We start from the raw sequence: 72,089 nt of genomic DNA on the forward strand, positions 1-72,089 counted from the left end.
TTTTAATCCTACCCTGGCACTGTTTTCTGTAGTAGTTTCTGTTCCTGTGTGTCTGCTCCAGGAAGCCATGATTCCCTGTATTCACATGTATCTCCAGTCTTGGGGACAGCAGTTTGCCCTCTATCCTCCCTTTCTCTTATGGATCCAATAAAAATTGTTGGTTTTTCAGTCTATTCAGCTTTTTTACCTACTGTTAGGATGGAATAGTGACATTCAAGATCTTTAGATGCGAAACAGAAACTACTATATCCTTATTTATAATCAAGAGTGTCAATTCCAAAAATTGTGGGGGTTTTTTTGGTCAGAAGGTGTGTCCAGATTTTAATGCAAAGAATATGATCCTCAAAGGTCTAAATATTACTGGGAAATACAGTTAGTCATAAGTTATGGTTTGATTATTGTTGGATTATACCTTATACCAAATACTTAATCTCACATTTTACATAACTGAACCATCCTTATAGTTGTAATTTTTATCCAAATAATATTTTGAGGAAAATGACAAAATTTAATTTACTTATTTAGTAGATATTTGTTGATCATCTACTAGAAATATCTTCTGTTTGGATCCATTAACTCAACCAATTTTTTTTAAATTGAATTTTCACTATGAATTAGGTACTCTAGTAGTCACTGTTAAGACAGAGGGAATAAGAAAGATATTGGTCCTGCTTAACAGAGATTGTGTTGTAATGTAGACTATTATTATAGACACTAAACAAATAAGTACCAAGAGGGACCTGGGCTTCTGTGGGAAGCTGAACACTCAGGCCCTGGGAAGTTTCTACAGGAAGGAAGAAATGTGTTCTAAGAAGAGGGACCAGCATGGTATGAAGGCCAAGAGGCCAGAGAAATGAGTGAGAGTAAGGTGTTTTAGAGGAATTGAATAAAATTCCATGCTGACAGAGCAGGGCAAAAGGAGGCAGAGTTGGGGACAGCAACAGACAAGAGGGTGAAGTGGGCAAATGCCAGACCTTGGAGGAACACAGGAGACAAGGTAAGTATTTTAGACTTATATTAACCTCAAAGAGAAGATGGAAGGATTGTAAATATCCTAGCCATGTGTTGCAGTGTGTGTTAAAGTCACACAGCCTGTCTACGGCCATACCACCCTGAAAGCACCCGATTTCTTCTCATAAAGTCACACAGCCTGCAGCATGGTGAAGAGATTAGAGAAGTGCAGTTCGGAGTGAACTGGAAGGATAGTAAGAGCAAGCTAGGTGAGAGATGAAGGTGGCTTTCAAACAGGATGGTGACAATGGATTTAAGATATATGGCAAAATTTAAGAGAAATAGTTTTGACATGTTTATAAATATATCCTTTATATATATTATATATGTATACGTGTGTGTGTGTGTGTGTGTGTGTGTGTGTGTATGTTGTGTAGGGAAGGGGGAGAGGAAAGAGTACCCAGAGATGACTCAAGATTTTAGCTTACGTAACTGGATGAATTGAAACAATGGTTAATATTTATTGACCACATACTATTTGCCATGCAGTATCCTAGGTGACTTACATATAATAACTAATTTAATATACACAACAATCATTTGAGAGAAGTGTTATTATTATACTTATTAGGCAGATAAGAAATGTGAGGCATAGAGGTTGTTCAAGATTACAGTTAGTATAAATAGCAGACCTTGAACACCTGGCTCCTTCATGGCCCAACCATTTAGTCATTTTGCTCTTGTGGTATTTACTGAGAGAAACTTTGGAGAAGTATTCAATTTAAATTTCAGAAAGAAAGATGAGTTAAATTTTGGACTTGTTGATTTTGAAGTGCCTGTGATATAGCCAAATAGACATTTCTAGTGTATACTTCAGTTGTGTAAAAGTCTACAATTCAGGAGAGAACTGTGGCTAGGAGATTTAGATTGGAGAGTTTTTAAGTAAACAGATGGATGCTAAAGTCACACAGGTAAAAAATTGTAAAAGTGAGAGGAGGAGATAGAAGTCGTGCATCATTCTCCTATGTATGGGTTTTAAAGGGATATAAAGATGTAAAACATAATCCCCTCACAGACTTCCATCTCATGGGAAAAATGGATGACTAAACAAACAATTACAATATGGAGTGATGAGTGCTAAATCAGAAAGCAGAAGCACTGAGATAATTTACCTCCTGTAAGAGAAAGCCATGGTCCATGAAAATAATTCCTGGAGGCTACAATACCTGAGCTGAATCTGGAAGGATGGCTTGGAGTAAATCAGGTGAAGAAGAAAGGTTAAGTGTCAGTTTACCTGGGCAGTAGATGATTAAGTACTGCAAGCTGCCCAAGAAAAAGCAGTGACAGTAATAACCCATGCATGGGTGGCACTTAGTGTAATTTCTGTAGTACAGTTGAAATGTGGGTGTGTGGAAGGGAAGTGTTGGGAGGTAAGGCTGGGGGAGGAGGTCAACCAATAGAAAACTTTGCAAGTTATAACTTCTGTCTATACTTTATCCAGCATATGTCTTGACAACATAGAGGGCTTTCCTATGTAAATGTGAATATCAGAACATTTCAGATAACCCCTATCTAGTTCATGTACTCATGTATTCAGATAAACTAGGGAGAAAGTCACATTAAATAGCCAAACAATGAGAAAGAGCCTGTTTTTCTTCCATATCTTAAAGAATATTTTACTTGTTTTCCCTGAATTTTACCACTTAAAAATATTGCCATGGCAGGAAGAGTTTAAAAAGTGTTTCAGGCTGCTTCCATGTCCTGGCTATTGTAAATAGTGCTGCAATGAAACTATACTACAAAGCTACAGTAATCAAGGCAGCATGGTACTGGAACAAAAAGAGAAATATAGATCAATAGTACAGGATAAAATGCCCAGAGATAAACCCACACACATATGGTCATCTAATTTATGATAAAGCAGGCAAGAACATACAATAGAGAAAAGACAGCCTCTTCAATAAACGGTGCTGGGAAAACTGGACAGCTACACGTAAAAAAGTGAAATTAGAGCACTACCTAACACCATACACAAAAATAAACTCCAAATGGATTAAAGACCTAAATGTAAGACCAGACACTATAAAACTCTTAGAGGAAAACATAGGAAAAAGCACTCTCTGATATAAAGCACAGCAAGATCTGTTTTGACCTACATCTACATCCTAGAATAATGGAAATAAAAACAAAAATAAACAAATGGGACCTAATGAAACTTAAAAGCTTTTGCACAGCAAAGGAAACCATAAACAAGATGAAAAGAAAACCCTCAGAATGGGAGAAAATATTTACAAATGAAACAGTGGACAAAGGATTAATCTCTAAAATACACAAACAGCTCATGGAGCTCAATTTCAAAAAACCAAACAATTCAATTTAAAAAATGGGTGGAAGACCTAAATAGACATTTCACCAAAGAAGGCAATAGCATCGACATATATACACTACCGAATGTAAAATAGCTAGTGGGAAGCAGCAGCATAGCAAAGGGAGATCAGCTTGGTGCTTTGTGATGACCTAGAGACGTGGGATAGGGAGGGTGGGAGGGAGGCTCAAGAGGGGGGGGATATAGGGACATATGTATGCATATGACTGATTCACTTTGGTGTACAAAAGAAACTAACAGAGTATTGTGAAGCAATCATAGTCCAATAAAGATCTATTTTAAAAAACTGTATCAGGAAAAAAGATGCTGATTTTTTTTCATTAAATGAATATTACCATACTGCTTGCTCTCCCAAATGTTAAATTCCATTGTCATAACATGCTCTACCTGAAGCCACACTTGCCTGGTAATTGGAAACCCCTGAAAGCAGAAAGTAATTTGTTCACATAGACAACTGTGTAAAGGAGTCCGACCACAGCATTGTTGGCTACATAACATCTTGCCAGTTAAATTCCAGATATTGTTACAATAACAATCTACATATGTCATTCCTTTAAAAATAAATTTCTCAAAATTGTATTCTAACATTAGATTTGTTGAAACAAGTTTACTAAAATGGTAATGCTCACTTCCCAAATACCTGAAAAGACAAGTGCATAGTTTTTTTTATTACTTTTCATCACATTATCTAATATTCTAAAATCATGATCAAATAACATGCCCCCAATGAAATAGGCAATGGCATTTGAAAAGTATATTTTAACAGAAAAAAATTTCTGGATAAAGCAAAAGCAAAAATAAAATCTGTTTATTATATGAATTTGAAAATTATAAATCTCATTAGCAAGCATAATTTATGAGATTCTTTTTATTTATGTTAATGTAGTACTCAAAGTGTTTTCTAACTTCTCATTTGAAATGTAATAGAGGATTTCAATATGATTGACACAGACTTTATTCTCTCTGTCACTAGTTGTTTTTCTCAGGCGTGTGTGTGTTTTGCAGTATTCCCACAGAGTTGTTAATGAGCCATCAATTATTTGTGCAAATTGGAAGCCGAAGCTAAAAATTTCCCTACCCAAGGTGTTAGTACATGACGTTGGAATTAAATATGAAAACATCTGAATTTCAGCACAAGTATATTAACCCTACTGCCCAGATACAGGTGACTTTAAAAATACCATTCTGTGCTTTAATGAAGATATATAATTTGGGGGTTGGGGATTCCTTTATAGTGGGTGATTAGGCTGCATTTCATGGGGGTGTAGAGAGCTGTATACTACATATACACCACTTGAAACATTCTACATTTCTTATTTAAAATCCTATACAGTAGTTTGGAAAGTGATGTAAATTTTAACAAAAAATGAGATATTTGACATGCACATAGTGATGAGGACTTTTACAATTAATGTGTCTCTCCACATCAACAGTGAGTAATCTCAGAGCATAAATATCACTGAAGAGGGGGCTTTCTTTCTTTCTAGAACTCTTCCATTTTGAAATTCACCCCTATTTTTTCTGCATGGGCTCCTATATTTTGTGAAGATATGAATAGTAATATTTTATACAGGTTCCCAATGTTACTCCCTCTCTTTAAATCTTGCATCCTTCCCCATCTCCATGCCAGAATTCATTCGCCAGTCAGAAGGAAAGAAGAAAAGGTACATAATAGCTGATACCTCTTAAGTACTTATGCTATGTCAAACTCTGTTTTAGCGTTTTTTATTGATCATTACAACAGACCCTTGTCATGTGCTGATATTATTATCCCAGTTTAAAGATTAGAAACCACAAGGGCATTTACAAAATTACTAAGTGACAGAATCAGGATTTCTACATGGGCTATCTGGCTCTAGGCCATATTTTTCCATTTAACCCATCTCTATATTCCCTTCCTTTAGACAAGAATTCTAGAGAGCAGTAATTGGTAGGCAAGAGATGATTTTAATAAAGAAAGGGCTTTTGTGTATGCAGTTTTGAGTAGAGATGATCAGAAGCCATGCTCAGTGTTTAAAAGTATGGGATAGAAAAGAAAAAAAAAGTGATTTTGAGAGATATTCTGATATTTTGTGACTTCTCATGATATTCTAGACATGCAAATTAAAGAGACTGTGGTTATTCTGATGTGACTTTGGTTCTATGGTCTTTCATTTTCATCAGGAAAATGCTCCCATAATGAATCATGAGAGTTGTGTTACATTCTCAAGGATCGTGCCATGTCTTCAGCGCTGGAGGCCCCAAGACTTTTCCTGAGAACACTCTCCCTCTCAAAAGGGGAGCTTTTTCAAGCCAATAAAATCCTGTCCTCCCTGAAAGGGAAAAAAATAAACAGGATTTTTTTTTTTCCAGAGCACTTTTAGCCTTTTTTTCCCCTTGGTTCACAATAAAACGTTCTAATCACTGTGAACTCCAAGTAAAACTGCTGCTTCCTGCCATGTATCTAGGCCTGGAGGGAGTTGCAATAACTACCCAGCTTGAGGCTTGCTGATGGAGAAAGCCTCAGAGTGCAGGACCCAAATGCAGCACTAGGTTTCACATGGTTGAAGAGAGCAGCCCACAGGAATCTGGCAGAGGAGCAAATCAAAAATTAGGTCTTCGTGCTAGAAGAGAATTCCACTTCCAGTAGGGAATCTGCTGATTAATGCCATCATTTCTCCCAATTCTTATACTTCAGTAACAATCAGTATTTGAAGCATCAGTACTCTAGGTGCTGTGTGTGTATGTATGTATTTATATACACAATGTATAATGCTTGCTATTATCTTTACTCATATAAAGGTGGTATAGTACACATTATATAAATAAAATGCACCACAATCTTTATTATAAATTCTATATCAACATTGATTCTTGCAGAATGTTTGTTGATTTTTGCTGAACTCTTGTTATTTCTAGCCAACTATGATATGCAAAGGATGAGAGAAGTCCCCAAAATATACTGGATGTTGGCTGATATTTTTATTTATGTTAAGAAGTAGGACAAAAATGAGACAACAGAGACAGACATGTCAGAACTGCACTCTTTTGCAATGACACATGACTTCTTTGTTAAACTGGACAGTGGCTTTCAGAAAATGGAAAAATATTTTCAAAATATCTGTAATAGTGACAATTTAATGGCCACAAACGGCAACAAATTTTAATCTACATTAACAGTTTTTTTTGCCACTTTTTATAAGCTTAGAAATCAACTAAACAGTAAGGCAAGTTTTGATTTGTAATATTTGACAATTTCTGTGGGTAAAGACTCCCACCATGGTCAATTTTTAAGCTGTTAGTGTAATGTTGCCGAATGCAGAATTGGGAAGAGAGGTGCAGAAGCAAACTGATATGTAACTTTTAAGTCTTACAGGTATAATGGATGTAAATGACCTCCAGGGCAGAGAAAATAGTAAAATGTAGTAAAGTAATTAGAAATTGATAATGAAGAATTTGAGTATTTATTAGCTTTGTTTTAGTATAATTATTTTAAGTAGAAGTTTATATAATTTAATTTTTAATAATGACTGATTTTTAATAATCCCTGAAAATTTAACTAATGGCTCTCATGAGCCATGATGAGGCTGCTCCAGTGCTGTCACACTCAGGAAGCAGATTGCTATGAAAGTTCTGGCTGGTGAGCCTGTCTGTCCACCAACTGCAAGTAACTGATGTAAAATAATGCCAACATATTCCTTGTTAGTTTTGATAAGACCAAGGGGAGCAAAAATCAGTTTCCTAGAAATCTCCCTTAATTGTCTTAAGTCTGAACGAGTCTAAGTCTCAATCTGACATCCCAACAAAATCTCTGTTCACTTGAATCCTAGGACACTCTCTTTTCTGTTTTTGCAACTGCGCACTTTCTTGTTACTTCTTATTAATTGAATATGTTCAGTCCTGAATCAATGTCTTTCTCTTTACCCCACAATCACCATCTTTGTTTGATGGTAATTATATTCAAGTGTATATCTATCACCCTAGCTTCTAAGTGTAGTGACCTTCTCAGTTTCAGCAACCACTTCTTTCAATCGCCAGAACACATTTCAAACTTTATCATCACCCACCACTAACTGCCTCATCTTCAAAATATCTACAGCGAACACCCCATACTTCACCCAGCACCTCTTACACTTCCATCACACTCATTCTAATACCTCCATTGCTACAGTGCTTCCATCTCATTTATATAATTAATCCACAGCCAGCACTACATTCACTGTCTCTAAGACTCCTCCTACTTTCCATTCATTCATTTTCTAGTTTGCAAATAACCTCAACTTCCAAGTGAGGTTCATTTCATTAGTGCAAGATTAGTTCAACATTCTAAAATCAATCAAAATAAAATCAATCAATCAACATAATATTAACAATATGTTAAAAAACATAAATTTCAGCATAGATTTGACAAATTCAACACACATTTATAATTTTAAAAAGAAAGCTCTCAGAAAACTGGTATTAAAGAGAATTTCTTCAGCCCAATAAGGAACAGCTACAATAAACTTATAGTTAACATAATACATAATGGTGAAAGACTGAAAATTTTTTCTCTGAGATTAGGAACAATACAAGATTGTACACTCTATTTTTTTTAACATTTTCTTTTAGGTTATAGTCAGTGCTATGCAAAAACATAAAGAAATAAAAAACATGAAGGTAGATAATTAAAGAGGAAGACTCTATTAACAAATTATATGATGGAGAAAAATATTTTTAAAACCTAGAAACAAATTTCTTGAACTAATAAGTAAGTTTACCAATATTCAGTTGCAGGATAAAAGGTCAATATATAAAAATATTTTATCTCTATAATAGCAAGGGAAATTAAAATTTAAATAAAATAGTTGTAATTACTTTAGCAAAAAAAATCAAATACTTAGGAATTAATTTTTAAAAATGTGTGTAGGACCTATGCACTTTAAACTAAAAATTGTTACTGAGAGAAATTAAAGATAATCTAAATAAATGATGATACATAGATGTTTAAGAAACAAAAGACCCAGTAGTGCTGAGATGTCAATTCTCCTCAAATTTTTCTATATATCCAACACAATCCCAGTCAAAATTTCATTTGATGTATTTTTGTGGCTATTCACAAGCCGATTCTAAAATGTACATGGAAATATAAAAGACAGTCAAATACTTTGAAAAAAAAAAAAGTTAAAAGACAAGAACTACTTGATTTCAAGACTTACTATAAAGCTACATTATTAAGTCTGTGTATATTGGCATAAGGTAGCCATCTAGTTCAGTGGGTTAGAATAATGATTTCTGAAATAGAAACAATCCAATATGGTCAACTGACTTTTATTAAAGGTTCAGATGACATTCAGTCAGGAGAGGACTGTATATCCAAATGTAAAAAATGAATGAAACTCTATCCTTGTCTTCTATAAAGCCATACTGAATGGATCATAAAACTAAATTTGAAAGCTAAACTACAAAAGCCCTGGAAGAAAACATAGAAGAAATCTTTGTGACCAAGAATAAGAAGAGATTTCCTTGATACAAAACACTGAAGGGCTCCCTGGTGGTCCAGTGGTTAAGAATCCACACTTCCACTGTAGGGGACACAGTTCGATCCCTGGTCAGGGAACTAAGATCCCTCATGCCACATGGTGCGGCCAAAAAAAAACAAAACATTGAACAATAAAAATTGATAATAAAGGAGTATCATACACTGGAAGAAAATATTTCTAGTAAAAAATTTGGCAAATCCATGAAAAGATGACAAAGAACCCAATTTTTTAAATTAACAAATGATTGGAACAGGTACTTCATGAAATCAAATATATGAGTGTCTATATGAGTGAACGATAAGCATGTGAAAAGAATTCAATGTCATTAATCATTAGGGAAATACAAATTAAAAATCCAGTGAGATACTGTTTCACACTCACTAAAGTAGTGAAAAATAAAAAACACTGAAAATGTCCATTTTTTTTTTTTTTTTTTTTTGGCGGTACGCGGGCCTCTCACTGTTGTGGCCTCTCCCTCTGCGGAGCACAGGCTCCGGACGTGCAGGCTCAGCGGCCATGGCTCATGGGCCCAGCCTCTCCACGGCACGTGGGATCCTCCCGGACCGGGGCACGAACCTGTGTCCCCTGCATCGGCAGGCAGACTCTCAACCACTGTGCCACCAGGGAAGCCCCTGAAAATGTCAATTATTGATGAGGATGTGGGAGAACAAGAACTCATTCATTGGCAGAAGGAATGAAAAATGGTACCACCATTTTAAAAAACAATTTGGCACTTTTATATAAAGTCAAACACATGCCGACCATAAGACCTAGAAATTCTGCTCCTAGGTATTCATCTAAGAAATATGTTCAAAAAAATAACTGTAATAGGCTACTTAGAGCAGTTTTGTTTCTAATAGACAGAAAAATGGAGCAGGGCAAAAAACACATGCCCTTCAACAGGTGAATGAGTAAACAAATTGTAAACTATGCAAAGAATGAAATATTACTTAGCAATAAAAAAGAATGAATTACTAATACACATGGCAATATGAATGATTCGTAAGTGAAAGTGTTATGTTAGGTGAATGAATCACATACAAAAGACTACATACTGATTCCATCAGAATCAGAATTGGAATGAGGTAAATATTCCATAGCTGGAGTGTGATGGTGTTTACATGACTGTATAAGTTTCTTAAAACTCACCAAAAAATACACATATTTGGTGAATTTTATTTATATAAATTCTATGTCAGTAAAACTGATTAAGTAAATTCTAAGGGAATATACAAAAATAATAGTATTATATTATCTTTGTGATTATAGCTTTTTAAAGTGTTTTATGTCTTACAAATTTTTCATGCTTCTATGTAACCTAAATAAAAATGATTAATAATGATGAAATACTATTATTTAAATAAAGGTGATACTGTACCCTAGAATACTTTATTTAAGAGTTTCACATGCTTAACTTACTATGTTCTTAGAAAACAATCAGGAAAATTTGAATCATATAAGCTTCTACAAGTATATACTTGATAAATGCCTACGGAAATTATTAAACACCACATGCGCATACTGTTTTCTGGGTATATCACCTTAGGAACAGATGTATGAAATTAGGGAACTGCACACATTTTAGCATTTATTGAGTATCCTTTATCTTGAAGATTTGTTTTAAAATAGGTCATGCTTGTATCACTTAATGAGTCACCAGGATGTGACTAATTTTATTTCTATTTAGTCTTTGAAAAATATTTAACATTTAGATGTTAAACATAATACATTCTCATTGTCAACTTGAAAAAGAAAGTAAAATATAGAAATACAGAAAGAAAATAAGAAGCCAATCAATAGCTTTAGTTAATATTTTGAAAATTATATATATTCACACATACACACACCTATACAAATATGTTCATGCACACTCATATACACACATATATTTTAGGTGAAATATTATCTAGTGCCTTGAAATTATTCATGCTTTAGGAAATAAATTTGAACATCATATGAAAATATTTTAATAACTGCATTATATTCTATCATATAGAGGCACCTTAATGCAACCATTGTCTTATTGTAGCACATATGTTTCTATCATATTAATTTTACTGTAAACCTGTTTTTGCATAAATATCTGCCTAAATTTTTTCTGTAGCATTTATAAAAATATCACTCCTGCTCCACCTTTAAAGTTTATTTCTGTTCTGATGGCTCTGTAAAGAAGTATGATTCTAAAATAAATTTAATCTTTGTTTCTGATTTCTAATTCCTTCCTCAAATTTTAAGGGGGGGGTAGGGCAAAAAGTCACTCTTATCCATGATAATTCTTATTATTCTCATGTTAATTTCCATTTTCTAGTATCTCTAAATTACCAGCAGTCTCTCTTTTTTCTATTTCATCAAAGCTTACTCAATTGCACAATTCTACTAGATCAAAATTATCTAAAACAGTGGTCCTCAATCTATGCTGCACTTTAGAATCCCCTGGGAACTTTTCAAATATTCAAATTCCTAGCTCCCAACCACAAAGATTCTAACTTAATTGGTCTTGGGGGAGCCCCAGGCACTGGTAGGTTTTAAAGCCCTCCAGAGAATTCTGATCCTAATATGTAATCTGGGTTGGAAACCACTGCTGCAGATGGTTCCCTAGACTGAGAATGGAGCTCTATTTATCTCTTCCATCTGGGTCCACGATGCTCAGGTTCTATTTAATCGTACCTCTAACTTTTATAGTTTCCCAAAACTACCTCAGCTTCTTGGTTTTGAGTTTCATAGTGAGTTTCATTCCTTGTTGACTTACAAATTTTCATCCTTTCCCTTCTGCAGTCACAGATTCGACAACTACACAATTTTCATTGGGTCCTAAGAGGAGCAATTTTCTGTTTTCAATTTATACTATAACTACGTAAACTTAGTTTTACAAATTTCTGAACCCCTATGGCAGGTGTGTTTAAACTAGGCTACTTTCCAAGAGACCTTCGGGTGCTATCATTTTCAGAATACATTTCCAGATCTTCTGCTTCTATATGGACTCTCCCCCAAGATATTTTTTCTCTCCTCCCGTCTTTCCTTTCACAACAGCCCTATTCCTCTTTACCAACAAAAAGAATAGCCCTCTCTCTCCAAAATCTTACAATCTTTCATATCCCTGGGGGTAAAACCTCCAGTGCTCCCCACTACTGGAATGGGTGAAGCCTTCTTTAGTGAATAATCAGAACACCATAAACCAACACAAGGCATTCTGTCTTTTACATTATTAAATATATGTGATAAACAGGAGACATGTCACAAGAAAGGATATTTTAGCTTATACTGGAAAGGACTAAAATCAAATAAATTGCAGAAAAAAGGCATTGGGGGTATTAACAGTTTTCTTTTACCTACCTAGCTTCTTCTTTCTTGTGCAAGAAAACACAACTCTTGAGGGAAAGTTTGGAGAGGGAGATTTTTGTAAAAGAGTCATAAGAGATATGCGATATATGACTCTTTCACATAGTAAAACATAAGCAATTCCTATCAGCTCTTTCAATATTCACTTAGGACTTGCCATCAGCTGGAAAGCAAAGCATCTTTAATCAGCTGAAGAAAAATAATTTAGTCCTTTGATATATTTTCTTTTTTCATTTTCCTACTCACACCCAAAATTGTCAAAGTGAATAACTGAGCAACAAGTCACACAAGGCAGGTGTTTCTCCCTTCTTTGATTTTGCTTTTTCCCTTGAAAATAATTTTTATAGATCACTAGATAACTTTTGACAAATAACTTCAATGAAATCGGTAAACTTGAATGACGTTGCTATAACTAAACTCTTTCATTTCCATCTTTATGTTTACTCAGCATTTTTGTCTATAAAAACAAAAATGTAGACATAGAAATGATACTTAATTCTGTCTCATTCTAGAAACAAATTGATTCATAAATCTGCGATGAGTGAACTATTGTTTTTTTAAAATTCCTGACCCTATTCACCTCATTAAGGAATAGACTTTCAATAACGTTTTACTTTTGTTTCAAAATTTTAACGTTGTTTAATAATTATTCATCAAATTATGTAATACATATTATACATGTTGATTTTATTAATTATGTGCTAATAATATTTATAATAAATAAGAGAAGGCATATTATTTTTTAATATTCTTTAAGGGGGCATGCAAGCAAAAAACATCCATGAAAAAACAAAAAATGTAATGACCACTCCCGTAAGCCACATTTTATAGTGCATTAGCAGATGGTGCATCAACATAATTTTGACTAGAAATCAAAAAGGACAGAGCACTTTTTTTTTTTTGATTATGGGTAATTATGAACTCAGCATAAAATCCCAGTCATATATACACTGAGAGCCTATGCACGAATCCTGGAGACAGGATGTGCATAACAGCAGGACTCTACAGCAACATTTCTCTGACTCCTCAAAGTCAGATGGCTATCAAAGATGGTTATCTTTGAAACATCTCTGAAGAATGTTCTATTTATGACTTCAATGTCTCTTGTTCCGTTCACAGCATGATATTACACTTCCTGTCACCTTGAGAGTTTTAGGCATTCAGCAGTTCTAGTGATTCCAAATCCTGATTATTGCCAGCTCTACAGGAGCATGAAGGCCTGAGAGCATCCTGGCTGTTCTGGTGAATCAGATCAGAGTCTGGAATGAGCCTGCATTCACCAAACTTCTCTTTCTTGCAGGGAAATACTTGCGAGTTTTTAAGGAATTACCTTTTCACTGAGGCTTTCACTAGGCAGCATTGCAGACTTCTTCAATGCAATGAGCACATACACAGCTGCTTCTGTCTGGAGTGGCAGATGGCACATCCCATCCTCTACCAGTCAGTTGCCACAGTGCTGTAATTCCATTTTCAGTGTGTCCTTATTATGTTTCTTCTGAATTTCCAGAGATGCTCCAGGAGCCATTTTATCTTGTGATGTGTCAACGTTTACCTTTTTTCACACAGAAGTATAATTACGTGGCTGTCCTGTTGAAATGCACTCTTAGTTATAGACTTTTGATTGTCATCTGTTTCCTTAGATAGCTGTTCAGAAAAAGGACTATAGGACTAAAAGAGAGGGACACTTTAAAGATTCTTGAGTTGAAGGACTGATACAATTTAATCCAGAGAACTAAAGCTATAAAGAAAGCCACAAGCAGGCCCAGGCTTATGGTCTTTGTAGAGCTCATGCTTGGCCGGAGGCCAACACCATCCTCATCAGACTGCACTTTGTGTCTCTAAAAAATGTCTTCACTTCCCTGTCCCTGGGGAAAGAAGCAGCTTTGTTATTTGGCAAACACTTCTGGTACTGAACTATTTACAGAATTGCTGAATTAACCTCCTGTTCTCTCTCATCCTTCAGGTGTCTAATTCTCAGAAACCAGCTACTGCTGGGTGAAAGGGGGGAGACGGGAAGGGATTGTCTCCTTTCTGAACAAGCAGGAATGCGGCCAATTTCCTCAAGTGAAATGGCCTGAGCCTTAGTGGAGTTTTGTCAGCCAACGACCCCCCTGACCAGCAATGTCCCCCAGGGAGGCAAACTTGCCAACCTCACTGTCTCTCCATCCTCCCACTGCAGACCAGGCTGCTGACTTTGCCGTAGATAAATTCAGGAGTGTGGACCATCAAAGATGCCACATATTATGTGAGACTATAATAATATTGCTTGGTCTTCAGTTGCAGTGAAGAGTGATGTTATTGACATTGCATGTCTGCCTGCTCAAAAAATTAATAAATAAAATCAGAAACGTACTCTCTGTGTACTGCTCCTACCAAATTGTCTGTGATGTCATTTGTTAATATCATGTGATCAAACAGCTTGAAATATCTTTTTTGTTATTGTTTGCAGATCTGAGGGGAAGAAAGTGGTAATTTTTGACTTTTAGTATGTATTTGATTGCTAATGAAATTTATCAGGGCTTCACAAACATTGATAATTATGAGTATTATTTGTCTTTTTATTATTGATCTTTTAGGGATTTTCTAACTGGTTTCTTTGCCTTTTAAAAGTATTCCTTTTGGGACTTCCCTGGTGGTGCAGTGGTAAAGAATCCGCCTACCAATGCAGGGGACACAGGTTCAATCCCTGATCTGGGAAGATACCACATGCCATGGAGCAAATAAGCCTGTGCGCCACAAGTACTGAGCCAATGCACCACAACTACTGAGCCCACATGTCACAACTACTGAAAGCCACGCACCTAGAGCCCAAGCTCCGCGACAAGAGAAGCCCCTGCTCACCACAACTGGCGAAAGCCAGGACACGGCAATGAAGACCCAACACAGCCAAAAATAAATAAATAAATAAATAAATAATTTTTAAAAATTTAAAAAGTATTCCTTTTAAAGAGCCCAGAAATATACCCATGCACTTATGGTCAGTTAATCTATGATAAAGGAGGCAAAAATATATAATGGAGGAAAGACAGTCGCTTCAATAAGTGATGCTGGGAAAACTGGATGCCTATGTGTAAAAGAATGAAATTAGAACATTCTCTGACATTTTTTATTCTGTAATATGTTTCATTTTACTAAACAATGATTTGAAAATCTTAGAGTAAAAAGAAGAAATAAAATTAAATATTTTAATTTATTTAATTAAAAAAATAGAACTAATAATAAAGAAAAAAACAAGAAACAGAGCTAATATTTGGCTGGCAAGCTATTTTACCCAAGAAAAAGGGAAAAAACACAAATACATAAAATGCCAAAAATTAAGGGAAAAGTAATCACAGTTACCAAAGAAACTACATGAATTAAAATTTACTGAACTCTATAAGGTAAAATGAAAAAAAAAAAAAAACCCAGAAAAGAGGTTCATTGGATTATATTTTATAAAAATATCATTCACCTAAAATGATGCCAAATTAATAAAGTAGAAACTTACTGTTATAGAAAAAATACAGAATATTGACAAAAGCGATATTCTTCTTAGAAACACTGAACTCAGATGACTTCCTAAAGGAATTCTACCAAACCCAAATCTTTAAACTACAGATGAATATAATGCCATTTTAAAATGTCCAGAATATATTTTAAAAAGGAAGAAAAAGTCTTAAATATTTTTTATAAAAAAATTTGCAAAAACAAATTATGTATAGATCAATCTCAAACAATATTCAAAAATCCTTAAAATATTGGGAAAACAAAATACTAAGAAAACACTGGATACATTCTCATCAAATTAAGAATAAAATTAAAGGATGCTTACTCTTGTTTAACATTTTTTCTAAAAGTGCTAACCACCATAATTAGAAAGGCTTTAGGGATATAAAAAGTGTAAAATGGGTTAATAAAATTGATTTTGGAGATTATATACTTACGTAGTTAGAAAATCCAAGATAATTGATTGGGAATGGTGCTAAGGGTGGTAGTCAAACAGGGTTCAATAGATAAAGAAGATTCATAGGACCCAAAATGACAATACTCATGATTCTATGGTTTAGTGAAGTAAAAAGATACAATACAGCAACAGCAATGAAGTAAGGATATTCATAGCAGCCCAAGGCTGCCTCATAACAAAGGTTCAGCAAAGCCAGGTACAGGCTCCCGTTGTACTGCCCCTGGAAGGGCCAGAGGGAAGCAATTTATTTCTCAGATCAGCAACTACTGGCTTGTTCACGAAAAGTCTCAAAAGTAATTCAACACAGCAAACATATATAAACATTACAAATCTACTAATATTTAAATCTGGTACAAAAATAATAATAAAGTTTAATCAATTAATTATAAAGAAATAGTTGGCATGGTATGATAAATTGCAAATTTGGATGAATGTTGATGAGAGATATATTATTAAACATACTTAAAGTAAAAATCAAATACCAAAGGTACTCCAGTTCAAATTTTGAAGAGTTTTCCTCAAAAATAATACAGAATCGTAAAATGGCGTAAGATGAAAAAAAGCTTCGAGGCCTTCTTTTTCAGTTTTTTAACATTTCACTTGAGAAATTTGAGATCTACAACTCACACAATTTGCCCATATAGAAAATTCCAGGATTGTGGTTGAACCATCCACCCCACCAGGCTGTGCATGTGCAGAGCAGACACACTGAAAGTGTCTTTAAAAAAGCATATTGACATATACCACTACTATATATAAAATAGGTAACTAATAAGGACCTACTGTATAGCACAGGAAACTCTACTCAATACTCTATAATGACCTATATGGGAAAAGAATCTAAAAAAGAGTGGATATATGTATATGGATAACTGATTCACTTTGCTGTACACCTGAAACTAACCCAACACTGTACATCAACTATACTCCAATAAAATTATTTTTAAAAAGCATATTGATTCTCTTCATAATAAAATGTTTATTTTATAATAAAGGACTTTGTCTCTATTTTTAATCTCTTAAAATCTCCTTTAACTCTATTATATGTAGTTTAAAGAAAACAAATTAATGTGCTCAAAATTATGTTTCTAATTTCAGAGTTTCTAGGCTGTGAAAGAACTTTATAATACCTTTATGTTGATCATAAGTAATAGAATGTGAAGCAACAATTAACATTTACAACTATTATTATTTACAATAAAAATAATGAAATGCTTTTTACCCAATATGTTGATTCAGACATTCCACTCGCTTATGAAAGGATACACCTTTTCTTAAATCTTAAATATTTCTTATTTATTCCTTAATAAATATTTTTCTTAGAGATTTTAAAAAATAGAAGAATTATGGGTAACAAGGAAAACTCGTAAATCAATCTAGATTTATAAAAAACCATCTATTTGAATAATTATAAGAATGAGGAATAACTGTCAGTTAAAATAATCATATATAACATTCCAATGTCTTAGCCATCTCAAATCACACAAAATAACTCTACATTCACTTCATATTCTAAGCAAAAACTCAATAATTCGAACAATTTGTCTTTATTGCTATCTCCCTTCCTTTCCAATCTTCTTTTTATATCTGTCATAGCTCCTTCAAGGTGAGAACATTTTTAAAGCACTTATTAACTCTAGATTTGAACTTCTCTTCCACAGTTTTATCTGATACTCATTCAAGACCTTGCTTTAGATAATGACCTTATTACATTGATAAAAATATTAATTCCTTATTTTATCAGGAGTGTTGGTATTACTTTCTTACTTGACATGAGTCAAATTCAATAGATAAATATCCTGCGTCCCTGTCTGGGAAATGAAAAAACAAATGGCCTTCCCAAGTTTTACTTTTATATTCAAGTGTGCATTAGATCAATAAACATAGCTATACAGATTTTTGCTTGTTCAAGGGGCGTATTCATTCTTTCAGTGATCAGTGCTCTATATTAAGTAAAAAATGCTAATATATCAAGTGAAGGATGTTAATGAATAATGCCGTACGGAAAGAAGAGTTTCTATTTTGATCTGAGAAACAGAAAGAAGGGGCTGTGGCTTTCACTTTTAGTAAAGAGGTAATCTATTTCTTCATTTTAATTTTCCTTCTGGGAAATAGAACAGCTGCCTTCATATACTCATTGCATTTCCACCTTCCCTACCTCAGGGATGAATAAAATTTCTTCTCAAACATTTAGATCCATCTGTTTACTTTCCAGCTAGCATAAAGAAAAAGAAAATACCTATAGTTTTTAGCATTCTATTCATCCCAAGCTAATAGTTTTTGTCTGTTGCTTTCTTCTTTATTTTTGAATAGTATTCATTTTGTGTGTGATTGCAACCATTTATGTGTCATTCAGCTGGGTGAGTTTCATCTCGGTAATTGTTTAAGTCACCTGTATTACACTTTCCCTTAATTAAGGATTTAATTTCTGAATCAGTCAGTTAGCAATATTCATTCATTTAATAATATTTATTGTGTGGTAGATACTCAACTGGGTCCTAGTGATAAAGAGTAAATTAAAAAAAAACACAATCTCTGCCTGTGTGAATCTTTGAAGGAGTCAAATTATGGACTGAGGTTGAAAATAGAAGATGTTCCCTCCTTAGGTAGGCAGGGCAGGGCAGCAAAACGTCTCTCTAAAGAGGAAGTATTTAAGCTAAAATTTAAAGAAAGAAAAACGATTTATCAATTAAAAGGTGGAGAGAACAAGAGGAAGATCATTCCAGGAAGCGAGGAGAGCATGCTCAAAGGTCCTGAGGTAAAGAAAAAATGGAATATTCAAGAAACTCAAAGAAGACTGTAATAGTTAGAGCTTGGTAACCTTGTGAGAATATGGTACCAAGGGACGTTGGAAAAACAGGCAAGGCTTAGGTCATAGAGGGCTTTTAGAAATAGTTAGGCATTTCATTTTTAAGATAGGGAATAAGGATACTCAATTAATCTTAAATATTTAAGAAGATTAACTCTTCTAGAGCATTAATTTTTCTTTACATGGAGAACGGAAAATGATTTGGAAGGAGCAACAGTGGAAGAGGAGAGACGTAGCAGGATGTTTGGCTGTGGCAGGACGGGCTCTCACCCAAAATCCATTCAGATGTTGACACTGATGACACCACACACACACCAAGAGGGTATGGAAGATTTATTACTCACACAATGAGGCTTTCGGAGAGAACAGTGTGGATCCCAAGAAGCTCTGAAAATGGGTTGAAAGAAAAATGAAAGGGGACTGGCTAGTCAGTTTTATGCTGGGTAAGTGATACAGCCAGGGCGAGGATTCCTGTGTGTTGTTCGAACTTGTCCCCAGTGCCAAAGGAGGAGGAGGAGGTAGAAGAGAAGGAACTTGGTCTGCCTTCTTTACCTACTGTAACAAATCTCATAGCTATGGACTCACGGGGCATGGCCCACTGGAAAACGTTAGTATCACCTATGTAATTATGTGTTCAAATGCAGGTGTTTCAGGACCAAAATGGTTTTCTTAGTGTGATACCACATATATTCCACAGAGGCCTCATATGTGAAATCTTGGTCAAGGCACATAGCAACAGAATATATGGCAAGGAAGGAGCTGTAAAACTGTATTGAAAATCCAAAACTTCTTTACTTTTGCTTGTCTTGCAGTCAATTGTATCATTTGCATTATTAGTAAAGTTTGATTCTGGGTAAGATCCCTGATTCTTGTCAGTCTGATTTGACCATTCAGTTTATTACTCTATCTCAACTACAATATAACATAGGTAGGTAAAGGAATGGCAAAACATATTAGGTTGGAAGAATTCAGAGAAGATGGGCCATTTCTGGCAGAGGAACAAAAAGATAACTGCATATTTGGGTATTTGCAGAGAGTTGACATTATTTGTGTACAGAACAAATATTGGAATGGAGGAGAAATTAGGAGAAGTTAGGGGTCCCTTATGATGAGAAGCCTCTTCTTTATGATGTAATTGATGAGTGACACTACAAAACTGTAAGAAGAGGAATAAGAATATCTGTTTTATTGAAAGGGAACTTTTAGAAGCAGGAACTTAAATATCAAACTTTATAATTTTCAACATATTACAAAATGGCTTCCACCTCTTCCCCATTACCTTCACAAATGAGAATCCAGTTTTAAAAATTCTGGAAATTATCATTAGCTAACCAGAATTAGTTTGGAGCGAAAATAATTTTCTTAAATTTTGACTGATTATATATATATATATATATATATTTGTTAACTGTGTCCACCTAGAAATGTTTTTAAAAGACTGGTTTGGCTCCAACCCAAGCTCGATAAAGTTTAATCAAAGGTAGGGGCTTGGGGGAACCTTCAAGATGGCGAAGGAGTAAGACATGGAGATCATCTTCCTCCCTACAAATACAACAAAAATAAATCTACATGTGGAACAACTCCTACAGAACACCTACTGAATGCTGGCACAAGACCTCAGACTTCCCAAAAGGCAATAAAATCCCCACATACATGGGTAGGGCAAAAGAAAAAACAGACAAAAGAATAGGGACGGGACCTGCACCTCTGGAGGGAGCTGTGAAGGAGAAAAAGTTTCCACACACTAGGAAGCCCCTTTACTGGCCGAGACAGGAGGTGGGAGGGGGTGGGGAGCTTCGGAGCCACGGAGGAGAGCGCAGCAACAGTGGTGCGGAGGGCAAAGCAGAGAGATTCCCACACAGAGGATCGGTGCCGACCAGCACTCACCAGCCCGAGAGGCTTGTCAGCTCACCTGCCAGGGTGGGTGGCAGCTGGGAGCTGAGGCTCGGGCTTTGGAGGTCAAATCCCAGGGAGAGGACTGAGGTTGACTGTGTGAACACAGCCTGAAGAGGGCTAGTGCACCACAGCTAGCTGGGAGGGAGTCCAGGGACCTGCCTAAGAAGCAAGAGACCATTGTTTCTGGGTGTGTGTGGAGAGGGGATTCAGAGCACCACCTAAACGAGCTTCACATGTGGGCATGAGCCGGGGCTATCAGCTTGGACCCCACAAATGGGCATGAAATGCTAACGCTGCTACTGCAGTCACCAAAAATCCTGTATGCAAGCACAGGTCACTATCCACACCTCCCCCCACCAGGAACCTGTGCAGCCCACCACTGCCAGAGTCCCATGATCCAGGGACAACTTCCCCAGGAGAACACACGGCATGCTCCTGGCTGTTGGAACGTCATGCTGGCCTCTGCCACCAGCGGCTCGCCCCAAATTCCAATTATACTATTGTACCCCTCTTGCCCCCCAGCCTGAGTCAGAGCCACCTAAACAGCCACTGCTTTAACTGCCTCCTGTCTGAGTGGGGAACAGATGCCTGAGGGTGACCTACACACAGAGGGGGCGGACAGAACCAAAGCTGAACCCTAGGAGCTGTGCAAGAAAAGAAGAGAAAGGGAAATTTCTCTGTGCAGCCTCAGGATCAGTGGATTAAATACCCACAATCAACTTGATGTACCATGCATCTGTGGAATACCTGAATAGCAATGAATCATCCCAAATTGTGGCAGTAGACTTTGTAAGCAACTATAGATTTGGGCTTTGCTGTCTGCAACTGATTTTTTCCTGATTTTTATCTTTATCTTACTTTAGTGTTTAGTGCTTGTTATCATTCGTGCATTTATTTATTGGTTTGGTTGCTCTCTTTATTATTATTATTTTTTTAAAAAAATTTTTGTATTTTAATAATTTTTTCTTTTTTAATTTATTATTATTATTTTTTCTTTCATTTTTTCTTCCTTTTCTTCTGATCCATGTGGCTGACAGGGTCTTGGTGCTCTGGCCCGGTATCAGGCCTGAGCCTCTGAGGTGAGAGAGCTGAGTTCAGGATACTGGACCACCAGAGACCTCCCAGCCCCATGTAATATCAGTCAGTAAGAACTCTCCCAGAGATCTCCACCACAACACTAAGAGCCAGCTGCACTCAACTACCAACAAATTCCAGTGCTGGACACTCCATGCCAAACAATTAGCAAAGAGGAACAAAACCACACACATTATCAGAAAGGATGCCTAAAATCATACTAAGTTTACAGACACCCAAAAACACACCACCGGACACAGTCCTGCCCACCAGAAAGACAAGATCCAGCCCCACTAATCAGAACACAAGCACCAGTCTCCTCCACCATGAAGCCTACACAACCCCCTGAACAAACCTCACCCACTGCAGGCAGACACCAAAACAATGGGAACTAGGAACCTGCAGTCTGTGAAAAGGAGACCCGAAACACAGTAACTTAAGCAAGATGAGAAGACAGAGAAATATGCAGCAGATGAAGGAACAAGGTAAAAAACCACAAAACCAAAGAAATGAAGAGGAACTGGGCAGTCTACCTGAAAAAGAATTCAGAATAATGATAGTAAAGATGATCCAAAATCTTGGAAATAGAATGGAGAAAATACAAGAAACGTTTAACAGGGACCTAGAAGAACTAAAGAGCAAACAATAATGAACAACACAATAAACGAAATTAAAAACTCTTTAAAAGGAATTAATAGCAGAATAACAGAGGCAGAAGAACAGATAAATGACCTGGAAGATAAAATGGTGGAAATAACCACAGCACAGCAGAATAAAGAAAAAAGAATGAAAAGAATTGAGGGCAGTCTCAGAGACCTCTGGGACAACATTAAACACACCAACATTTGAATTATAGGGGTCCCAGAAGAAGAAGAGAAAAAGAAAGGGACTGAGAAAATATTTGAAGAGATTATAGTTGAAAACTTCCTTAATATGGGAAAGGAAATAATCAAGTCCAGGAAGCACGGAGATGCTCATACAGGATAAATCCAAGGAGAAACACGCCAAGACACATATTCATCAAAATATCAAAAATTAATCACAAAGAAAAGAATATTAAAAGCAGCAAGGGAAAAGCAACAAATAACATACAAGGGACTCCCTATAAGGTTAACAGCTGATCTTTCAGCAGAGTGTCTGTAAGCCAGAAGGGAGTGGAAGGAAATATCTAAAGTGATGAAAGGGAAAAACTTACAACCAAGATTACTCTACCCAGCAAGGATCTCATTCAGATTCGATAGAGAAATTAAAACCTTTGCAGACAAGCAAACGTTAAGAGAATTCAGCAAAACCAACCCAGCTTTAGAACAAATGCCAAAGGAACCTCTCTAGGCAGGAAACACAAGAGAAGAAAAAGACCTACAAAAACAAACCCCCCAAAATTAAGAAAATAGTAATAGGAACATACATATCGATAATTACCTTAAATGTAAATGGATTAAATGCTCCAACCAAAAGACACAGACTGGCTGAATGGATACAAAAACAAGACCCATATATATGCTGTCTACAAGAGACCCACTTCAGACCTAGGGACACATACAGACTGAAAGTGAGGGGATGGAAGAAGATATTCCATGCAAATGGAAATCAAAAGAAAGCTGCAGTAGCAATTCTCATATCAGACAAAATAGACTTTAAAATAAAGACTATTACAGGAGACAAAGAAGGACACTACATAATGATCAAGGGATCAATCCAAGAAGAAGATATAACAATTGTAAATAATTATGCACCCAACATAGGAGCACCACAATACATAAGGCAAATACTAACAGCCATAAAGTGGGAAATCAACAGTAACAAATTCATAGTAGGGGACTTTAACACCCCACTTTCACCAATGGACAGATCATAAAAAATGAAAATAAATAAGGAAACCCAAGCTTTAAATGACACATTAAACAAGATGGACTTGATATTTATAGGTCATTCCATCCAAAAACAACAGTATACACTTTTTTCTCAAGTGCTCATGGAACATTCTCCAGGATAGACCATATCTTGGGTCACAATTCAAGCCTTGGTAAATGTAAGAAAATTGAAATTGTATCATGTATGTATTGCAACAACCGCGCTATGAGATTAGACATCAGTTAAAAGAAAAAAATACAAATACACGGAGGATAAACAATATGCTACTAAATAACCAAGAGATCACTGAAGAAGTCGAGAGGAACTCAAACAATACAAAGAAACAAATGGCAATGAAAACACAACAGCCTAAAACATATGGGATGCAGCAAAAGCAGTTCCAAGTGGGAAGTTTGCAGCCATACAATCCTACCTCAAGAAACAAGAAAAATCTCAAATACACAACCTAACCTTACACCTAAAGCAATTAGAGAAAGAAGAAAAAAAAACCCAAAGTTAGCAGAAGGAAAGAAATCATAAAGCTCAGAGCAGAAATCAATGAAAAAGAAATGAAGGAAACAATAGCAAGGATCAATAAATTAAAAGCTGCTTCTTTTGAGAAGATAAAAAAATTGATAAAACATTAGCTAGACTCATCAAGAAAAAAAGGGAGAAGACTCAAATCAATAGAATTAGAAATGAAAAAGGAGAAGTAACAACTGACACTGCAGAAATACAAGGAATCATGAGAGATTACTACAAGCAACTATATACCAATAAAATTGACAACCTGGAAGAAATGGACAAATTCTTAGAAAACCACAACCTTCTGGGACTGAACCAGGAAGAAACAGAAAATATAAACAGACCAATCACAAGCAATGAAATTGAGACTGTGATTAAAAATCTTCCAACAATCAGAAGCCCAGGACCAGGTGGCTTCACAGGCAAATTCTATCCAACATTTAGAGAAGAACTAACACCTATCCTTCTCAAACTCTTCCAAAATATAGCAGAGGGAGGAACACTCCCAAACTCATTCTATGAGGCCACCATCACCCTGATACCAAAACCAGACAAAACTGTCACAAAAAAAGAAAACTACAGGCCAGTATCACTGATGGACATAGATGCAAAAATCCTCAACAAAACACTAGCCAACAGAATCCAACAACACAGTAAAAGGATCATACACCATGATTAAGTAGGGTTTATCCCAGGAATGCAAGGATTCTTCAATATGCAAATCAATCAATGTGATACACCATATTAACAAATTGAAGAATAAAAACTATATGATAATCTCAACAGATGCAGAGAAAGCTTTAGACAAAATTCAACACTAATTTATGATAAAAACTCTCAAGAACGTAGGCATAGAAGGAACCTACCTCAACATAATAAAGGCCATATATGACAAACCCACAGCCAACTTCGTTCTCAATGGTGAAAAACTGAAACCATTTCCTCTAAGATCAGGAACAAGACAAGGATACCCACTCTCACCACTCTTATTCAACATAGTTTTGGAAGTTTTAGCCACAGAAATCAGAGAAGAAAAAGAAATAAAAGGAATCCAAATCAGAAAAGAAGAAGCAAAGCTGTCACTGTTTGCAGATGACATGATACGATACATAGAGAATCTTAAAGATGCTACCAGAAAACTACTAGAGCTAATCAATGAATTTGATAGAGTAGCAGGATTCAAAATTAATGCACAGAAGTTGGAATAAACCTACCAAAGGAGACAAAAGACCTGTATGCAGAAACTATAAGACACTGATGAAAATAATTAAAGATGATGCAAACATATCGAGAGATATACCATGTTCTTGGATTGGAAGAATCAACATTGTGAAAATGACTCTATTACTCAAAGCAATCTACAGTTTCAGGGCAATCCCTATCGAACTACCAATGGCATTTTTCACAGAACTAGAACAAAAAATTTCACAGTTTGTATGGAAACACAAAAGACACCGAATTGCCAAAACAATCTTGAGAAAGTAAAACAGAGCTGGAGGAATCGGTCTCCCTGGCCTCAGACTGTACTAAAAAGCTACAGTAATCAAGACAGTATGATCCTGGCACAAACACAGAAATATAGATCAATGGAAGAGGATAGAAAGCCCAGAGATAAACTGACGTACATAGACCACCTTATCTTTGATAAAGGAGGCAAGAATATACAATGGAAAAAAGACAGCTTCTTCAATAAGTGGTGCTGGGAAAACTGGACAGCTACATGTAAAAGAATGAAATTAGAACACTTCCTAACACTGTACAGAAAAATAAACTCAAAATGGATTAAAGACCTAAATGTAAGGCCAGACACTTTAAAACTCTTAGAGGAAAACATAGGCAGAACAGTCTGACGTAAATCACAGCAAATCCTTTTTGACCCACCTCCTAGAGAAATGGAAATAAAAACAAAAATGAACAAATGAGACCCAATGCAACTTAAAAGCTTTTGCATAGCAAAGGAAGCCATAAACAAGACAAAAAGACAACCCTCAGAACGGGAGAAAATTTTTTCAAACGAAGCAAAGGACAAAGCATCAATCTCCAAAATATACAAGCAGCTCATGCAGCTCAAAAGAAAAAAAACAAACAACCCAATCCGAAAATGGGCAGAGGATCTAAACAGACATTTCTCCAAAGAAGATATACAGATTGCCAACACACACATTAAAGGATGCTCAACGTCACTAATCATTAGAGAAATGCAAATCAAAAGTACCATGAGGTGCCACCTCACACCACTCAGAATGGCCATCAACAAAAAATCTACAAACAATAAATGCTGGAGTGGGTGTGGAGAAAAGGGAACACTCTTGCACAGTTGGTGGCAATGTAAATTGATACAGCCACTATGGAGAACAGTATGGAGGTTCCTTAAAAAACTAAAAATAGAACTACCATATGAGCCAGCAATCCCACTACTGGGCATATACCCTGAGAAAACCATAATTCAAAAAGAGTCATGTACCACAATGTTCACTGCAGCTCTCTTTACAATGGCCAGGACATGGAAGGAACCTAAGTGTCCACTGACAGATGAATGGATAAAGAAGATGTGGCACATACATACAGTGGAATATTACTCAGACATGAAAATAAATGAAATTGAGTTTTTTGTAGTGAGTTAGATGGACCTAGAGTCTGTCATATAGAGTGAAGTAAGTCAGAAAGAGAAAAACAAATACCGTATGCTAACACATATATATGGAATCTAAAAAAAAAAAAAAGGTTCTGATGAATCTAGGGGCAGGACAGGAATAAGGACACAGATATAGAGAATGGACTTGAGGACACAAGTCTTTTGAGAATGGACTTGAGGACACAAGTCCCCCCCTGAGGGGGAAGGGAAAGCTGGGACATAGTGGAAGAGTAGCATTGACATATATACACTACCAAATTGAAAATAGATAAGTAGTTGGAAGCAGGTGCATAGCGCGGGGAGATCAGCTTAGTGCCCGTGACCACTTAGAGGGGTGGGATAGGAAGAGTAGGAGGGAGATGCAAGAGGGAGGGTATATGCGGATATATTTATGCATATAGCTGACTCACTTTGTTATACAGCAGAAACTAACACAGCACTTAAAGCAATTATACTCCAATAAAGATGTTAAAAAAAAAAAGGTAGGGGCTTGTCACATACTCCCCAGGTGCCTGCTATATAAAGGCAGGTTTAGAATGACTGAAACACAACATTTTATAATTATTGTAGATGTATAGGATTTTAAAAATCTTATATGTACAGATTTTTAAAAGTAGAATACTTTTTAATACATTATTAGATATGATCAACCATTTGTGCCTTTCCCAGTAATTATTAAAACAATGAAACTTCTCAGCCAGGCCAAGTTCAAAAGTATACAGTTATAATTTTATAAAAAGGCAAGTTAATTATATATGAAATATTATAATTTCAATAGTTAAATAAATAAGACAATCATCTAAATTATTAAATTGTTTTCCTACAAGAGAATACATATTATCTTGTTTGGTTCTGTTATTTTCTTTCTTTCCTAGAGTTGGTCTATTTCTGCCTAAATTGCTTATAAGCTAATTCAAAGGGGGCAGATTAAAGGATTACTTCATGCAGTCATAAAAGAAAGAAAGGCTAATTTGAGCCCTGAAGATGTTTATATCTACTATGTAATGTGAGAATTAATCCTATTATTTGATAAAATTTGATCTACTCAAATTACTCAGGTAAGAGTAAGAAGTGTTAATGGGGCAATTACATTTATAATTTCTCCAGGAGAAGGTGTAAATCTTGCTTTGTGTGTGTGTGTTTGTGTGTGTTTTAATGGAAGTGTCTAGATTTTAATAGCATTTAATTTTTTTCTATTTTATTAAGGCACACTGAGTAACGATACTGACCATAAAGGCTTTCTTTAAAATAGCTTAAGCCCATAGGAACTGGTTTAAGAAACACTCTAAAGACTTATGCTAAGTATAACAGACTGACTGATAGCCCCCATAGAGTCCCAATCTCTAATTCTCAACCCTGTGACTATGTTTCCTGAAATGGTGCACAGGACTTTGCAGAGGTAATTAAGTTTAAGCCTGAGATAAAGGGATTAGCTAGAGTTGAGTCCAATGTAATCACTTGAATCCTTAAAAGTGGAAAATCTTTCCGATCCGTGATCAGAAAGAGACCTGATGATAGAAAGTGTCTCATCGTGATGCTATTGGTACATTGCTGGTTTAGCAGCTGGAGGAAGCTGGGCAGTGGTCACAAGCCAAGGAATGCAGGAGGACTTTAGAAGATGAAGGGGTAGGCGAGATATTTTCCCTAGAGCTTCCCCAAAGGAACACAGGCCTGCCGACAGCATGATTTCAGCCCAGCGACCTTGTGTCAGACAACTCAACTACTCAACTATAAGACAACAAATTGGTGTTGTTCTAAGCCACTAAATTTGTGGTAATTTGTTGGAGCATCAATAGAAAACTAATATACTATGTAAGAGGAAGATTAAAATTAATCAGTTTACTATTGTCTCTTTGCTCTTAGCATTTAAAAGGAAGCAGTGCATATTCAAGTATTTTTGTATATTTAGTAGACATGTAGAAGGTGTTTATAAACAAGCACAGGTTTTCTGAATTGTGTTTAATGGTTTCTTCTTTAAAGTTCTCAAAAATATTAGAATAGACAAAATGGAATTGTAAGAAGGCTTACGCTCTTGTAAATCAGGCCTCACTAAAGCTTTTAACAGTAAAAAGCACATGAATATTTTCTTAGCAGTGCTATAAAGAAGGTGTCTCTCACTCTCCTACAAATCAATTTCAAGTCCAAGAATCATTAACACCTAGTTAAAATCCCTTAAATTGTCACTGAAACCTACTTTACTCTGAAGCATCTACTTGGCCTGCGTCTAAACTCCAGGCAAGTACTCCTCATATGGTGAGGACTTTTTTCATCTCATAAACTTTCTTTATGTAAGTCTAAAACAGCAAATTAAATAAAATTTTATGTTCTGACTTTGTAAGGAGCACAGAAAACCAAGAAGGTTGAGTCAGTCTTCCCAGAGAAAGTCTTTTCTTCCTTCTTTACTCACAGGTTACTGTTTCTAATTTTTTTACCATCTTTATGGTTTTTCTTCACTCTCTGATTCTCTTCTTGGTCAAATGATAATTATCTTTTGATTACAGTTATTTTGTTAAACATAAAACTGAATATGTATCCAACACACATTGTGTGTCCATTATATATAAGGTTCTATTTTAAGCACTGGGACAAATAGATACTTTAAGAAAAAAGGAAAAAATTCCTTCCACCATGAAACTTGCATCTTAATGATTAGAAATAGACTACATGCCAATACTTAAGTGCAACTTCTATTTAAGATGGGATGAAAGCTATGGAGAAAAAATAAAGAGAAGGACTAGGGAATGCTGGTGGGAGGAGTGCTTGGAATTCCGAATATGGTGATCAGGGAAGTTCCCAATGAGAAGGTGACATCTGAGCAAAGAAGTAAAAGAGATGAGAGAGGGATCTATTCAAGAGGCTGAGGTGTGGATGTTTCTGGAGACCTACAGGAGCATCAAAGAGCCAGGGTGGCTCAAGCAGAAGGAGAGGGGAAAAGAGTGGGAACCAGTGCTGATTGATCATGAAAGCCACACAAGTGAAGCTTCAGAACTATCACTTTATGGACCCTTCCAGGACCATAAGGGACTCTAGAAAATTCTTCTCAGTATTAAACATTTTATGATGTTTATACAATTCATCAGCTTTTTTAAATTAGTAAATTGTGATTTATGATCTCATTCTGAAGAGACATATTCCCTTTTATATCTAAATTTGTATCTGTAATTGATTATACTGATACTTAAAGAAAATATTCAGTTCATTCAAAACCTGGGAACTCCTGCCTAGGAGGTGATAGCTAAGAGATGGGGAAGGTTAGGGGAGATAGAGGGGAGAGATGAAGAGGCAGGTATATATTTACATTTAAATGCTCTACGTAATGCATCTCATATTGGTTAATGAGTTCTGTGCTCATCCAATCAGGAGAAAATGATAAAATGACAATGATGGTAAATGTGGTGCCATGCAAAGTAAGGGAGCAGATGGGGTTTTCAATTACAATTTGGAATTAGAAAGTATAATCTCTTATTCACAGAATCTTATAAATCCTTTAAAGAAATTGATAGGAATACCAGTAGAACCAATTTAGTCATCCTCGCAGGCACTGAGAGTAATAAAATGAAAACAATAAATGGTGCTGATTGTAACCCAGAAAATCAGCAAACCTGAATCTTAAGCCAGTGGTAGAAGAACTGAAAAATGTGTTTGATGGTTTTATGTATGTGTTTCTTTTCTTAAAGAGTCAGCAAGCAGCTGTTTTATTATACAGAAAGCAGCCATATCCCAAATTCAACAAGAAAGTCAGCAAAAATAAATTTGAGTTGATTTTCATGACTAAGTGCACACAAATCAAATGTTCTGCATTCTACAACAGTAGCTGGAATGCAAAAACAATACATAACTTTGGGGACTTGGCCAGCTTATCTTCTGAGGTTTTCAAATGTGCTTTCTTTTGCTTTAAATTCTATTTTCGTCACTTGATTAGAAAAAAAAGGAATAGAAAATATATACACTGCCAAATGATACTGAGACCATTCCGAAATTTTCAGTGTTATCAAACATAGGAAAGAATATTGTCAGCAATGCAGTACAAGATCTGCCAAGATTAAAATCTCTGCTTTTTATTTCAGAGAGAAATAGTATAACAGATCATTTTCTGGATTTTTATATTAAGTAAGGGAGTAAATCTCTTTCTCTTTGTGTGTGTATATATATATACACATATATATGTAATATGTATCTATTGAGATGACTTACCTTTACTAATTTTCTCAAATATAATGTAAAAAAATAGGTTTTTAAATCTACTAAATGTTATAAAAACATTAATACAAAAAATAGAATTTGACTTCCCGTAAATCTATAACTATTTCAAGATGAAAAAAATATATGTTTAATTGAAAAAACATCAAGGAGGTCTCTTCTTCTGTACATTCTGGGATAATTTAAATTAAAAAATGATTTATTTTATTGTTTTTAGTCTAGAGATATTCTACTTGTGTTAATTTTGGTAATTCATATTTCTATAGAGAAATTATGGTCTTCATTTAAAGATGTAAATATAGTCCCATATATTTTTAATTTTTAATTTTTTCAATTAGATTATTGGTTTATTATAAAAGAATGTAACTCAGGAACAGCCAGGTGGAAGAGATGCAGAGGCCAAGGCCTGCGGGAAGGGGTTCAGAGCTTCCACGTCTTCTCAGAGCGCTCCCCTCTCTCCTCTTCTCCATATGTTCACCAACCCAGAAGTTCTCCAAACCCCGTCCTTTTGGGTTTTTATGGAGACTTCATTACATAGGCATGGTTGATTAAATCATTGGCCATTGGTGACTGAACCCAATATCTAGGTCCTCTCCCCTCCCTAGAGGCCAGCAGGCTGAGACCAAAAGTTCCAGCCATCCATTCAGGAGGTTTAATGGTGATGAAATGAAGAGAAGGTGGCTAGCCTTTGAAGCAACCTCTGCTGCCTACTTGATATTAACATACATCTTCTCCAACTTTCACATAAGGGACCATAGGGACCCTAGATCTTCTTCCTCTGTCAGTTAATCTCTTTGTGGACCGGACAGTCCTATATATTTTTAAATGGAATGAGTTATTTTCCTTTTTGGGAAGAGAGGATATAAATTATCCTCAGAGAGTTTAATTCAGTCTTCAGATCTTTAACCTTCTATAATATAAAACACGGTAGGAATTAAATAAAGGTAAACAACCAGTAATGCCAAAGAAAGATATGACAAAATATGGCACCTGTACTCTTAACAACAGAATCCAAATGTGCATTAACTTTAATTTGACAGTTACTGAAATATATTCATGTGTGCATGCTCTTTTAAAGTGGTCACAAAAGAACTTTTCTATTTAGCAAGTGGAAATTGTGTTATAGTTCAGTATTTTGTATAGTTTTAAGGAGAGGAAAAAATTTCAAGTAATATATTGATTAAAAAAATAGCAACTTTGGGCTTCCCTGGTGGCGCAGTGGTTGAGAGTCCGCCTGCCGATACAGCGGACGCAGGTTCGTGCCCCGGTCCGGGAGGATCCCACGTACCATGGAGCGGCTGGGCCCGTGAGCCATGGCCGCTGAGCCTGCGCGTCCGGAGCCTGTGCTCTGCAACGGGAGAGGCCACAGCAGTGAGAGGCCCGCAAACCGCAAAAAAAAAAAAAAAAAAAAATAGCAACTTTGTAATAAGACAATGCAGCATGTCAATAGAAAGGAAAAATCTCCAAAAACATCATCCATATTTAGAGTTTCAGTGGAAATTAACTTTAGCTCTCTTCGGCTCTATATTCTCAGCACAGATTTAAAACGCTTCTCTAACCCCAGTGGGAATACTGATGGCTGCTCCCTACTGATACATGAGCCAATTCTGGTGGGGAGTTGGGGAGGGATCTTAGTCTACTCAAATATAAAACTATATGACCAACTTCTGAAAGAAACAAGGAAAACAAGAGTCCCTGATAAGGATTTTGTTCTCAATAAAAATGTGCTGAATGAAAAAAATGATCTGATGGATAAAACAAACCTTATGAATATGAATGTAATGTGTATGTTATCATAAATTATGTTAATTTCAGAATGTATCTTTAAACAAGTTCACTAAAAGGAAAAGTTTTTGAATTGACACAATGAAAACAAAACTTATTTAATGGAGTCAGATACATTTTGAGCAGTGAAATATAAAGCCATATATATATATATATATATATATACATATATAATACTTCACACAATGACTTTACAAATAATAAACATCTTTACTCTGCCCTGGTATGGGAGGCCATGCATCCTAGTTTTCTGTTTAACAGTTGTGTGAAAAGTAAAGTTGTCAACCACTTTGTCCATAGGTGCATGATTTATTAAGTTGAAATCTAGAATTAACTTGGTTCAAATTAGATCAGACAGCAATACTGATAAACATTGTAAATTATTATAATCTGGCATGATATTTAATGTGTTATGGTATTCCAACTTGTGACCTCTCAGACTTAAAGGAATTGGAAGTAAGTCAGAAAAAACAACTAAGGAAGCAAAAACCCTCTGTCTCTATTATTATAGGCTTTTAGAATCGATACTCCATTTCAAGTAATGTTTATCAGAAACTGAAACTGGATTACTTATTATGTATGTACATAACTAAGATAAAATTGCGATTACAATTATATTTTCAGTTCGAGAATTTAACAGTTTGATGGGTCTAAATATTAATATAAACTGCTTCATTTCTTTCAGTTTGTTAAAAATGTGTGATTGGTTTATTTCTAGGCGCAAGCAAGACATAAGACTCTACTTTTCAAATTACATTTCAATTTGAATTAAAGCCTTCATATTTATTGGAATAGTCTGAGTCTCTTGGCCACAGGCCAGTTTTCTTTGTTGTGTTTTAAATCATCATTATGGGAAATAGGCTAGGGAAATAGAATAAATTGAGGAGGTAGGTAGTGGGTTTTTTTTTTTTTCTTTTCCCAGTACTGTATGGTGTACCTGAAAGTTGCTGAGTAGATTTTATAATTTTTTTTAATTAATTTATTTTATTTTAATTAATTTATTTATTTTGGCTGCGTTGGGTCTTCGCTGCAGTGCACAGGCTTCTCACTGTGGTGGCTTCTCTTGTTGTGGAGCACAGGCTCCAGGCAAGCAGGCTTCAGTAGTTGTGGCACATGGGCTAAGTAGTTGTGGCTCGCGGTTTCTAGAGTGCAGGCTCAGTAGTTGTGGCACACTGGCTTAGTTGCTCCGCGGCATGTGGGATCTTCCTGGACCAGGGCTCGAACCCGTGTCCTCTGCATTGGCAGGCGGATTCCTAACCACTGTGCCACCAGGGAAGCATACATTTTTCTTAGTATGCCTTTTATATTTTAAAAGTAACATATGCTCATAAAATCAAAGTGATACAGAAGTTCGTAAAGAAGTCAAGGACAGCACTCTTACAACTCACCCAATCCCATACCTGTCACCACAGCGCCATATTGTTAGCAGTTTGGAATGAATCCTTCTTGTCATTTAGCTAAGCATTTGGAAGCCTCCATAGGTGTGTTTGGTTTTGATTTAATAAAGGAAACCCTATTGTATAAATTTAGTGCAATTTTTTTCAAGTAGAATAATAAATGTATCAGGGAATTAATTAAATGGAAGGAATGCTCTTGGTACAGTTTCTTGTAAAGAGTTAGCAATCAACGTTGTTATTTCTTATTTTGGTGATATGATCATTATTATTATAATCAGCATGGTCATTTTCATTGCAGATCTTTCAATATCAGGACATATGCATATACTTGCACTTTGACTCTTCTACCAACAGTGTCTGATTCATGCATAAATCATCAGTACTGGAAATTATCCATCTTATTTAAATGTGCATCAGAATAATTGGTAGTCTGGTTAGTTTTGCATTCTTTACTGTTTTATTTATTTATTTAAAAAATTTTATTTTATATTGGAGCATAGCTGATTTACAATGTTGTTTTAGTTTCAGGTGTATAACAAAGTGATTCTGTTATGCATATACATATATCTATTCTTTTTCAAATGTTTTGCATTCTTAATGATCATTTTTTTTTACTGTACTTTTCTTCCATGTCTAGCCCTTTCTATTTGTTGATCATATTGTTAGTCTATTTTTAAAATCTTTTCTCCCTCATTGGTTTGTCCTCTCTTCATTCCCTTCTCTTTCTTTCTAATTTTCCTGTATCCTGAGTAAGGTGTGAGGGAGCCACATTTTGAATATATTTTACTGATACATTAAAGAAAACTGTCAAAATAAGGAATTTTATAATACATGGGCCAGGCTCACCACAGTGATTGACCTTAACATGATAAAAAAAGAGACATATTATGCCTACCAGTGACACGCAATAGAGGTACACACCATAGCGTAGGCAATGTTCTTGCCAAAACTGAACTTACGCATAATGAAGCCTCTAAATTTAACTACCAGTTTATAGGAAATGCAAGGAACAGATGAACATATTAAATGGTGATTCATGAAGCAAAATCCATAATCAGGAAAGTCTATGGGGTCAATGACCTGATTACTCCAGAAAATGTTATAGATATTAAATTATTTAAGCAATATAGCAATCAAATGTAAGGGATTTTTTTATCTTGATTTAAACAAACTAGATGTAAAATACCAAAAATGTGTGAGGCATTTGATACAATATGAAAAATGACTCAATATGAAGTGACATTAGGTGTGATAATGGTTTCATAACAAGATTTAAAATATTATCTCTTAAAGGTACATATTAATAAATACTGACTTATTATGGATAAAATGACACAAGGTCTGGGATTTGCCCTGGATCTGGAGGAGATGAGGGCATTGGTGAGAGCTGAGTAATTGAGAATGCTATATATACATGATTGTTCACGTATCAAGAGTTGTTGAAGCTGGGTGATGGGTACCAAGAAATCCATTGCACTATTGGTTATTTTTGGTAGAAATTTTAGAATAAAAATTTAACAAACAAATCACTACAAAAAATCTGGATTATTTGGAGGATAATATGGATTCACCATATGAAAACTAAAAATGAATGTCACTTTATGCCTATATATAAAAATTTTACACAGGATAATGACTTAAATGCCAAAGGTAAAATTATCAATATAGATAAGAAGATAAAGAGGAATGTTCTTATTACATAGGTAAGGAACATTCTAAAACAACCACACAGTAAAAACTAATAGAAGGAAAAAAAATGATGGGCTTATATAGTATATCTAATTAAAGGATTTCAGTTTAATTAAGAACACTTTGAACAAAATTAAAAGATAAATGATTGTGTGGTAATATTTGTAATGCATAAAACGGACAAGCGTATAAAAGAATATAAAAATAATTTGTGCAAATCAATAAAGAAAATATAATGAAATCCATTATAAAATTAACAAATGCTATTAGGAAGTTTATAGATGAAAAACCTGAGTGAAACAAGTGATGTAAATTAGAATAAATAAGAGATATCACTTTATATTAGATTAGACAAAATTTTAATAATTTTGAGGAGAATGTAGAAGTAATTCAGCAGGGCTGAAAGGAGTATATATTAAAAAGTGTGCCTGTAAAATGCATGTCTTACAATATATGGGCTTTCGTTGAGTCTTTAAGGATGGGCAGGATTTGAATGGAAACAGTTTGTAATTTTAGGCACTAAGAATAACTGACAAGTTCACAGAAGTGAAATTAACATATATTTATGTGAGGAAGGGGGTTAGTGATATGACTGGGCTTGATTTACCAAATGATTTATAGCCCTGAGCAGAATATAAGAATATGGTGGAGAATAGATTCTGGGGGAAAAAAAGAGCCAAGGGTATAATCTCTACTTGGTAATATATATCTAATGAATAAGAGCAGATAAATCAATTAAAAATGGCAGGCAAGCTGATAAAGCATGTCAGTCTGGTCTGGTCCACATCCCAAGCACAGGAAAAGTCTTAACAAGCAAAGATGTTACCTTGACAGTGAATTGACCCTAGATAACCTCTGGCACCAATTACTTTGTAGGGCCATAGAGGTATGCAGGCATTTTTTCCAAATATTTGATGAACAGTCAGCATGTTATGTGAGCTAAGTATTGCATTTTACTTTTTTGCAGACAAACACAAGTTTTTCTTTCATGCCAATATGCTGAATTTTCATTTTTTTAGACTTCAGAAGCGTTCTCATGTATTTGTTTCAACCTTATAATGCTTATAATGCTGTACATGCATTTGCAGCCATTCAGTTGAAAACCTTCATTTTTACACAAGAGGAAGCTGATTCTCAGATAGATTAGGAGACTTCTGCAGGATCAGAAATCAAGCCAGTAGGAGATTGTGACCAAAGTCCTCAGCTAAGTCCAAATGAATAGGCCATAACACAATGGCCTCACATGATCATGACATACCTTATTTCCTCTTCTTGCTATAGCTCCACTGGCTCCTTACAAAAGGAGAAATTATAAAAGACTTTTTAAAATTGAACATATTGCAAAATTGTACCTACTTTGAAATACAGTAGCTGGCGGTGTACCTTTGAGATCAGCTAGAACTCAATTTGCTTCAGAACTATTTTTCAGAAGCACGATTATCTCAAAATAGCAAACACAGAGTATCAAATACACACAATCCTCAAACTCTAGAAAGTGTCTAAAATAGTACGCAAGTTCAGTATCTGAGTGAAAAACACCTCCTAAAATATGCATGTTATATGTACTAAACATTAAAGGTAAATTGACAGTGTACATCTTATTGCTGAAATTCCACAGGGGAAATACCACAGTCCTATAGAAATGAGAGATTTGAAAACCTTAGCCAGATGTAAATGAGATGCTGGGGTACCAAGCATTTCTGCTCTGAAAAATACCTAAACCTATAGGCCAGTCTTAGTGATTTCTTGGAAAGTTAACTGGGGAATTATTGAGTTTTTCTAAAGAAAACAAGAACAGTGAAAGGTTAGCTCTCATAAGAAACACTGCAGAAAATGAAAAATACTGAATTCTAAATTCTGATGGTGAAACAAATCTCAGATCCCACTTGGAACATTACATGATGGGAGAGTCATAACTTGTCACTGTCAGTGTAGAAAGTCTTATATTTCATGCTTGTTGTTTATGTGATTTTAAAATTTCTTTCTTCATGCTTTTTTTTTAGTTTATAAGAATCTTATTTATTCTTCTATTTTTATTGACATAATTAACATAGAGCACTGTTTAATTTTAAGTTATACAGCATAATGTTGACTTATATGCATCACAAACTGATGACCACAATAAGTTTAGTAAACGTCCATCATCTCCTATAGACATGAAATAAAAGATAAAGAACAAAATGTCCCTGTGATGAGAACTCTTAGGACTTACTCTCTTACCAACTTTCATACATAATAGACAGCAGTCACATTGGGGGTTATGGTTTCAACATGTAATTTTGGGGGTGGATACAAACCTTCAGTCCATAACAAGAAGCTAGACCTTGAACACAGGTTTGATTTTTTTTGTGACGGTTTTGCTTTATTTATTTGTTTGTTTGAACTTTCCTAATACCACCAGACAGCCTGTCAATAAATCAGGGCTACGTGTGTTAGAAGTTTCTGCTGTAAGGGAAAACACCACCTTGAGTTTTTGCAGTGTCTCAGAAGGTGAAGTCAAAAGAGGCATACACACAGGAATTCTTGGTCTAGCCTCTAGTGGTTTAGAAACAGGCAAGGAACTGTAGGACAGGGTTCCTGATCTAATGGTTTAGGATTGGTAGAAACAGAGATGAGGGTCTTGACATGAATCTCGATAAGTAAATTGTTGTGTGATAAGAACACCATTGGCTCTGGTGAGTAAATTGTTGTCTCCCATAAATTAATCTGTAGGAATTTTTTAAATCAGTGAAAATATTGATTAATGTACACTCTTTCTTTGGCAAAGATTTATTGGAAAAGAAAAACTAAGTGAGGCTGACATTAGTATGCAATCTTATCTAAGTCACTTTGACACAGATGGCCTTGGTTCTCATTTTAGTTTTAAATGTGTATCGTTCTTCCTTAAAAAGTATGGAAATTTACAGCAGGCTGGAAGAAACCAGAATATCAAAGTCTAGAGAAATTATGTTCAAATGGGTTTGTAACTAAGGAATTGAAGGGATTGTGGATGTCAATTAGCCAATCTCTACTGGTAAAAAGAATTAAACAACACAGTTTTCATACATGAATGCAAATCAAATGACCGTCCTTAGAGAGACAATTTAAATGTGTGTCCTTCCACGTGGTCAATATGTCTATGTTTTGTCAGAACCTAAAGATTTTTAACATTTTCATTACGTAAATGGGAGAAGCCACATAGGCTTTCCTTCCAAGATGTTGCAAAAACAAAGTCCCTTCCTGCAGCCTCACCTTAGCACATTCATTTTATTTTTGCTTCCATGGGTCAGATATCAGTATTAAGTGGTAAGGGAACTATTCAATAAGACATTTAATTAGAAAGGAATTGTTGGAAACCCACTTAAGCTATTTTGGTTTTTAGTCTCCTTATGATATGGAGTTTGTGGAGAGATTAGTTATTACCCTACAAAGCCTCAAAATTGAAGTCAGGCAAGGGTTAATGGAGAACATTATAAAGTGCACTGCCCAAATGAATATATCCCAATTAATGACACAGATCTTTTCAGCTGTGTAAGGACAATTTTTACATTTTTTTGAAGCTTACCCATTTATTAGTCCCCAACCTCATAACCAAGAAAATCATTTTAAAATCCACTTAAGGGAAATGTTAAGGAGAATTAAGGCATATTATGTAAGGCAAAAATATTGCAGTTGATATGGAAATGGTTAAATTTTGAAAATAAACAGATAGGCAAAACAATGATATTATTGTTGGTTTTCTAAAAATCACCACCATCTAAGAAAATGCAGCTGGAAAAATCTACTTACCAGAAGACTGCAAGATAGAGAATTTCAGTCAAATGATGGAATTCTTTGGTGGAACAGGCATACTCCCTAAGCCTTCTGCCCTCTGTTTCTACCTTTATCAGTTTCTTGCACAGAGAGACTTCTCACTTCTATTCATGAAACAAGCCCACTTTTGAGCCTCAGGGGATGTTACTTAGGAGCTTGTCTTTCTCCCTTATCGAAGGGAGCACCCTCCCACACATGGGGGAATAACTCTAAAATCTCCCTAGAGAGAGCAGCATCCTCACTAGTGAGTGATTTCTGAGTGGTGCATGGCCTTAGGCATGAATGAAAATGTGAGGAATGGAACCATCTGGATTTCCTCTTCATTGAGAATCTCATTAGGTCACACTTGTTAGAAGTTTCTGGTTCTATAAGCTGTCTGGTAGACCTGACAGATTGCAACACTTGATTTTTCCCAGTTTTTCCAGCAGATATATAACTGCTTTCTATGAATGACCCACTTAAATTTGACTATAAAATAAATATGTATGGGGCTTCCCTGGTGGCGCAGGGGTTGAAAGTCCGCCTGCCAATGCAGGGGACACGGGTTCGTGCCCCGGTCCGGGAAGATCCCACATGCCGCGGAGCGGCTGGGCCCGTGAGCCATGACCACTGAGCCTGTGCGTCCGGAGCCTGTGCTCTGCAATGGGAGAGGCCACAACAGTGAGAGGCCCGCATACCGCAAAAATAAATAAATAAATAAATAAATAAATAAATAAATAAATATGCATGTATGAAGTCATTTCAATAACATTGTAATATCTAAAAAATAATTTTTGGTACTATAATCCATTACATTTTTCTTTAATAAAACTCTGGAATACTATAACCTTGAAAATCTTTCTTCCCTTTACTATGCTTACATAATTTTCGAATTAAAGTCCTAGGGTTTAATAATACTTTTCCTCTTACAGTTTATCTTCAATCATAATCATTTCTCCATTTCTCTGCTTCATGAATTTAAATGCCATGTTAGCAATTGCTGTTTATCTTTCTTCCAAGATTTAGTTTCCTTTTTATTAGCAAGTGTGCATTTTATGAATAACAGTACATGTGTAATTGCTCAGAAATCTAGACCTTAAATCACAGTGAATTGTCAAATAGAAATTTAAGTGACGCTTACATTTAACGAGGGACGATCATATATGCATATATGGTTATAAGACGCTCTCTACAGTATATTTTGTGTGTGTTTGCTTGTATTTGCCCTCTAAAAACACAACGAGAAAGGACAGCTCAATTCTAAGAATATTCAGCAACAAGTATATGCATGTTCTTCAACAGACTGGCAGGCGTATATTTTAAAATTCTCAACTGGAGAAATGAATTATTAGACTAAACTTTATTCTGTATATATTTATCCCTTCCCCTTTCTTTCCCTTTCCTTCTACTGAAACAGAGATGTAAGACTTTTGCCTAACAAGCCACACATATTATAAAATGCAGAGTCAAATCTGATGTAAGTATTACTTTGAGTTGGCATACTATGGCTATTGAAATTTTACCTTTGGAGTAAAATATATCTTAGCAGTATAAAGGGGAAAAATAAGAAAACATTTTCTTTGCATAGAGAAAACATTTGAATAGTGACAATCTGATACTTGGAATTTCAGAAAGCTATAAAATGAAAAATGCAAATATCTTTGTAGACACAACCTGCTGCTAAAGTATTCCCCTGACATTTGACTTTTAAGGACTTACATAGTAAAAATGCACAACATCCATATTATTGATTTATCGTTTCCACATATACATAAACATCCTTCTATTTAAATATTAAAATTGCAATTCCTATAAAAGGGACACTAATTTATTATAAATAAATTGAATAATGGCAAGTATTTCCTATGTATTAGAATGTGACATTGTAACCCTTATAAGAGAAGAATTAGTGATAGATGGTGATTAATAAGAATATACAATGAACATACTTTGCATGAAAGACAGAGAGGGTATTTCCAAAGTAGATAACAATACCTCAAATTTGAAATACAAACTCAGTAAATGTTTGAGTCACCTCTCTACTAACTTGTTCTTATTCTTCAGAGGAATGCTATTAAGTTTCCAAGATTCAGTAATCTGTTCATCCCTTAAGTCTCTAACATGAAGGCTTCTTGATACCCCTCTACCCCCAAAAGATCTAATTTCCCTTCAGTTCTCTCCAATTTCCCCATTTGGTTGTCAGTCCTTAAGCATCACAAGTAAGGTAGAATTACCATGAAAACAACAAGGTCAGGATGAAGTCCAGGATGACCTGATCTTCAGGTAATCTATGAGGATGGCTAATATCCCTAGAGGACAGTTAGATGAGCACAGAGGTAAAAACAGAAGTGTTGCTTAATGTTTATAATCAAATGTAATGAAGAATGGATGAGCAGAAGATGAAGTCAACTTCTCTCACGGACATTCACTGTTTTCAAGCAGGAGCCAATTCTCAGATACACACTGAGATAAAGAGAGGCCCCACGTCCCCATAAGGAAGGTCTCTGCAATGCTACAGCAGGTATACACGGTAGAAATTAGCTTAGTACTTCCACAAAAGAACTTAAAGTCATTATTTGTTCATTTAATTTGATAAGCAGGCACTGAGGAATGAAGAATAACCAAAATTTTGGGAAGATATTGGATAAAGATTTGTGTTGACATGCATCCCAGGTATAATATACTTTTCCTGCCTGCAGCATCTCAGCCATCATTAATATCCATGGACTTAATAAAGTATCACTTCTACTGGTACTTTTTTTTAACCTAATATTGCTTCAAACTAATGGAAGTGTAGCATTAGGCACATGGACGTGAGATTCACTGACTCACCATATAATGCAGCTTTCCAGAAGTTGCCAGGCTTACAGAGTAATGAGCAGCCTCTTGAGGGGATAGTGGAGATGCCAGCTTGAAAATGATACCTGGTGAGAACAAGGTACCTTTAGAATGTGGTAATATCTTAAATCAATAATCACTGCATGGTGTTGTGCTGTCAGTAGGTAGAATGCATGGGAACAGGAGCCAAGGGGTGGTAGGAGTAGTTCCAGTGATTCCCTAGAATATGTGCTTCCCACCTCTGCAAATTCAGGCATGTTGGTCCAATAGTCCAGATTCCCAGAAAGGGAAAGCTTATACCAGGGGACAGAGAGGAAAAAAAAAAACAACCCACAAAAGAAACCTATAGCTACCGCCTAATCACATGTAACTCCTCCTGCCAGTAGGCCAGAAAGCAAAGCAACTACTTACCAGACCAGCAAACATAATTACCCTGATCATTATAAGGACTTCAGATTGCTTCTACACAATGAAGGCAGGAGGGATTATGTTTGGCATTCGGGAGATCCAGTGAAGTAACATTTGCTTTTCTGTGCATGTGGTTACTAATAAAAGGACAAGAAGTGCTCTAATAACTTGATAATGGCATTCCAACCTAGATCTCAGACTCCTCGAGAATGAGGATCTGGTCCACCTCACCAGACAAGTCACCTATGTTGGCAGAGATGCTAGCCAAGTAGGAGAGGAATAAAAAATGAGTAGTATAAAGAGAAGATGATGAGTATCTCTTAAAGGTTTGGCACCAGCTAGAGCACTCAGGCTCTAGAGAACTCTAATTCTCTTCACTAGCTTTTTTCTTGTAACTATAGCTAGAAATGGCAAATAAATAGAATCCTGAAGAAGTTGCAATTGAATGGAATGGACCTAATATGAAAAGTATGTGGTTCTGAGAGATGCATGAGTAAGAGCGTAGTAATTATGATTTAAGCCCCATCCAGATTCTCTTTATAAACTCTCCCCTTCCTAGGTGCTGTGAGCATTAACTGCTAAGAGCTCACAATTGTCTTCTTTTCCAAGACAGTTGCTTGCATCTGTCAGGAGCCTCATTGACCAGATGTTTCTAGAATGTTATGCCCTTTCCGTTAGGCAGCCCATAGTCAGTGCATGATTTAGAACTACAGAAACTTCCCCATCTCAAGAGGCACAACTCTGTGACATCATTCTTACTCCAGAGCTCTCCCTGAAATCAGCTGAGCTTAGACTTCAGCTAAACCCATGAGTTTAGCTTCTTCCTCTGCCCAATTTTTCTTCTCTCATTTGAGTACAGGTTTCCCTTGTTTGTCCTGCCTTAATAAATGACTTACACAAAATCCCCACTAGAGTTTCTGCTTCTAGGAAACTCAACCTCAGACAATATATATTTTTTACATAAATTTAAAATCTATGTGCTTTATAAGCAGAAAAGTAAAACTAAAACAGAAAAAGCATAAAAGAGAACAGCAAGAAATTTAAATATGTTGTAGAATTCTGCTACCTTTCTATAAATGATCTCGGTACTCCAGATGTTCTGTCAGGATGTATCTGGTATTTTAAGATATATTTTTCTTACAGTAATCATTTTTATGCCCAAGTCATAAAGTTTATCTTTCATTCAAATAAAGAAATAGTGATCTAATCCCATGCTTTTCTGGAGAAAATCTGGCTGTGTTGAGCTTTTGAGAGACGCTACAGTGGGTTGGTCTCTGACATAGCACATTTTTAAGGAAATGCAATAATACGGTTGAATCTATGCGAGGTCCATCTTTCTGCTTACTTTAGAACCTAACCCACGCAAACTCACATATAATATCCTAACCTCACATAACATAAAAAATCACTTAATGAGAGCAAAGTAGAGAACTATATGCAGTAAATAAGGTAACAGTTGCCTGTGGAGCTAAGGTTTTTGGTGAAAAAGTTCAACAATACACACTACAACCCAATACATAAGTAAAAAAGTACAAATTTTGGTTAGTATTCTGAAGGAAACGGGCAATATCATGGGATAGAAAGCAGCCAGAAGGATGTAGCTAGATGGAAGTAGACATGTTTACTTTAAATAATGCAGTCATAGAAGGAGTCTCTGAGAATGAGTCTTTAAACTGATATCTCAAGATTAAGAATGATGAAGGCTTATGAAGAGCCAAGAAGAGTAAGTTCTGAATGAAGAGTAAGTTGAAAAAGGAGATAACTGCCACGAAGTACCTGAGGTAAGGGAAGGCTTGACAAATGGACTAGAAAGGAACGAGGCTGGAGTGAGGCAAAAGTGGAGATGGACGGGGACAAGGAAGGTGGAGACGCTGGTACAAAACAAGTTGTCCAAGCCTTATAGATCAAAGCAAGAAATTCGGAACTTATTGTGAAGGCAGGCTTTATTCAACAAACCGCAATGCATCCTGATGTGAAGCAAATATTGTCAGAAGTACCAGGAGCACTTGGCCAACTGCCAATCATAATGATAGACTAATATTCCTTTGCAGATTTCAATAAATTATTCTCAAAACAAAAAAATTAAAGACATATTTACAAACATATGAAAATGAGGAATATGGAGGAGGTCCTATTACTGGACAAAATGGTTCCACAAAATCCTGTCATCAGCAAATTTAAAAGGGATCCCAATATTACCTGTTGGTATATTTGTTTCTCTTTCTTGGGCTTTGCAATCACATTTTCAAACATCATTTACCCTCCTCAAATCTTCCTGCTCTACTTCTGCCAGGAAATAACCTTGTTTGTTCACAGAATAAATTTAGAAAGACATAAAAAAGAAACCATCCGATGAGAACTAGGTTTTTCAACTACAATATCCAAAATTACTACATCTGCACCCTTTCCTGCCCTTCTTCATACACACAACAGAGGTCCTGGCCCTCCTAATATCCTTTTACCTGTGCTTAAAATTCCAATTCATCCTGGTTTCTCTGGAACCACATTATTTCAATCATCCCTTTTCTCCCTGTACATACAACCTCTTCTTAACAGGATCCCTTTGTTGCACACCCTCAACATTTTCATCAAGGCCAAAAAGAAACAAGATATCCTCCATCCCATATCCTCATTCATGTTTCATCTTATCTCTCTTCTCTGTTTGACAGCTAAGCCTCTGCAAGAGTTCTCAGCGCTCCTGTCTCTGTTTTGTCATCTAGACACATTCCAATTCTGTCTGGTTCCATAATTCTATCAAATAACTCAATATTGGCACAAATTGCATCTACATACCAATACAGAAATAGGAATTTTCAATCCTGGTATGCTTGACCGCTCCCCAACACTAATACAACAGTTTCATTTAGCACAGGGCCCCACAGATTATCTAGCCAGTCTTGGCCTTGTACCTCTTTTCCTTCCCCATCCTCCTTGAACAATCAGAATAAAACATTTTGTTTTCATCTACATTAAAAAGTCTAAATTTGGAAAGGGGGAAAATACTCCCCCAAGATGTTGCTAATGGATTTATTTTCAATTCCAATTATTAAGCAATTATTCAGATTTTTAAGAAGCTAAAAATCCTGCAGAAACTTGTCTTTTCCATGTAAATATTAAAATACCTCTACTGATTTTAGTTTCTTTACATAAATTGAGGTGGGGTAGTTAGAGAATTGGTATATAGAAAAATAAATAAAACTCATTTAGATGTTATCCATCTATTATTTATAGATTCAGTTAGTAACCTTCATTGTCTATATGTATTAGTTGTCAGATTTCAATCAAGAAATTGAAGTTTGTTTCCTAGTAACAAACAAATTCATACACACATAATGGAAAACTGCCTCAGAGTTCCCATTTTTTTCTGCTCATTATCCATTGTATCTTTATCCTGTGCATCATTTATATTTGCTAAAATGGAATTTTATATTCACAAATGCCACCCTCTCTTAAGTCAGCTAGTAAAGAGTATCCTATTAATTTTATGAATATTGTAGTCTCTTCTAATATTTGTATATATACTTTCTGAAAGACTGTCATCAGATTTTGTTTTGTCTCTTTTGAAACATGCCACATTTGGAAAGAAAAAAACAATATTTCCCAAAGATAACTTGATTATATAATTTGCTTTCAAATTTTAAATTACTAATCCTATTTATAGAGTTTTTCAAATAACTAAAAACATTCTCCCGAAGCATGTGGTTCATTCTCCTATGTATTATGAAACTGCCTCAATTATGGACCTGTATGAAATGCACTTTCTTTACTAATTAATTGGTAGTTACTTAGTACTTTGAAATTTAAATGTACTAATCAAATGTTTAGTTTGTAATTGTATTAGGTTAACCCTGTTTAAGGATGTATTTATTGCTTCAAGGATTACATTAAAATGTAAATGCTATAACTGTTGATTAAACTATATCCATCAAATAAAGCAATTACTAATGAACAAAGGCAATGGATCCATCGTCTTTTATGTTATGAATTAATGGCTTCTTGTGTAGTAAGTGTACAGTACTAACTTTCTCAAAAGAAGAGTTTTATACATGGAAAACTAAATGTTATCTGTAACTTATAAATCATATTTCTTCTATTCAAACACAAATAATTAAATTTAACACAAACTCAGCAAGCTAAAAATAAAGGAATATTTAATACAACTGGAGACAGAAATCTGGAACAAAAATCTGATTTCAAGCACAAATACTCAGATCCTTGTTATTTCTTAGGTACAAGAGAGAACAAAAACTATAAAGTGTTTGAAAAGGCATCATCATAGTTAAGAATGCTTAAGATGGAGGAGCTTCAAGATGGCGGAAGAGTAAGACACAGAGATCACCTTCCTCCCCACAAATACATCAGAAATACATCTACATGTGGAACAACTCCTACAGAACACCTACTGAACAATGGCAGAAGACCTCAGACCTCCCAAAAGGCAAGAAACCCCCCCACGTACCTGGGTAGGGCAAAAGAAAAAAGAAAAAGCAGAGACAACCAGCACTCACCAGACCGAGAGGCTTCTCTGCTTACCCGCCAGGGCGGGCGGGGGCTGGGAGCGGAGGCTTGGGGTGCGGTCGGATCCCAGGGAGAGGACTGGCGGTGTGAACACAGCCTGAAGGGGTTAGTGCACCACGGCTAGCTGGGAGGGAGTCCGGGAAAACGTCTTGAGCCGCTGAAGAGGCAAGAGACTTTTTCTTGCCTCTTTGTTTCCTGGTGCACGAGGAGAGATAAACAGCGCCGCTTAAAGGAGCACCAGAGATGGGTGCGAGCCGAGGCTATCAGCGCAGACCGCAGAGACGGGCATGAGACGCTAAGGCTGCTGCTGCCGCTTCCAAGAAGCCTGTGTGCGAGCACAGGTCACTCTCCACACACCTCCCCTCCCCGGAGCCTGTGCAGCCCGCCACTGCCAGGGTCCCGGGATCCACGGACAACTTCCCCGAGAAAAAACACGGCACGCCTCAGGCTGGTGCAACGTCACGCCGGCCTCTGCCGCCGCAGGCCCGCCCCGCACTCCGAGCCCCTCCCTCCCCCCCGGCCTGAGTGAGCCGGAGCCTCCGAATCAGCGGCTCCTTTAACCCCATCCTGTCTGAGTGAAGAACAGACGCCCTCCGGCGACCAACACGCAGAGGCGGGGCCAAATCCAAAGCTGAGCCCCTAGGAGCTGTGAGAACAAGGAAGAGAAAGGGAAATCTCTCCCAGCAGCCTCAGAAGCAGCGGATTAAAGCTCCACAATCAACTTGATGTACCCTGCATCTGCGGAATAGCTGAATAGACAACGAATCATCCCAAACTGAGAAGGTGGACTTTGGGAGCAAAGATATATATGTTTTTTCCCCATTTTCTCTTTTTGTGAGTGTGTATGTGTATGCTTCTGTGTGTGCTTTTGTCTGTACACATTTGCTTTTACCATTTGTCCTAGGGTTCTGTGTGTCCGCTTTTATTTTATTTTTACTTTTTAAATTTTTTTCTTAATATTTTTTATTTTAATAACGTTATTTTATTTATTTTACTTTATTTCATTTTATCTTTCTTTCTGTCTTTCTTTTCTTTCTTTCTATTTTTTCTCACTTTTCTTCTGAGCCATGTGGATGACAGGCTCTTGGTGCTCCAGCCAGGTGTCAGGGCTGTGCCTCTGAGGTGGGAGAGCCAAGTTCAGGACACTGGTCCACAAGAGACCTCCCAGCTCCACATAATATCAAATGGTGAAAATCTCCCAGAGATCTCCATCTCAATGCCAAGACTCAGCTTCACTCAACGACCAGCAAGCTACAGTGCTGTCCACCCTATGCCAAACAACTAGCAAGACAGGAACACAACCCCATCCATTAGATAAGAGGCTGCCTAAAATCATAATAAGGACACAGACACCACAAAACACACAACTGGACGTGGTCCTGCCCACCAGAAAGACAAGATACAGCCTCATCCACCAGAACACAGGCACTAGTCCCCTCCACCAGGAAGCCTACACAACCCACTGAACCAACCTTAGCCACTGAGGACAGACACCATAAACAATGGGAACTACAAACCTGCATCCTGCAAAAAGGAGACCCCAAACGAAGTAAGTTAAGCAAAATGAGAAAACACAGAAACACACAGCACATGAAGGACCAAGGTAAAAACCCACCAGACCTAACAAATGAGGAGGAAATAGGCAGTCTACCTGAAAAAGAATTCATAATATTGATAGTAAGATGATCGAAAATTTTGGAAATAGCATGGAGAAAATACAAGAAACGTTTAACAAGGACCTAGAAGAACTAAAGAGCAAACAAACAATCATAAACAACACAATAAATGAAATTTAAAATTGTCTAGAAAGGATCAATAACAGAATAACTGAGGCAGAAGAATGGATAAGTGACCTGTAAGATAAAACAGTGGAAATAACTACTGCAGAGCAGAATAAAGAAAAAAGAATGAAAAGAATTGAGGGCAGGCTCAGAGACCTCTGGGACTACATTAAGCACACCAACATTCGAATTATAGGGGTCCCAGAAGAAGAGAAATAGAAAGAGACTGAGAAAATATTTGAAGAGATTATAGTTGAAAACTTCCCTAATATGGGTAAGGAAATAGTTAATCAAGTCCAGGAAGCACAGAGAGTCCCATACAGGATAAATCCAAGGAGAAACATGCCAAGACACATATTAATCAAACTATCAAAAATTAAATACAAAGAAAAGTATTAAAAGCTGCAAGGGAAAAACAACAAATAACTCACAAGGGATTCCCCATAAGGTTAACAGCTGATCTTTCAGCAGAAACTCTGCAAGCCAGAAGGGAGTGGCAGGACATATTTAAAGTGATGAAGGAGAAAAACCTACAACCAACATTACTCTACCCAGCAAGGATCCAATTCAGATTTGATGGAGAAATTAAAACCTTTACAGACAAGCAAAAGCTAAGAGAATTCAGCACCACAAAACCAGCTTTACAACAAATGCTGAAGGAAATTCTCTAGGTAGGAAACACAAGAGAAGGAAAAGACCTACAATAACAAACCCAAAACAATTAAGAAAATGGTAATAGGAACATATATATTGATAATTACCTTAAATGTAAATGGATTAAATGCTCCAACCAAAAGACATAGACTGGCTGAATGGCTACAAAAATGACACCTGTATATATGCTGTCTACAAGAGACCCACTTCGGACCTAGGGACACATACAGACTGAAAGTGAGGGGATGGAAAACGATATTCCATGCAAATGGAAATCAAAAGAAAGCTGGCATAGCACTTCTCATATCAGACAAAATAGACTTTAAAATAAAGACTGTTACAAGAGACAAAGAAGGGCACTACATAATGATCAAGGGATCGATCCAAGAAGAAGAAATAACAATCGTAAATATTTATGCACCCAACATAGGAGCACCTCAATACATAAGGCAAATACTAACAACCATAAAAAGGGAAATGGACAGGAACACAATCATAGTAGGGGACTTTAACACCCCACTTTCACCAATGGACAGATCATCCAAACTGAAAATAAATAAGGAAACACAAGCTTTAAATGATACATTAAACAAGATGAACTTAATTGATATTTATAGGACATTCCATTCGAAAACAACAGTATACACATTCTTCTCAAGTGCTCATGGAATATTCTCTAGGATAGATCATATCTTGGGTTACAAATCAAGCCTTGGTAAATTTAACAAAATTAAAATCGTATCAAGTAACTTTTCTAACCACAATGCTATGAAACTAGATATCAATTACAGGAAAAAAATCTGCAAAAAATACAAACACATTGAGGATAAATAATACACTACTTAATAACCAAGAGATCACAAAGAATTCAAAGAGGAAATCAAAAAATACCTAGAAACAAATGACAATGAAAACACGATGAACCAAAACCTATAGGATGCAGCGAAGTCAGTTCTAAGAGGGAAGTTTAGAGCAATACAATACTACCTTAAGAAACAAGAAACATCTCAAATACACCACCTAACCTTACACCTAAAGCAATTAGAGAAAGAAGAAAAAAGAACCCCCAAAGTTAGCAGAAGGAAAGAAATCATAAAGATCAGATCAGAAATAAATGAAAAAGAAATGAAGGAAACAATAGCAAAGATCAATAAAACTAAAAGCTGGTTCTTTGAGAAGATACACAAAATTGATAAACCATTAGCCAGACACATCAAGAAAAAAAGGGAGGAGACTCAAATCAATAGAATTAGAAATGAAAAAGGAGAAGTAACAACTGACACTGCAGAAATACAAAGGATCAGGAGAGATTACTACAAGCAACTCTATGCCAATAAAATGGACAACCTGGAAGAAATGGAAAAATTCTTAGAAATGCACAACCTTCTGAGAATGAACCAGTAAGAAAGAAAATATGAACAGATGAATCAGAAGCACTGAAATTGAAACTGTGATTAAAAATCTTCCAACAAACAAAAGCCCAGGACCAGATGGCTTCACAGGTGAATTCTATCAAACATTTAGAGATGAGTTAAAACCTATCCTTCTCAAACTCTTCCAAAATATAGCAGAGGGAGGAACACTCTCAAACTAATTCTATGAGGCCACCATCACCCTGATACTGAAACCAGACAAAGATGTCACAAAGAAAGAAAACTACAGGCCTATATCACTGATGAACATAGATGCAAAAATCCTCAACAAAATACTAGCAAACACAATCCAACAGCACATTAAAAGGATCATACACCATGATCAAGTGGAGTTTATCCCAGGATTGCAAGGATTCTTCAATATACCCAAATCAATCAATGGGATACACAATATTAAAAATTGAAGAAGAAAAACCATATGATCATCTCAATAGATGCAGAGAAAGCTTTTGACAAAATTCAACACCCATTTATGATAAAAACCCTGCAGAAAGTAGGCACAGAGGGAAATTTCCTCAACATAATAAAGGCCATATATGACAAACCCACAGCCAACATCGTCCTCAATGGTGAAAAACTGAAACCATTTCCTCTAAGATCAGGAACAAGACAAGGTTGCCCACTCTCACCACTCTTATTCAACATAGTTTTGGAAGTTTTAGCCACAGAAATCAGAGAAGAAAAAGAAGTAAAAGGAATCCAAATCGGAAAAGAAGAAGTAAAGCTGTCATTGAAGATGACATGATACTAAACATAGAGAATCCTAAACATGTCATCAGAAAACTACTAGAGCTAAATAATGAATTTGGTAAAGTAGCAGGATACAAAATTAATGCACCGAAATCACTTGCATTCCTATACACTAATGATGAAAAATCTAAAAGTGAAATTAAGAAAACACTCCCATTTACCATTGCAACAAAAAGAATAAAATATCTAGGAATGAACTTACCTAAGGAGACAAAATACCTGTATGCAGAAAACTATAAGACACTGATGAAAGAAATTAAAGATGATACAAATAATTGGAGAGATATACCATGTTCTTGGATTGGAAGAATCAACATTGTGAAAATGAGTCTCCTACCCAAAGCAATCTTGAGAAAGATAAACGGAACTGGAAGAATCAGGCTCCCTGACTTCAGACTATACCACAAAGCTACAGTAATCAGGACAGTATGGTACTGGCACAGAAACAGAAATGTACATCAGTGGAACAGGATCGAAAGCCCAGAGATAAACCCACGCACATATGGTCACCTTATCTTTGATAAAGGAGGCAAGAATATACAGTGGAGAAAAGACAGCCTGTTCATCAAGTGGTGCTGGGAAAACTCAACAGGTACATGTCAACGTATGAAATTAGAACACTCCCTAACACCATACACAAAAGTAAACTCAAAATGAATTAAAGACTTAAATGTAAGGCCAGACTCTATCAAACTCTTAGAGGAAAACATAGGCAGAACACTCTATGACATAAATCACAGCAAGATCCTTTTTGACCCACCTCCTAGAGAAATGGAAATAAAAACAAAAATAAACAAATGGGACCTAATGAAACTTAAAAGCTTTTGCATAGCAAAGGAAACCATAAACAAGATGAAAAGGCACCCCTCAGAATAGGAGAAAATATTTGCAAATGAAGCAACTGACAAAGGATTAATCCCCAAAATTTACAAGCAGCTCAAAATAAAAAAAAAAACAAACAACCCTATCCAAAAATGGGTAGATGAGCTAAATAGACATTTCTCCAAAGAAGATATACAGAATGCCAACAAACACATGAAAGAATGCTCAACATCATTAATCATTAGAGAAATGCAAATCAAAACTACAGTGAGATATCATCTCACACCAGTCAGAATGGCCATCATCAAAAAATCTACAAACAATAAATGCTGGAGACAGTGTGGAGAAACGGGAACCCTCTTGCACTGTTGGTGGGAATGTAAATTGATACAGCCACTATGGAGAACAGTATGGAGGTTTCTTAAAAAACTAAAAATAGAACTACCATACGACCCCACAATCCCACTACTGGGTATATACCCTGAGCAAACCAAAATTCAAAAATAGTCATGTACCAAAGTGTTCATTGCAGCTCTATTTACATTAGCCAGGACATGGAAGCAATCTAAGTGTCCATCAAGAGATGAATGTATAAAGAAGACGTGGCACATATATACAATGGAATATTACTCAGCCATAAAAGGAAACGAAATTGAGTTATTTGTATCAAGGTGGATGGACCTAGAGTCTGTCATACAGAGTGAAGTAAGTCAGAAAGAGAAAAACAAATACTGTATGCTAACACATATATATATATATATGGAATGTAAGGAAAAAAATGGTCATGAAGAACCTAGGGGCAAGATGGGAATAAAGACACAGACCTACTAGAGAATGGACTTGAGGATATGGGGAGGGGGAAGGGTAAGCTGTGACATAGTGAGAGAGTGTCATGGCCATATATACACTACCAAACTTAAAATAGATAGCTAGAGGGAAGCAGCCTCATAGCACAGGGAGATCAGCTCGATGCTTTGTGACCACCTAGAGGGGTGGGTTAGGGAGTGTGGTAGGGAGGGAGACGCGAGAGGGAAGAGATATGGGTACATATGTATATGTATAACTGATTCACTTTGTTATAAAGCAGAAACTAACACACCATTGTAAAGTAATTATACTCCAATAAAGATGTTTTAAAAAAAAAAAAAGAATGTATAAGATATTTGATGAAAGAAAGCACTTCAAAAATACCTTCTAAAATCCAAATCAAATGAATCTTAAAATAACACTCTGGGGCTTCCCTGGTGGTGCAATGGTTGAGAATATGCCTGCTAGTGCAGGGGACATGGGGTCGAGCCCTGGTCTGGGAAGATCCCACATGCCGTGGAGCAACTGGGCCCGTGAGCCACAGCTACTGAGCCTGCTCGTCTGGAGCCTGTGCTCCACAACAAGAGAGGCCACGATAGTGAGGGGCCCGCGCATCGCGATGAAGAGTGGCCCCCGCTTACCACAACTAGAGAAAGCCCTCGCACAGAAACGAAGACCCAACACAGCCAAAAATAAAAATAAAATAAATTAAAAGAGGATGGCCCACTAAGTAACACAGGCAGATCAAATCAGTGGACTTTAAAAAAAAAATAACACTCTGGAAAAATCTGTACTATCTTTGTAGTTTAACTGTATTGATGATAGCATGAGAGTTTTGTCACTAGTCCTGTTTCTGTTCACAGTAAAATTTGAGTAATCAAGTTGCCTGTGTTATATGAAATATGCCATACTAGTGGGAACAAAATTCCATTTCTTCATTATTTAAAGGAAACAAAACTTTTCTTTCTTAAGCCAGAGCTAAAAATTAAAACTCTCTTATCTTTGTTAGCCAAAGTATTGTTTTAAAATTGTAAAAGAATATTTGTAACTCATGGCTAATTATTTCTTGAAGCCAATTTTAGTAGTTACATGAATAAATATTCCTCCTTCCAGGCACATTGGGTTCATTCTAGCCTCCTCTCTTCCCATATTTGTAATTTCTTTACAGACAATGAGAAATATGACTCATTATCTATAATATATTTACTTATTTTAAAACCATACTATATACATAAACTAATTTCAAAATTGATTACCTTATGAAAATAAATTTACTAACTAAAATACAGTTTTTTGTTGTTCAGTCAAAATTTAATTTCCAAAGTTACTTAAATTAGTTATTTTATTCCCACCATCTTCAAGGTAAGTTACCCATTTGTACTACAATTAGGTTAATTTATTCTAATTTGTTACAAATCTATTTTCATTCCTCCACATTATTTTTTTAAAATATACATACAATGAAATTCACTCATCATGCTGTAGAGTTCTATGAATTTTTGAAAAGTGCATAGCCATGTATCTACCTAAACAGCCATGATATAAATCAGTTTAATGAACCCCCAAATTTTCTTCTTTTTCCTCTTTGTTGCCAAACTTTCTTCCTACTCCTACCCCTAGTGATGACTGTTTTCCATCCTTATAGCTTTGCTTTTTCCACAAAAGTATCATATATGGAATCATATAATGTGTAGCCTTTACTAAGATAGCAATGTCAAAGACCCCAAATATAATTGTGGATTTGTTTATTTCTCCTTTAAATTTTATCAATTATTTCATGGATTTTGGAGCTCTGCTGGTAGCTACTTGTTTGTTTAGATTTTTTCTTTTCTTGGAAAATTAAGTCCTTTTATTATTTTGTAATGTTCTTCTCATGTAATGTTCCACTGATAATATTCCTTGTTCTGAAGTCAATTTGTTTATCAATATAGTTACTCCAACTTTTTTCAGTGAATGTTTGCATGATATACTTTTTCCATTATTTTCCTTTTAACCAATCTATGCCTTTTAAATTAAATCGGGTTCCTTGTAGAAAGTATATATAGTTGACCCTTGAACAACATGGAGGTTAGGGGAACTGACCCTCCGTGCTGTAGAAAATCCATGTATAACTTTTCAGTGGGCCCTCTGAATACACCATTCCACATCTGGGAATTCAACTAACCATGGATCATGTTGAACTGCAGTATGTGTTTACTGAAAGAAATCTGCTATAAGTGGATCCACAGTTCAAACCCATGTCATTCAAAGGTCAACTGTAGTTGGATTTGCTTTTTTTTTTGTCCATTCTGACAATCCCTATTTTTAAATTGTCTCCTTAATTCTTTCATATCCATATAATTGGATTAAAATCTACCACATTGCTAGCTGTTTTCTATTTATTTCATACGTTCTTTGTTTCTTTTTTCCTCTACTTAATTCTCTATATATCTGTAATGATTTTGCTCAACATATGCATTTTATTAATGAAAGTGTAACTTTCATTAATATTATACCTCTTTTTTGTTGTACAAATATCTTATAATAGTATATTCCCATTTCCTCCCTCTCTTTATTTGACAATTTCTGTCATTCATTTATTTTGACACATTCTGTGAATACATTGTTATTGTTACTATTTGAAGGAATGACGGCATTCCTCATTGGTTTACTGTGTTTTCATTCCTAGACTTTTCATTTGATTTTCTATTACAGCTTTTATCTGTCTGCTGAAATTATCCATCTGCCCTTGGATGTTGTTTCCATTACAGCCTTTAATATATTTATAATCAGTTATTTTACATCCTTTTCCAGGTAGTTCCAACATCTGTGTCATATGTGAATATGATTCTGTTGATTGAATTTTGTCTTGGGAATGTGCTGACTTTTCTTGCCTTTTATATGTCTCGTAATCTTTTGTTCAAATTTGGACAATTTGCTGAAGACAGGTGACTATTTCTACGTTTGGAAATGGTCACATCTTTTCTTCTGTTTTACCTTTAGTGGGGGATTACATTATTTCCTAAGAAGATGGACTGTTGTTATTCTTACCACAGCGTTCAAATTCCTCTAGCGGTACTTTGAGTTTAGGGTGGTGACTGGTTTGTCAGAGGCTTTCTCTTGATACCTGTTCTGCCCTTAGAAGTAAGTCTTTTTTTTGTGCTGTGCCTCAGAGTCCTTCTGCATCTTTCACAGCACAGTTTTGGCTTGATTTTTGCTTGCCTGGTCGTGGGCGCTGGAGAGAAGTATTCTCTGACTTTGCAAATAAGCCTGAGTTTTAAGCAGGCATTGTGTCCCTCCTTCTTGAGAGCGTGGCTTTCTCAAGAGTCCTGTCCCTCCTCCAGTTCTATTTCTGAACTGCCTCCTCCTCAGGGATTAGTGGCTTTTTTTGTCTTCCCACCTCCCAGCTTCCTTAAAAGCATCACTTGTGTTGCCATTTTTCCAGCAGATCAGTGCTCTTTTGCTTTGGAGAGAGAAGAGAGAAGGGGCAGGGAATAATTTTGTGTCTCTTCCTCAGTAGCTGCTATTCCCCTCTCCTGTGCCTTCACTTTGTGGTAACTTTTTCAGAGTCTAGTCTTCCCTGATGGGCCTGGTCGTGGGAATAAAAGCTTCTTCACATTGTCTGCATACACAACCCTCAGATTCAACCAACACATCAGCGATTCTAACCCAACTCTTCTTAGTGTCCAGCTGCATTATCTCAAGTTAAGCAAATGCTTGCATCCCTTTCTCACCGCTAACACCTGTCTCATCCAGACTTCAAGTTAGCTCATCTCTCTGGGTTCAAAAAAAAGCTATGATAATTTATAGCTTATCTGACTTGTTTCTTTTTGTATGGTTAGCCACTGATCTTTCCAGCTCTTTACATCTCCCGGCAGAAAGGGTGATTTTGAAAACCACATAATTCATTATTTAAAAAAACTTACAGTAGTGAAACAGAAGGACGCTAACATTTACTGGCATCTGCAATGTGTCAGACACATGCAGGCTAAGTCATTCGCATATGGTATCATGTTTAATTTTTATAACAATTCCACTTTACAAATAGGATACTGAACTCTGTGAAGGTGAGAATACTGTTAAGACAGTCAAGAAATAATTGTGCTTGAAGCCCTTATCTGTCTAATGGGAAAATGCCTTATTGTTATTTTCATGTATTAGAAAAAGGAGGGGTCAAGAAAAAGCTTATTCAAAAATAATGTGTTATTAAAGCACTTAAATATAGCAAATAATATACTGATGCTAATTTTATTAGGGAATTGTCCACTAAAGTACTATTCATTAAAGCCAGAAATCATGTGGCATTCAGTATAGGGTCCACACTGCAATCTTAAGTCTTAGGCTTTCATTCAAGATAAAAATTGAACAGCCAAAATGACTCACATAGTAATGTTCTCTCTTCACCTTTCTCCTCTAACACATGCAGTTAGCAATTCTCTACCTATAACATTAAAACATAAGGCGTATGAATTAAATCTTGCATATTAGAGACATTTAGATATTTCCATGGTATGAGAGCAAAACATTTTGTAAGCCAGTGAAGCATATACTGACTTTTTAGTTACCTCTATTGAAAAGTCAATGGTGCTTTATTTAAAAAAAAAAAAGAACATTATGCTGAGTGCTTTATCATTTGACTTTAAGCTCTAGCAGAGTTGTTTATGTAACATGCATCTGAGAATACATTGCTATTCTTTCAACATTTTTGAAGTTAGATAATTCTCAGAGATTTTCTCTAAATCCGATGCAATTTTTATAACCTAACAGTTACAGTGTTTCTGTTCTGAAGATGGACAAATTTAGAAATGTTCCAGCTGCCTATGAAGCTCAAATTGCTTATTGGAAAGAACTATGTGACTGGATTTTTCTTCAAATTCATATTTAGGGTATCAGACATTGACATATCTTAACACATAAAGTTTTTCAGCATGCAGAAATATCCTGACATTATGTTGCATGCTAACATTAAGAATAAAAATAAAAAAATTCAATATTTTCCAGAATCATGAAGTTAACACATGTATATAGTAGTATCTAAGTTGAAAGAGTCAAAAATTCTAAGAATTTTCTTTATCACTATTTGTGGTTGGCTGAAAAACAGTCCCCCAAAAGATATTCATACCCTAATCCCTAGAATGGATGTATGTTCCTTTATAAGGCAACATCTTTGCACATGTGGTAAAGTTAAGGATCCTGAAATGGAGCTGCTATGGTCTCAATGTTTGTGACCCCAAAACTCATATGTTGAAATCCTAATGCCCAGTGTGATGGTATTAGGAAGTGGGGTCTTTGGGAGCTTAGATCATGAAGGTGTAGCCCTCATGAATAGGATTAGTGTTCTCGTAAAAGAGATCCCACAGAAATCCCTAGCCCCAGCCTTTGGAACTGTGAGAAATAAATTTTATGTTGTTTATAAACTACTCAATCTGTGGTATTTTGTTATAGCAGCCCAAACAAACTAAGTCAGGGGAGACTATCCTGGGTTATCCAGGTGCATCCTAAATGTAATTATATGTATCCTTATAATAGGGAGGTAGAAGATGTCACACACAGGCACACCTGTGCACACACACGCACGCGTGCACGTGCACACACACACACACACACACACACACACGAGAAACCCATGTCAATACAGGGCAAAGAGATTTGAAGATGCTGGCCTTGAAATTTAGAATGATGTGGCCAGAAACCAAGGAATGCTGGCAGCCACCAACAGATGGAAGAGGCAAAGAATGAATTCTCTTCTAGAATCCCTGGAGGGAGTACATTGATTTTGGCCTAATGGTATTGATTTCATACTTCTGGTTTCCAGAACTGTGACAGAATAAAATTTCTGTTGTTTTAAGTCACAAAGTTTGTGGTAGTTTGTTACAGAAGACAAAGGGAACTAAAATACTATTTTAAAACTAACATGCATTCAAAGTACACTCATCTATAAATATTTTGAAAAGTACCACTGGCCTGAATTCACTTGAAATATTGGCCTGTTTTCGTTCTGCTAAGGAGGATTTATACACTTAGAATACTGCAATAAGCATGCATATGGTTGATAGGTAGTTGATTAGACAAAGTAATAGCAGTTTACTTGGCGCAAGAATTGACTTGAATTTTATCTCAGAAAATGGGAATCCTACAGCCTTTAACTGTAGTTAAATGATTACATAGTCTCATGTTGGTTCTCAAATAGTTTATTGTATAAAATATAATCTTTTACAACTACCATGTCAATTTTTTCTACTTCCCTTCACAATTTGTGATGTAAATTAAGTGTAAAGCTATGATTAGTATGTTGCTTGCACTGATGTTATGCTAAACGTGAAAAGAGAATAGTGTAACAGGAGTATACACTAAATGGTGACTAATATAGAATTAAAATCTCTTATAATATGACAAAAAATGCACAAGTTTTGATGACATCTATCTACAAAGTCATTGGTAACATGATATAACTGACGATCTTGAGAAGTGTGCAGAGAAGGTTAAGCAAATCTTTGTTTTTTAATATCCTTTCAAGGAAATAAAGGTAATTTTAAATTGGTTATTTTCTTTCTTATGTGCTCAAGAATTGCTTTGCTTAGCTGTTTAACAGAAGAAATACACCTAAAACTAATTCTTATTTATTTATTAAAATTTTATTTATTAAAATGAACTATCACAGGACATAATGAATAGCTCATCCAAATCGCTAAGTCATTTCTGCTCCTCCAGTAAAATTAAACTTGCTTGTGTTTAAATAAGGATCAAAAATGCAAAACATATACTGATGAAATTTAAGGATAAACATTTAAAAGACTTCAGAAATAATATCAGGTACTTATTTTAAACTATATTGGAACCCAAATTAAACAAAGCCTTAGCAAAGTCCATATTTTTAAGATAACACAAAATGTTTTGGTGAGAACACCTTTTAAAATTGTGAAACCATCTTGATAGATCTCAATTCTAAAGAATAATGCTAAAAGTAGAAAACTAACATGATAGCAAATAATTATGAAAATTAAATAGAATGAAATGATAATATGATGGTGTTAGGAAGTTGTAATGCAGTGAAATTCTCTCCTCTGAGCATCTTTTAGAGCAATGCTTTTCAGACCTGAATGTGCACTCAAATCAACTATGGATTCTGCTAAGATGCATTTTCTAACTCAGTGGGACCTGGGATTCTGCATTTCTAACTCACTCCCAGATAATGCTGATGTCACTGGCCTATGGCTCAGGATGTGAGTAGAGAAGTGCTCAGGAGATGAGAAAGGGGAGCTGTATTTATCCCGTATTACCTCATGATCTAAACTCAGTATGCAAATATCCTTGCGTTTCAGATTAAACGGAGCCTCAAGTGGAGTAGCACATAATCAACACCCAGAGAACTCTGTAATGAGTGTTAATTTACTCTCAGTTCTCCTTATGTTAATTAAGATGCAAGGGTATCTCTGTCTCCTATTGCTGAGGATCCTTCAGCTCTACCATCTCCCACCTCCTCTCCCTCCTCCAGTCAGTAACTCTTCTTGCCTGTTCACTCGATGCCAGCCCCTGGATGCCAGCTGTTGTACTGCACTACTGTACTTTTCAAGGTACTGCACTATAAGGTTAAAAATGTTTTCTTTAAAAAAAAAGATGCAAGGGTATTATTTGATTTCAAGAGAACAGGTCTCTGTAAAACCTTGTAAGTCCCCACGGCCTGAAGTGAACTTTTAGGCACTGCCCCACTGATGTGCAGTTGAACTGTCCTCATCAATATCTCTAGGACCTTAACAGGGTGTGAAGTGAAGGAGAACTCCAACTAGGCATTTGTACATTGCAAACTACTTAAATTTAAAGTGATTATCCAACCTGTCATTTGTGTTAACACCAACTCTCATTTGAGATTCCCAAACAGAAAAGGGGAAAGATAGAAGACTTTATGCAGTATAATATAGCACAGCAACTTGGGTTGCAGATTTTTTTTTTTAATTTTCACTCTGAATTTGGCACAAATTACTGTAGTCTGAGTTTAAGGGGCAAAACACATATTATTTCATTTTTATGAATATAAAATAGAAAACATAAGGCACCGATATTTTGTCTTATTTTCAACATACCTTGTTGAAGTTAGACGAGTATCATAGGCACATTAAATATTAATGGCAAAGAACCTTAAAGATAGTCCAGATAAGAAAATATTGGCCAAAGGCTAATTAATTGATTCTCCCAGAGAAGACCATACAGAGAGCTGCAGAACCAGGAACAGATCCCAGTTCTTCAGTTAATTGTTCTTGAGTACCCCATTTCTGAATTATACAAAAACTTTAAATTTGATTCTTTACTAGTTTGCCTCATCTCTAAACTGACACGCCTTGCACGTGTATAAATCTGCAGCAGGTATAGATTCCTAGGTATCAATGGTGTTTCACAGAGCCCAAGCTTCAGCCTCTCCTCTACGTCTACACCTGGAGAAATTACAGAAGATGAGTATATTTTAAAAATAAGGTATTTCTAATAATATTAGAATACAAAAAGAAACACTTTATTCAGTGTATTAGTATATGAATGTTCTGAAATTTTGAAAAATGTTCACCAAATATTGAAGGTAGATGGGATCAGTTTGAAGTAGGGAGTCAAAAATCACATCACAAAACAGAGAAAAGAAATCCCTGGCACAAAATCTGAGCTCATTCCTGTAATAGCTGATCAACATGCGACCATTATATGTATTTTTTTCTAGTAGCCAAGTTTTCATAAAGACCTTAGTACATTATGAAAATTTTCAGACATAATTTTAATAGTAGGATAGGATGAGATATGCTACATTAACAAATTAATGCTGATATGTGAGCAGTTTCATGCAGCAAGTTTATTTCTCACTTTTGCAAATTCTCATATGTGTCAGATGAAAGAGAAAAAGGCTATCCTGGTTGCCTCTCAGATTTAATTATGTATTATATTTAGATCTGTGTTCACTGTGGTTGTGTCTAACACTTGACTAGTTGAAACCATGGCAGACGCTTGAGGTATAAAGGGCAGATCTACTGCCTGCTAATGCAGGGGACACGGGTTTGAGCCCTGGTCTGGGAGGATCCCACATGCCGCGGAGCAACTAGGCCCGTTAGCTACAACTACTGAGCCTGCGCGTCTGGAGCCTGTGCCCTGCAACAAGAGAGGCCGCGATAGTGAGAGGCCCGCGCACCGCGATGAAGAGTGGCCCCTGCTTGCCACAACTAGAGAAAGCCCTTGCACAGAAACGAAGACCCAACACAGAAAAATAAATAAATTAATAAACTCCTACCCCCAACATCTTCTTTTAAAAAAAAAAAAAGGGCAGATCTATTAACACCATTCTGGCTTATTTTATTACAACTAGTAATAATGTTACTTCATTAGGAAAACAAAAAATCCACAACAAATGCTAAGCTGAATGGTATACCAGAATAAAAGGTGCAAACTGGGACTGTTCTAGACAAACTAGGATGTTTGGCCTTTTGATTCTAAATCACTGACGATCTTTTTATTTTAGTAATTATAACAATAATCAAATATCCATTTCTTACTCATTGTAACCAGTATTGCTTATCTTCAATCATTATCATTATTATTTCTTCCCTCCATGTAATAAAGATATTCTTTGTGATCACTTCTTGCAACATATGAGTCTCCTTTCTTTCTTAGTCTCGCCTGTCCCTGAGGGGAGGAGCACAGCCTTGGTATTTTTCCATTGGAAGCAAAATATTTAGGCAGCATACAGAACATGAGAAGACAGAAAACACTCCTGCTTCCCACAAAAGATAAATTCTGCTTTCTCTTTTTCCCACAACCTCAGTTGAACACCATAAAAATAAATAAAAAATAAAAATAACAATATAAACCTTTGTGTCTCTAGTCATTAGACCACACAGCCTGTACTAAAAGTTGCAAACCGTAGAGTGAAAGGCTCACAAACTAGTTATAACTTACAGTGTTCCTTTTTGTAGAATGGCATATGTGTGTGTGTGTGTGTGTGTATATGTATATATATATATATATATATATATATATATAGAGAGAGAGAGAGAGAGAGAGAGAGAGAGAGACATCCATTCCCCAAATTGATAAAAGCTTATTTTAAACTTTGTGTAATTTTTTTAGTCTAAAGATGGTGCTACTCAATGTAATAATTTTACTCTTAATTAAAAAGATCCTTAGTTAGATAAAGAAAAGGGAAGATGTAAAGGTGACTACAGAACACCTAATTTCATTCCTGCCAGACATGTATTTTCAAAAAACCCACTATGGAAGATACCTATTCATATTATTCAACTATCCAGAAAGCTACAGTAGAACACTCTGTTGAGAATGATCCATGCATAATGATAACTGCTTTTAAGAAAAAACTTGCTTCAGGAATCTTCTATCTTGATTGTCATACAAGTACTGTCCAATAAAGACTTTACTTAACACAGTCAGCCCTCTTCTAGACTCAAGTTTTGGTGAAAATATTGGAATTGGTGAAAATAAAAAAGCTTACAGTGACTTAGGTTTCAGAGACTAGGGGTGATTTAAAGACACTATCAGAACTAGGGTCTATCAAATTATTAGTTAGGCAACTTTAATAACACAAATTTATACAATTGCTCCTAAGGAAAAATTTTTACCGAATTACCAATACTGTGAGTTTTAGAGCATAAATATTAGGAAATTAACTTATACTTAATAATTCTAGAATATAGCCTGCCTTGGTAAATATTATTATTCATAACAGTATTTTCCTGTAAGCTCTTAATATTGCTTTTCACTCTCGTGCATCATTAAATCTTTTCTGCCTTTTCTGCAATCCATTCTGATGTGTGTATATGTATGTGGAGTGTGTGTATACAGTTTTATATTCTTTCCAGAGGTCATTGGTTTTTGTATTTGTATCAAGAATGAAGTTACCATGTCAGATTCAGATTGCAAGAAGTCATTCATCACTTCTACTCTTCTAAAGATACTGATGAGAAAGTGAAAACACAAACCACAGACTGGGAGACAATATTTTAAACTCACATATCTGATATAGAATCTGTATCTAGAATATATGGAAAGCTCTCAAATTCAATAATAAAGAAATAAGCCAATTAAAAATGAACAAAAGATGTAATATGGACAGACACTTCAGAAAAGAAGATAGAAAGATGGGGAACAATACATGATGGTGATCAACAACCTTCCACATTAGGGAAACGCAAATTCAACACACATGAAATACAAATACAGTCTTATTAGAATGACTAAGTTTATAAAGCCTGATCACATTGAATGTTGATGAAGATGTGATGGGACTGAAACTCTCTTATGTTGATGTAAGAATGTAAAACGGCTCAACAACTTTGGAAAACAATTTGCCAGTTTTCTTAAACTTACACCTACCATATGATCCAGTCATTCTACTACTAATTTACTGAAGAGAAATAAAGCATATATTCGTACAAAGACTTGGATCTAAATATCCGAAGAAGCTTTGTTTTTAATAGCCCCAAACTGGAAACAACTTGAAAGTCCATAAATGGATGAACAAAAATGAAATACTGCTCAGCGATAAAAAATAAATTAACTATTAAAATACGTAACATGAATAGATCTCAAAATCATTATGCTGAGTGAAAGAAGCCAGGCACGCCCCACCTTGTGTGAAAAGTACATACTATATCATTCCACTTATGTAAAATTCTGGACAAAGACAAACCAATCTATAGTAAGAGAAAGTATGTCAGTGGTTGGCTGTGGATGGTGGAGGCAGAGAATTACAAAAGTGAAGGATTAGAAAGGGGTATGAGGAGACTTTTGCTGAGATGGATGCATGCTTATTGTTTTCATTGTGGTGGTTCTACAGACCAAAACTTACCAAATTATACACTTTAAATAAATTCAGTTTATTTCATGTCAATTCTATCTCAATAAAACATGTCATTTATTATTATTTTCCCATCCAATAGACCATGGGAAAATACAAAACCATTTATTATAGCCACCTGGCCCTTTGCAGTATCATGTGCCATGTTTTAGGGATATCTTCATAAGGGTACAACACTTTTATGCTTCAGTCCATGTTAATTAGGTCTGAGCTGCCCATGATCTGAGTCACTGTTATGCAGGGAGGCCTTATTTTTATATTAAATCACACTATATTTGTCATGAATATTTATAATCTCATGATAATAACTCATACAGTCAGTATGAAACTAATACAATTTAAAATAATATAGGTAATTAGATACAAAGAGATTGCATTATTTTCAACATTAATGACATTTGTTAATTTTATAATTGTCTATAGAGATTTTGTGAACAAACAACACTTACTGGAGGTTACAAACTGATAGGTTGAGACTATATGTAAACAGCGGTAATAACATACAGCCAATGAAAACTATAAAAGTTAATATAAATGTTGGTATTTTCATGTATTCAGAAATATTTTTGCAACAAAAATATGTGCATAATCACCTGACTAAAGAATTCCTTAAAATTCCTGTTCTCTATGCATGGCTTTAATTTCAAGCATGGTACCAACACACCATATTCAATAAATGCTGTAAATATCCAATAAACGCTGTACTACATCTGATGTAATCAGGAAGTTAGCTTTTCCAAGAAAGTGACTTCATTAGGTAACTTGAAATTCTATTTGTACAAGTACCCCAAACTTCTTCATTCATGATTTATTTTGGAAATATACCATCTAAAATGCATTGCTTACTTTTCATCATCCAGAGCATATGTAATTTAATCTAGGTATTTACTGAGGATACAAAAATGTGTTCCAGAAGCTATGCTAGGTATTGAGCATACATTACCTCCAATCTTCACAATTTTAGTAATAAATAATTTGAGATATTCGGAAAGCTTAGGTAGCTTTCTGCAAAATTTATAAAGCTAAAATATGAAAGAGAGTGATCTAAATTTAGGTGTGTTAGACACAAAACTTTCAAATCTATCCTGCTCCTTCTGCAAACTAAAAAAGTTAGGTACAATGATATATACGTTTTATTTCAGTGAAAACACTATTTGAAAAAGTTGAATGTTGGAAATAATGAACGTTGAATGAATTGTTCTCTGAAATTGACACAATAATTCCATAATTATCTATCTATGCCGGTAGAATCATTACACAAATATACTCCAGTCAGCAAGTAGAAAGCTGCGTAAATGTTAAAAAGCTTCCATCCTGCAAAATGGCTAAACAACTAATGATTTGATAATACACATAAAATATGTATATAAGAAATCAAGTACTAGTCAATAAACACGACCCTCAATTATTTTAAAAGATTTCAGTTTGTTGGTTTATTTCATTTTGATGGTATTTTTATTAATAAACTGACCTATTTTTAGGAATAAAGGAAGCTTGTATTTTACTTTTTTTAACTTTCTTTTTGTGCATATTTTCTATAAATATGGAGCACCTACTATAAATTACGTGATGGGCTTTTAATTTACTTTGAAATGCACACTATTAATACCTCTTCTCATTCCAAGTTGAAATCCCTTAGGTCTGAAGCTTAAAATCATGATCCTTTTTATGAAACAACCTTTGGCTCACATTAGTTTGCAAGGTTAAAAATAAAAATACCTTGTGAGAAAACTCCCTGCTCTTAGCAAAGTATTTGAAGTTTTATTTGGAATCCTAGTAAGTGTCTTTGAATCTGGGTTTATTGATTCCACATGATTAAGGTCCTATGTAGTACTGCTCAAAGGAAAAAGCCCTCATTGCTTTATACTTGGATATCCTTCCAGGTGAACTTTAGTTTGGCTTTCAAGCAAGTTTTTAAGGTTATTTTTTTCTAGTTTGTTTTGACCTTTCATTTTTTTCATTCTTATCTGCATGAATGTGCAAGTGTGTGTGTGTGTGTGTACGTGCTTTCCCCAGTGAAGGTTTGTGTGATTCTTTATATATAGAATATTTTATATTTACCTCAAGTTAAATATATTTTACTTCAAATGTTAATGTTTATATTTGAGGCCACACATACAGTTATGGATTCTAATAGTACCCTACTTCTTTGCTTATAGTATCCTACTTCTTTGCTTATTAAACTTTGAATTATTTTAATTTTTGCAATTCATCAATGAATCATAGCAGAGGAACCTGAGAATAAAGATCTATAATTTTCACTTTCAGCTATGTAAAATTAGGAGTTTTTGTTTATGGTTTTTTTTTTTTTGCCCATGTGGCTTGCGGGATCTTAGTTTCCCAACCAGGGATCAAACCCGTGCCCCCTGCAGTGGAAGTGTGGAGTCCTAACCACTGGACCATGAGGGGATTCCCTAGGAGGTTTTATTAATGGAAGATATCTGTGAAAAATTATACAAGCAGGACTGAATTCATTGTGACACTAACAACAACAACAACAAATCTAGCAACCATTAGACAATTACAGAAAAAAATACATAGCAAAAATGAAATATTCACCATGTCACAGCAAAAAAAAAAAAAGAAACAAATAGGGTCAGGCAGAGTTCTGGAGTTGTGCTAAAGTCATACAGGGTCGGTCCCACCTCTGAAAGCCTCAGGACAAAGGTCAGGGTTCTATTTTACTGAGCCAAGTTGCTCCCATCTCTGCTGAGCTGCAGGTTTCATCATTGAGATCTGAGTACATGGAATGACACGTGGTTTTTGTTTTTGTTTTGACCATGTTATAGCTCTAGAGGTAGAAGGAAATGCCTCAAGTGGGAAAAAATGAGGCAGAAAAATAATGAAATAGGTTTAGAAAGAATAATTTTTCAGGAGGAAAAGTAATGAGGGGAAAGTTTCCAATATCTGAATTTTGTGCATCACATATGTATAATCAGCATCTAAAGAATATGTCCTGCTTTAATGAAATAGCTCATAACCAGTTGTATAAGGTAAACACATTATTACAAACACAATTGAAGAAAGGCAAATACATAGTCCAAAATAAATCACAGAAAATCTCCTATAACATTGTGACCTCACATCTTGGTATTCTCAAAAGTATAAACCATCGTTAACCTTATATTACCTGCTTATTTTCTTAAAAGATTATAAAACCTTTAGTAGCATCAGAGATTTAAAGTATAACGACTTGCCTAATACAATATTTTTTTTCTTGCGCCAACTGGTTTGGTTTCTACTTCACTCATGTGTTCAGTCAAAAGTTATGCAATAAGTGGCTGTTTATTTATATCTTGCCATGTTCCATAAAAGACATATGTCTTAGAAAGGTTCACATACTATATCAAAATAAATAGTACTTAACCCATAGCTGATGTTCAAAAAAATACTTGTATTTCTTAATGTAAAAATAAGAAAAGTCTTGTGGACTCGAGTGAATAACACAAAACACATCAAAATGCAGATATTTTTATACAATTGATAGAGAGATGGAGTTGGTTTCAGGTTTCTAACAATGAAAAGATGAGAACAACAACAAAATCTACTCAAGATTCACCGCCTCCAGGCTAAAAATATCTTACCTGTGTCTTCAAAACACAGAAACTATGTAATACAATCTGTAACACCATTCTTTCAGTAAGTACATCAGTAGTCTGCTGGCTTTTTAAATCCAATTTAAGTAGTGGCTTCTCACCAAAATGCACTGCAGACAAAGGGAATCGAGGAGCTCCAATAAGGAGTCCAGGTATCTTACTCATTACCTAGATCAATCCACAAATACGTTTCATATTATTTAAATAAAAGGATGGACTGGGGCTTCCCTGGTGGTGCAGTGGGTGAGAGTCCACCTGCCGATGCAGGGGACATGGGTTCGTGCCCCGGTCCGGGAAGATCCCACATGCCGCGGAGCGACTGGGCCCGTGAGCCATGGCCGCTGAGTCATGGCCGCTGAGCCTGCGTGTCCAGAGCCTGTGCTCCGCAACGGGAGAGGCCACAACTGTGAGAGGCCCGCGTACCGCGAAAAAAAAAAAAAATGGACTGTAACCCTTTTAAAAACAGCTTTATTAAGGTATAACCGATGTACAAAAAACTGCAGAGAATGTATACAATTTGATGTTGGATGGATGCATACATCAGTGAAACCAGCACCAGAATCAAGGTAATAGACATATCCATCATCTTCAAAAGTTTTCTGGTGGCCCTTTGATTTTTGTTTGTTTTGGTTAGTAATTTTGTGAAAGAACACTTAACATGAGACCTACCCTCTTAATAAATTTTCAAGTGCATAACACGGTATGGTAATGGCATAAAGACAGACATTTTGCTTTGTAATATGAACATTCTTATTACTATTTTTTTTCTGTTTGATACATACATACTTTAATGGTAATTTTGTATTTCAGATTGTGTTTCATACAAGTAGTCTATTAAATTTTCACATCAAATTTTAAGAATGAAACCTATTTTCACTTATTTGTATTACTGATATCTGTGTTACTACACCAATGTTTTATTATCTCTGTCTGTGGACTTCCATGATAATTTTCTATTTTCTGTCTTATAGAGATAAGTGTTGCTTTCCTTAGTCTAGTTTGGAATTTGGAAGATATTCTGTTTTAATCCAGTAGTAGAAGTATGTTTTTCACATCATGAAAATACCAAAACAGATAATAAATAACATGCAGATTTTACATTTAGCCAACATTTTCTTTCCTTCTTTCCCAATTGGTATAAAGGTATCTTTGTATTACATACCTAGTATTGCTATTTTTATGATAATTAATTTCCATTTCGAATTCAGTTGTAAACCACATACTGTACTTTTTCCTGTTAAACCTCAAATGTATTTTGTTGGGTTAATCAATTGCAACATTAGGTCATGTGCCTCCATAATTACTCCTGTGTATTTGAAATATATTTTTGATGTGCATATATCTGGTAAAATACTACACCAAGATAGAAAAGAAGCATTCTTAAATTGCAAAATAAGTACATTTTTATTTTTTAACTTTTTTACTCAACTGTGCATTTCAGTTGTCCACTTTATTTTTTCTTGCTCTGTTCCTGTCTTCTTTTGCATTAATTGACTATATTATAGAATTTCATTTTAATTTATCTTTTGTTATCTTAACTCTAGCTCATAGATTGATTATTTAGTGACTGATCAATATTCATCCTTATCTTCATACAACCTACTTAGCTTTAGTTTACATACATTATAAATCAAAAATATAATAGTATAATTTTTGCTTTAAAATCAAAAATATTGAAAAAGAATAAAATATTTTTATGTTTTCCTTCATCTTTACATTTCCCAGAACCCTTGATTTCTTTATGAAAATGTGACTTGTCACCTGATATTTCCTTTCAGCCTATAAGCCATCTTCAGCATATTCAGGAGTGTAGTTCTTTGTTTGATGAAATTTCAGTATTCAATTTTTTCCTCTGTAAATGTCTTTGTTTCTATTTTCTTCAGCATTTCCACAATGTACTCCTAGTCCTTTACCCTCCATTGTTTCTGGTGAGACAGCAGTGGTCTTTTGAAAAAATGCTTCTTTGTATGTAATATATTCTTTATCTTTAGTTGCTTTCAAGAATTTCTCTATAGCCTTAGTTTTCATCAGTTTGAATATGGTACATATGGATGTGGTTTTCTTTGTATTCTTCTTGTGTGCAGGCACAATGACCTATAGGAGTCTGTAAGCTTTTTCTTTTCACAAAATATTGTGTGTTTTAAACCATTATTCCTTCAAGTATTTTCTTGACTCATTTTATCTCATTTCCTTTACCATCTCCAATTACATACATGTTATCACTTTTGACGTGTCTTGTAGGTACCTGAGGCTTTGTTCATTGTTTTGAATTTTTTTTTTTTAAATCTTTCACAGTTGACAATTTCTATTGATCTCTCTTCAGAGTTACTAGCTCTTTATTTTGGAATCTCTAGTCCTCTATTAAGCTCTTCCAGTGATTTTTTTTTTCCTTTTTACATTTCAGATATTGTGCTTCCGAACTCTACAATTTACATTTGGCATTTCTTGCAGTTTTACTTCTCTGGTAAAATTTCCTGTCTTCTAAATTAATTATGAGCATAATTTCACTTATATTCTTTTTTTATTAAAACTTTATTTTATTTTAAGATTTAAAATATATGTGTGTATATATATATATATATTTAGCACCTTTATTGGAGTATAATTGCTTTACAGTGGTGTGTTAGTTTCTGCTGTATAACAAAGTTACTTGTAGCGAGGAGGATGGACCTAGAGTCTGTCATACAGAGTGAAGTCAGAAAGAGAAAAACAAATACCATATGCTATCACTTATATCCTTGAACATAGTTCTAATAGCTGCTTTAAAAACACTGTTAATTCCAACATCAGGATGATCTCAGGATTGGTTTTTGACAGACTGCCTTTTATCTTGACTATCAATCACATTTTCCTGTTTCTTTGTACTCCTAGGTACTTTAGATTAGATCTTTAGCATTATATAT

The sequence above is a fragment of the Monodon monoceros genome, unplaced genomic scaffold (genome assembly GCF_005190385.1).
Source record: "Monodon monoceros isolate NGI ecotype Baffin Bay Population unplaced genomic scaffold, NGI_Narwhal_1 Super_Scaffold_11, whole genome shotgun sequence".
NCBI classification, from domain to species: Eukaryota; Metazoa; Chordata; class Mammalia; order Artiodactyla; family Monodontidae; genus Monodon; species Monodon monoceros.